Source organism: Miscanthus floridulus, chromosome 17, assembly GCF_019320115.1.
Source record: "Miscanthus floridulus cultivar M001 chromosome 17, ASM1932011v1, whole genome shotgun sequence".
Taxonomy (NCBI): Eukaryota; Viridiplantae; Streptophyta; class Magnoliopsida; order Poales; family Poaceae; genus Miscanthus; species Miscanthus floridulus.
The window spans coordinates 109,857,366-109,928,887 of NC_089596.1; the positions used below are offsets into that span (position 1 = coordinate 109,857,366).

At 46.4% G+C, this 71,522-nt stretch overlaps 3 protein-coding genes across 3 annotated transcripts; 2 read left to right on the plus strand and 1 right to left on the minus strand.

The window, feature by feature from the left end:
* The first annotated feature begins 2,429 nt into the window (after positions 1 to 2,429).
* LOC136516273 (uncharacterized) lies at positions 2,430 to 3,195 on the plus strand. Its single transcript, XM_066509632.1, has 2 exons — positions 2,430 to 2,567; positions 2,689 to 3,195. The coding sequence occupies exons 1-2, from the start codon at positions 2,430 to 2,432 to the stop codon at positions 3,193 to 3,195; spliced, it is 645 nt and encodes a 214-aa protein (XP_066365729.1).
* Positions 3,196 to 6,362: 3,167 nt separating this feature from the next.
* LOC136516826 (phospholipase D zeta 1-like) lies at positions 6,363 to 37,107 on the plus strand. The gene is made up of 20 exons (XM_066510314.1): positions 6,363 to 6,776; positions 9,947 to 10,048; positions 17,296 to 17,414; positions 17,578 to 17,719; positions 17,829 to 17,996; positions 18,080 to 18,253; positions 25,905 to 26,144; positions 26,229 to 26,345; positions 28,645 to 28,784; positions 28,924 to 29,073; positions 29,151 to 29,307; positions 29,397 to 29,927; positions 31,553 to 31,663; positions 31,913 to 32,059; positions 32,124 to 32,321; positions 32,693 to 32,794; positions 33,003 to 33,134; positions 36,003 to 36,068; positions 36,323 to 36,384; positions 36,459 to 37,107. Exons 1-20 carry the CDS (start codon positions 6,480 to 6,482, stop codon positions 36,697 to 36,699), a joined length of 3,396 nt encoding a protein of 1,131 aa, XP_066366411.1. The 5' UTR covers positions 6,363 to 6,479; the 3' UTR covers positions 36,700 to 37,107.
* LOC136518251 (uncharacterized mitochondrial protein AtMg00810-like) lies at positions 11,250 to 15,864 on the minus strand. Its single transcript, XM_066511892.1, has 2 exons — positions 15,799 to 15,864; positions 11,250 to 13,296 (listed from the first exon to the last, which is right to left on the minus strand). The coding sequence occupies exon 2, from the start codon at positions 12,456 to 12,458 to the stop codon at positions 11,250 to 11,252; it is 1,209 nt and encodes a 402-aa protein (XP_066367989.1). The 5' UTR covers positions 12,459 to 13,296; positions 15,799 to 15,864.
* Positions 37,108 to 71,522: the final 34,415 nt, after the last annotated feature.

The following is a 71,522-nucleotide window of genomic DNA, read 5'->3' on the forward strand; positions in this document are numbered from 1 at the left end:
TGTGCATTGTCGAATTGCCGGTTGGCTGGTCATCCAAAATAAAAAGATCGACGGACAGACGAGTAGTAGACGACTTGCCTTTTACAGTCTTTTTCAAGTAGCCGAGGCCCGAGCATTCGAAAAAAGGGCTCGAAAAAGGAGGTCAGAAAAAGAGAGGAGCGCCGCTGCCATGAACGCTCCCACGGGGACCGCGCGTGGGTGCCTCTGTGGGAGCAGTTGCTGCTGCAACGGTCACTTTGCTGGCCGCTGGCCGCTGGCTTTGCTTTGCCGCCCCCGACCCACCGAGCTCACTCAATTCTTAACTCTGGTGGTTCCTAAAATTTATGTCATATCAAATGTTTATATATTAATAAAAAGCATTAAATATAGATTAATTATAAAATCAATTATATAAATGAAGGTTAATTTATGAGACGAATTTTTTAAATCTAATTAATCCGTCATTAGCATATGTTTATTGTAGCACCACGTTGTCAAACATGGACTAATTAGGCTTAAAAGATTCGTCTCGCAAATTAATCACAAGTTGTGCAATTAGTTTCGTAATTAGTCTATATTTAATACTTCATGCATGTGTCCGAACATTCGATGTAACATAAATTTTAGACGCCCTGCCCATCTCCCCAAACATCTGCGGCGCTTCCCAGGCATGATACAAACTTGGCAAATTTTGCTACAGGACATGCCAAGTGACCCCTCTTTGCTAGCGGACATGCAAAATTTGGCGATTTGCTGGTGGACACTCTGGTTCCTTACAAATTTACTGGTGGACACTCCATCCAATAAAATATTAATTTCTAGGTGCTGTGGAGAGAGAAGGGCGGTAAAATGTCCAATTTGTCCCTACCCTTTCTTCTACACCTCTTTCTTCTTCCCCATCTGCTCCGAGCAGCACCGCGTCCTCCCTTCTCCCTCTCCGAGCAGCACCTCAGCCCCACAGCGCCACCGTCGACGGCGGCTGTGCCCCTCCTCCGAGCCGCACCGCGTCCTCCCTCATCCCTCCCCCCTCCCCCTCCAAGCAACACCATGGCCAAGCAGGGCCACCACCGGCATGGCCACCGTGGCTGCTGCTGCTGGGGCGGCGCGGCCACCCAGGCTTCCTCCCCACGTCCACCGCACCCGTGTGGACCGAGCCTACACCTGCCAGCCGCACCTGCCCTCGCTTGATCTGTTCATCCCGCACGCGCCATGTCAGAGTTGAGGCACCATTGACGGCCTGCACGTGAAGCTCGCGACCCGGCTCTCTCCTCCTCTCCTCCGCCCCTATAAAGAGCGCCCTCGGACTCCTCTCTGCTCGCCGCGTCTGCCTCGCCCTCCCGAGCTCCCTCCCGCACCGCAGCGACCACACTTGCCACCGTGACCGCCATTGACGACCGACTTTTAAGTTCCGCGACCCGGCCATCCTTCCCCTCCCCGCCCTATTTAAGGGAAGCACCGGCACCGCGATCGCACGCCGCCACCACGCCTCCCCTCCTCGAGCCTCCTCTCTTGCTCCAGTGCCTCGAATCGCCGCCGCCGCCATGGCCGACCACAGCTCGAGATCATCGATCTTCCCATGCACACCTCCTTTCGCCACCCCGTTTCCTCCATTGGAACCGCAGTGGCATGGCACGTCCGCCCAACCCCTCAAAGGGCTCGATTCAAAGCCACAGCACCGTCCCCTATCCTCGCCGGAGCTCCAAGCCGAGCCATCGCCGTTGCTTCTGTCTTCCTAGACACAAAGGCAGCGAACCATGACCGTCCGATCTGAGATGGGCAGTTCAAATCCTATGTTGACCACCGGGCAACCAGTCAAAGGTGAGGCCACATCGCCTATATGAGCCAATCCTATCGCGCCACGTAGCCATCAAATGCCACATCAACTGAAGTCAAGCCTAGTGATCACAGTTTTACCGTGCGTGGGCCCCGCGCCGCCGTGGCCAGAAGGAAGGAGACCAAGGTAGAAGAAACAGCCAGGGGCAGAAAGGACATTTCCCGTGCTTCTCTCTCCTCGAAAGCCCAAAAATGAATATTTTATTCGGTCCGGTGTCCATCAGCAAATTTGTAAGGAACTAGAGTGTCCACCAACAAATCGTCAAATTTTACATGTCCGCTAGTAAAGAGGGGTCACTTCGCATGACCTGTAGCAAATTTTGCCTAAAAAACTTGGATCGATAAATCGGTTACTGTGAGCTCTTCCAAGAAACGTACAACGAGATCGCAGCTTCCACGGCCTTCTTTTCCAAATCCCAGATACAGACAGAGTTCGCGTGGTTTTTGAAGAGGGGAGTTCGCGTGGTCCCTTGTTTCTACCCTCCCCGGGCTCCGTTTCTTTCCCTCCAAATTGCAGAGTTCGCGTGGTCCCTTGTTTCTGACCTCGACGAAGCCGGCTGGCTCTGCACTGCACCGTGCACACAGAGGATACGGGTAACTGAGAGGGCACGGTCGCGATGGGGAAGAAGCGAGCGGCGGCCGTGAGTGCCAGTGCCACTACTGTCCCGTTCCCCGCGCCCGCCGCCGCCGAGTCGGAGCCGGAGCACTTCAGCGACTACGGCTTCGACCCGCAGCTCCTCCACTTCTTCTCCCAGGTCCATCCATCTCTACACAGCCACATCTTGAAAAAGGAGTAGACATTCACGCCTGCTGGTGCTGGTTCTTGCATTGCATTGCATCTTGTTGACGTGCGGTGTGGTTCCTCTGTTCCCCCAGCCTGAGGTGAAGCGGCTGTGGGGTAGGCGCCAGCGCCACCACCAGCACCAGCCTGCGCAGTTGAAGCCCCTGGACTCCGCGCGGTTCAAGCTCCAGAAGCCCATTTCCAAGAAGCACCACCACCACCTGCAGAAGCAGCAGCGCCGCCGGTGGTGGAGCTCCGCCGCCACCGCCGCGCTCCATCTCTTCAAGAAGCGCCCCTCCTCCTCCATCAGACCCGCGGCCGCAGCAGCTCCGACTCCCCCGTACGGGTCCGCGGCGTCGACCACCGCCGCGCCTCTTTACCTCGCCGACTACGATGCTAGTGGTGGCGGGGACGACGACGACGGCGCGGCCGCGTGCACGTGCTGGGCGCCGGCCGTGCGATCCGGCAGCCGCCTGGCCGCCGCCGAGCTCGGCGCCGCGGCAGTGGCGGCGGTTCCCTACGTCAGCCTCAGGTCCACTAGCCTCGCCGGCGGTGGTGGCACTGGAGGCGCTCCGGTGATGCCCATCTACCTCGTGACGTGACGTGACGTGAAGCTAGCTACACCTGGCTTTGCCTGCCGCAACGGCCGACGCGAATCCTTCGGCCTTCTTTCGCCTGGTTTCTTCTTCAGAAGCTTGGATCAGATGTCATCAGTAAGGCCCCGTTTGCAGGTCTGTCTTCTTTGAAAATGGCTCCGGCTTTGGCTCTATTGTAGAAGCAGCTTCTCTAGAGAAGCTGAAGCTGTTCTAGAAAACGTTTGGCAAAACGGCTCCTTCGCACTAGACGACATAAACTCACAGCAAGGAACCGTGCGAAGCTCGTTTTTTACTTCTCCTGCGCAGGTAAAAAATGGCTCCGGCTCTTGACCGGCTCCTTATGTAAAGCTCTTTCTAAAACAGACGTTTGGCACAGCTCCTGCAGGAGTCGGAGCTGAAGTCCCTGCAGGAGCCCTGCCAAAGAAGTTTTTCGATAAGCCGCTTGCGTACTAATTTATTTCAAGAGAAAAATAGATAGCTAATAAGCTCTGGAACAAGCAAACAGAGTGTAAATGTATTCAATTCAAAGCGTGCGTGGACTAGTCGGTCAAACGGTCAAATATCAGCTGCTTCTAGAATGGTTCCTCGTTTTCTTCTTCCGTCTGTGGGAGTATTTTGCAGTTGCAGTTGCAGTTGCAGCTGCTGCGTTTTTCTTTCAAAAAATTCGTTGCTTCAAGAAGGTTGTTGGCTCCTATTTAAAAAGTCTAAAGTTTTGACTTATTAATAGACCTATATAGAGAGAGAACAGGTTTGCTTTCTTTTGTCATAAAAATCTGGCCGACCAAATTGAAACACATTTTTTCGAGACCCGTTTGGCTTAGTTTCCTCGACAGTTTTATGGGTAAAGTTGTTTTTTTATCTCCTCTTATAAAGAGATGAGCTGGGATCAAGCTGGAAAAGGTAGCTTATTCCAGCTTCATCTCCCACCTGTGAGCCCCAATGTGCACAAAAGACAGCTTTTGCCCTAAGCGTAGAGAGAGCAGCGCACGCTCGTGGGAGGGAGGTGTGACGGAGCGCGGCCGTTGGAGCATACCTTGCCAGAGCGCGCCCGCTGGGCGCCTTCGCCGGAGCGTGGCTCGCCGGGGCACCGCCCCGCGAGAACGTAGCCCGCTGGGGCGCGGCTCACGGGGGCGCGATCGCTAGGACGCTCGGCTATACAGACTAACATGTATAGGGGATTGGAACTATACAATGTTATGCACATGATTAGTATATCCGGAGAGAATTAATTGACTATAGTTTCTAAATATCTATACAATGGTTCATTAGGTTGACTAAAAAGCTTGTGTGTTTATCCACAGCTCATGGGTCTAATTGGTTTCCTGACAACCCTCTTTATCCAGACCCCGTAGTGTATTTTGCTCCTGTTTGGTTGCTTGCACAAACCTATATGCAAGCTAGCATTCTCCTCAAACACAGGTTGTGGTTGCATCCTAGAATTTAGTATTTTCTCCACATCTAGGTATGCAATCTACGCTTCCACCCGATATGCAAGACGTCACACCTGTCGTGCAGTCTCCGACCAATAGGGTCACTCCCCTAGGCACCGCCACCGTGGTCCGAGCCCCTGCGTCAGCGTCGTCAAGTCACACATGCTCCGTCGTTGTGGGCCACTTGTATCGTTGTCGTCCGGCCACCCGTGCCTCCTCTTCCCTATTGTGGGCCCACCACAAGAGGTGGAGAGCTAGGTAGAAGGCGAGGGAGACAGGAAAGAAAGGAAGAGGACATGCCCAACCGGAGAGAGAAGGATGACAATAGGAATGTGATGAATCCATCATGTAGGATAAGAGGAATTGTGCAGCGGAGAAGGGGAAGGGTTTGTGAAATAGCAGTGAATGGTGAAGGGGTGTTATTTGATCCTCTTATGTGGGGTCAGATGTAGCAAGGGGGGTATGCTTAATAATATAACAACTGGGTGACCTGAATATCCCTAATGTAGTCAACCAAACATACTTGTTTGCACTCCCTTATATAGGCTAACCACTTACACATGGAACTAATCATGTGCATAACATTGTATAGTTCCCTATCAAACAAACAAACCAAACAACAATGAATTGCATGTCCTTGTCTGGGTAAAAGGTATGATGCATAAACCATGATGCAATGCAATATTAATGTGAGGAACCAACCATATCCTAACATCTCAACTCATAAGCTAGCTTATATAATTCTTGTTTGCCTAACTTATATGATACTATAGTTGTCCTGGTCTAGCTTGTTTTAAACTTTTGTTTTTTGTACCCCACCAAAACAAAAACAAAAAAATAAATCAAAATTTCCCTTTCTCTCTCGACTCACCCCATCTGTTCATCCACTATTCTCTCTTCTTGGTACCAAATGGTAGCATAACACCCCTTTATGCAAAAGATGTGTTATATTACATATGTATCATCTTTTTCTCTCTCTTCTTAGCACAAAATTCATTGTTGGATAACCCTAGTCAACCTGGCCCATAAGCTAAGATAAAACATGACAACCATGGGATACACTACCTCCATGAGGAAAGAATGCTATTCTAGCATTCAAATGTTGTTAAAAAAGAATACAACTCTAACTTAGGACTAATAATAAGCTCTAGGTATGGTATCCTGAAATGGTGTCATATAGATGCATGATGGCAATAATGTATAAAGTTCTTGGATGAAATCATTTGCCTTGGTCCAATCAAAATAAAGAGGAGAATAAAAAAGACTAGAGCCTTGGTCCAATCAAAATAAGAGGAGAATAAAAAAGAGTAGAGATACATACGTCTCTTTAGGTGCCATTTGATTCCTAAGGGATTTTGAGAATCCATGTAAAAAGAATCCTTATAGTTTTATTGGATTTTGAGATTCTAAGAATCTATGAGTTAAAATTCCTATAAAATCTGGACCGTATAGATGATAATTTTTTCTATCCGGTTTCTTAAAATCTGAAGGATCCAAACGAGCCTTAGTCGTTTACTAATTTGTCGTTGAAATAAAGTAAGGCACATTCACCCGCGGGTTCAGTTGTCGTCCCTATGTGCATGAGTGCGTATAAACAAGATTAAAAACAATGGAGGTGCTTCCATGGAAATGTCCCACGAACCAGGTGGCACAGGCCGCACCATCTCCAGAGTCAAACTGTCCCCAGCTACAAAAACTTCCACTTTGTATTCGGACTGTTCCCTTCCCATTCCATCTGGCGTTTCCGGCAGTCCCAAGAGAAAAAAAAAAAACCCAGCAAACCGACACGTCCATCCCCTTCCGTCAGATCGATCCCGTTCCCGTCCCAGCTGCCCTTCCTCCCCGAAGCATCCATCATCCATGAACCTGGAGCGCCTACCGCCGCCGGCGGGATCGCGCCACGGTCACCACCGTTATGCGCGGTTGCCGCCGCAGGCGGACCTCGAGGGCGAAGCGGCGCCTGCGGACCAGGAGCGGGAGCCCGAGCGGCGGCCGGAGGTCCTGGCGGCCTCAGCGTCGGCATCGCTCCGGGTGCCCGACGCCGCGCGGGTGTTCGACGAGCTGCCCAGGGCGTCCATCGTCGCCGTCTCGCGCCCCGACGCCGGGGACATCACGCCCATGCTGCTCTCCTATACCGTCGAGGTTCATTACAAGCAGGTCCGCGATCCTTCCCCAAATGTTTTGAGGTTTTGGTTGATTGTTTGATGGAGAATTAAACCCTGGAAAATTATGTGACTTCGGTGTGATTGGGTGGAATCCAACGATAAGATATATGTTCCTGTTAAACTGTGTATGGATGATTTAGTTTACATTTTGGAAGTGGCATGCATAGTTGATTTAATTTACTGATCGATATATGCTTAATGGAATCGAAGCATTGTAATTAGTGATTGGTTTACTGCGAATTTTTATATAACCACCTTTCTGCTGACTTTAACAGAACAGCAAGTCTGTGACTGTGCAGGAAGGTTCGTTTTCCCTTGTTTTATGTTGGGAGCACGAGGTCTTACAATTTCAGTTGGGTGGCTGCTCAAATTTGACCTGTGTTATTTCAGCAGTTCTTCCATCAATTTTATGTCTGGATAGATTATTAGCAATGATGTCGCTTCTAACTTTCAGAGTATATTTTACATGTTTGCTGACTTGTTTTCTTTAAATATCACACAGCCAACTTATCTTTATACTTTGTAAAAAAAAAAGAAATATTCTGTGGTGCTGTCCTTTGCATTTTTTTCTTGAACACGCAGGAAAGATGCATATACTTATATTATATAAGAAGGAAAAAAGGGATAAGAACCCTTAACGAAGTCAGACACCCACACCACTTAGATTACAAAGAAACATGCGCGCCCTTTACAAGAAAAGTCGACCACAGCCTAAACTTAACTCTCACTTGCACGAGGGCAAGGAGATAATTAATGCCTCGTGCTCCAGCTAGCCCCCAATAGTGCAGCTCCTCGCTAGTGATTAACAAAGCTCTAGCTAAGCTAGGAGATGCCCCATCAAACACACATCTGTTGTGAGGGTTCCATAAAGTCCAAGAACCTAAGATGATGAGGGAGTTGAGGCCCCTCTTAATCTGATCTCGCACACCATGAGAGATTGTTTCCCACCAATCCTCAAAGGATGTTTCCTAAGGCTGGACTGAGATGTTGCAGCCCAACTCTCAGTATATTGAACCAAAATTCCCGAGCGAAGACACAAGACAGCAGGAGATGATTGATGTTCGCCTCCTTTTGATTGCAACAACGTGAAGGATGCGGGAGGCCCCACTTCACAAGCCTGTCCGCCATCCAGCATCTATCCCGAACAACAAGCCACATGAAAAACTGGCATTTGCCAGGCGCCCAAGATTTCCAAATCCTCACCCAAGATCTGAAACTAAAAGTTCCTTGTGGAAGACCAGCATAAGCAGACTTTGCTGAGCAGGAGCCATCCACAAGAGAAGCGCCAGATATGAGAGTCCTCAACCTCCGATTGCAAAGACATTTCAGCGATGATGTCCCAAAGTGTAAGATACTCAGAGATGGCTCCAACAGTCAAAGCTCCTTGAATATCATTAACCCAACTACCCAAGCATGATTGGCGAGGGCCTCAAGTACTGTTCTATGGGTTGCTCTTTGCTTGGATACTATACTGGTGGTGCAAGGTCAGCAATCCTTTGGCCCTGGATCCACCTATCTTTCCAGAAAAGAGTGTCTGCTCCATTGCCCACTTTGGATACCACTGCCATGGAGAAAGAAGCTTCGGCACTTATGAATTTTAATGGGGGAAATAGTCCAAGGTCGACTAGGATCGGTCTTCTGAAGCCACAATCACCTCATGATCCTCATCCAAAGTGCCCAGCCCAAGTTTTGAAGATTAGAAAATTCCCAGCCCACCAAGCTCCTTTGGGAGACAGATCAATGGCCATGACCAGATACACCAATATGGATGTGGAAATGATAGTGTCAGTTTCTGTAACACCCGAGTGTTTTATGGGGGCAAAAAATTCGAACTGTGGATTGTCAATCTGACATCCTGGGTCTTCTTCTTTCCTGCTCATCTTCTCATACACAGCGTTTCTTCTTCTTTACAATCTGCTCAACGTTGAGGTCTCCCATGGCATGATGCTCCCACCTTGTGCTCCTGCACTTGTCTCTGGAAGTGGCTGCTGATGTAGGATTTGCCACCACCACTAAACCCCTCTTTGGTTGACACCAGGCCCTCATGTACGAACTGGCTGCCCTAAGCAACCTTGGACAGTGGCACCCCTGCGTATTAACTACTGTGGTCTCCTTTTCTTTGAATTTTCCCCTCCTTTTCGCTTTGTAATATTATTCCGAATCATGAACCCAATTTCCAATTCACAAAACCAAAGGACCCCTAGCGAATGATGTTAGTCGCTGAATTCTTACTCTTGATAGTAGCAGAATTCTTAGTCTAATCGAGAGAGGATGACACTAGGAGTTGGGGCAATTTTCTGGTTTATTTCCAAATACCATGCCAACCTGAGGGGTTGGGGGTACATATTTATAGGCTGCTAGCCAGCCAAGCATATGCCAAGATGCTAGTCTAAGATGCTAGTCTAAGATGCTGTCCTCTAAGATGCTGTCCTCTAGTCTAAGATGGTGTCCTAAAAATAGACCATGCAGCCACAAGGACCATGTGACCAGCACAGCCCCACAAAGACCAACCAACACATGAGACTTATCCCATCAAATGAAACTCCTAGAAAATGGTGAGCGATGAAGTATGAACCCATACTGCTAATCCTACAAAACATGATTCGAGTACCTATGTTATTGACAAGCGTGCTTTTCTTTGCAAGTTGTTGATATTTCATCTTGCAAATGGCTTTGGGTTTTACATTCATAATTGAATGTGACCATTCTGGTCAATTGGCTATTGGCAATTACTTGATATTATAAATCCATTTTCAATAGGGAACCATTTAGATAAAAGATTTAGAAGCAACAGTGTATTGACCTGAGACATAAGCATGTATTATCTATTTCAAGCAATTGTGTGCATGATTTTGTTGCCAGGTTGTTGAAGCAGTGTTTGTTACCCTTTGCTTACCTTATTATGCAGTTGGACCTTTGTGGATCATGTAGTGACTTTGACAATCAGTGTGAAGTTACTAATATAATATACATGCAGAACAAACTGCATGTGCAGGTGTGAACAGAGAACAGATGAAATAGAAATAACTTTAGAAGCTCATAAGTCCTTATACCTTTGTTAGTTTGCGCATATTTGATATTTTATCAACTCTCAGTACATATTTATTTGCTTCTGATGTACGTGCATTCTTTTTCTTGTTTTACGTTTTGTACTTCTACCAGTTTAGGTGGCGTCTATATAAGAAAGCTTCGCAGGTTCTGTATCTTCACTTTGCATTGAAGAGGCGTGAATTCCTTGAAGAATTCCATGAAAAGCAGGAGCAGGTTAGTTTTTCTGGAAATCAGTTTCCTATTTACATTACAATAAATAATGGAAACTTCTAGTACACATCAGAGTAGTCCCTCTACTCTGGTAAAAAAATACTCGACACATTTGACTTACATGGTCTTCAATGCATATCTTTGGCCATTAATTTCTTCCAGAATATATTATTAAAATCCTTCAAATTATGAGATGCTGCAAGTATTTTTTATTACAATACTACACATGTAACAGAGGGAGTATTAGGGAATAGAGAAAGCAAAGAACTAGGGGTTCAAGACTGGGAATACACTCAATACATGAACTAGAGGACTCACCTGATCTGATCTCTAATGAACCAGCACCTTAGTGATATTTTGTACTTGAAAGTTGAAGCTTCTTTTCAAGATTAGATGCCATTGCAATGTTTTCATACCATCGTTTGACATTTTAAATTGACACCCTCTTTTCATTATTTGTACCCAATAAAAGACAATTGAATAACTCAGGCACGCTCTTTTAAGTGTTCGTCAAGTGTTTATTTGACAAGAAAGTGATGGAATCTAAAAAAATCATTTCTCATGTCCTAAAGAGTAATGTTGTTTTCTAAAAAAAATAACTAGACTCGTTTAGTTGGTAGAAAGCATTTATATGAAATTTATATGAAACAAGTGATTATTACTCCAGCACAAATAAATGTGTGCATGAAAGTGGGTATGATAGGAAAAAAACCTATTACCATCCAGTTAAATGGTTTAGTTAGTTCGGATAATTTTGATACAACTCCTGACTTTTCACAGACAATAGAGGATTGAGAATAGATGTGTCAAAATGGAGGAAAGGACAACATATTTTGAAACTTAGTGTGTATTTTATAAAGTGCACTTGAGGTCCATTAACTTTTGAGGGGGGTGTCATCTAGGTTCATCAACTCTGAAACTACTTTTGTGGGTCCCTAAACTTTTTAAGTGGTCCACTGGAGGTCCATACCCATTTGGTTGTCCCTTAGATCCATCGTGGCATGTACAGTCAGCAACCAGCGTAGCGGAGAGATGTGTAAAATGCAATTAGCCCCTTCTTCTTACCCTATCCCCCTGTAACTAACCTTAGAAATGACGGAAGATATCTCAATTAGTGGAGATGGCCATATATATATAGAGAGCCACATGGGCTATATGGGCCTGTAGGATGGGCCTTGATATACACTTAACACCCCCTTCAAACTCAAGGTGGAAGCGGAGGATCTGAAGCATTGAGTTTGATCAAATGAAGCCGATGTTGCTCTCGAGTTTGGGCTTTCGTGAAAAAATCAGCCAGTTGCAGCTCAGAGGGTACATACTGAAGATCAATTGTCTTCTGATGACAGTGAGAACGAGTGAAAAAGGCATCAACACCAATATGCTTAGTAAGCTCATGTTTGACAGGGTCATTGGCAATTTGTATGGCTCCAGTGTTATCGCACAAAAGAGGTGTGGGTGCATCACAAGATATACCAAAATCAGCGAGTAACCATCGAAGCCATACAATCTCTGCAGTGGTAGTAGCCAGTGCTCGAAGTTCTGCTTCGGTACTAGAGCGAGAGACAGCAGCTTGTTTCTTGGACTTCCATGCAAGAGGAGAAGAACCAAGAAGAATGCAATAGCCTGTGATAGAGCGGCGATCCATGGGGTCACTTGCCCAAGTGGAGTCTGAATAAGCATGAAGCTGAAGTGGACTATCGCAAGCATAAAACAAGCATCGAGATGATGTCCCCCTTAAATAACGTAGCACACGCAGCAAATGGCCAAAATGAACAGAAGTAGGAGCACTCACAAACTGACTTAGAATGTGAACAGCATGAGCAATGTCAGGTCGAGTAACAGTAAGATAAACAAGGCTGCCCACAAGATGCCGATAGCGAGAAGGATCCTGAAGAGGTGTTCCATCAGTAGCACGAAGTTGCAAGTGCATATCCATAGGTGTGGCAGCCGTGCGATTATCAGTAATGCCCGAACGAACAATAAGGTCATGTATGTATTTTGACTGAGAGAGGTAATAGCCATTGGCAGAATGTGAAATCTCAATGCCCAAGAAATAACTAAGAGGACCCAAATCAGACATTTGAAATTGCACACCAAGTTGCTTCTTCACATGGGAAATATGTTCCACATCATCTCCAGTAATTAAAATGTCATCAACATATAGAAGGAGCAAAGTACGCCCACGTGGAGAGAGGTGAATAAATAGAGCAGGATCATGAGCACTAGCTGAAAAACCAGCAGCTCGTATCACAGAAACAAATCTCTCAAACCAAGCACGAGGAGCCTGTTTGAGACCATATAGGGCACGACGAAGACGACAAACATATCCTAAGGGAGCATCAACACCTGGAGGTGGCTGCATGTAAACTTCTTCATTCAAGGCACTATGAAGAAAAGCATTCTTAACATCCATCTGAGAGATAGCCTAGTTTGAAGTGGCAGCCACTGCAATCAGAGTACGAACGGTAGTCATATGAGCAACGGGTGCAAATGTCTCATCATAATCACGGCCTTGAGCCTGCTGAAAACCTCTTGCAACAAGTCTAGCTTTATATCTCTCTATAGAACCATCAGATTTTCTCTTAATCTTGAACACCCACTTAGATGTGATTGGCACTGCATGTGATGGTAATGGAACAAGATCCCAGGTCCCTTGACGATCAAGGGCAGCAAGCTCCTCACACATTGCAAGCTGCCATTCAGGGATGCTGGAAGCTTCTTGATACGTGGAGGGTTCATCAACAACAGCATTCACAAATGGAAAACCATACTTGTCAGCAGGCCCAATAGTACTGCGGTCCCGAAGATTATATCTTGGACCAACCTGTAACTCATCAGATAAAGCTTGTGACTCATTAGCAACATTAGAAACATCAGCAACGGGATCGTCAGGACTGGCCAGGGTGGTAGAGGTAGATGAAGGAGCAGTGGGACCTTTGGGACGACGAGTGAAGACATGTTTAATGGGTGGTTTAGATGGAGGTGGAGGTGGAGGTGGAGGACTCTCATGTGTAGATATCACATGAGGTGGAATGGAGGAGGATGGTGCAGGAACATCACCTCCAGATGAATTAGTAGGAAAACAAAGAAAGGAGGTGGACTCAGTGGGGGAATATGAAGGTTTAGTAGATGGGTTGTAAAAGAAAGGGCGATCCTCAACGAAATTCACATCACGGGAGATACGTATACGACGAGAGGTAGGATCATAACACCGATAACCCTTATGCTCAGGACTATACCCCAGAAAGACACTCAACAGATTGAGCGGTCAACTTGGTCCGCTCACGAGGGGGAAGCAAAACATAGCATGTACATCCGAAGACTCGGAGATGATCATAGTTTGGAGGAGTACCAAAAAGTACTTCACCAGGACATTTGCCAAACAGTTTGGATGAGGGCTGTCTATTGATGAGATAGACGGCAGTAGAAATAGCTTCGCCCCAGAAATGTGATGGAACAAATGAGGAAATGAGAAGTGTTCTGGTAGTTTCTATGAGATGGCGGTGTTTGCGTTCAGCAACACCATTTTGAGCATGTGCGCCAGGACAAGAGAGCTGAGCAAGGGTGCCCTCGGAGGTCAAAAAACGGCGGAAAATATCAGATAAATACTCACCACCAAAGTCAGAACGAAAAACTCTGATAGGAGTAGAGAACTGAGTGTGAACCATGCGCGCAAAGGATTGATAAATAGAGCACAGTTGAGAGCAATGTTTCATGAAATAAATCCAAGTATAACGGGAATGATCATCAATGAAAATAACATAATATTTATGACCACCCTTTGTAGCAAAAGGTGCGGGACCCCATACATCTGAATGAATAAGATCAAAAGGCCTAGCAGAATGTGAAACACTAGATGAATATGGAAGCTGTATTTGCTTTCCAAGCTTGCAACCTTTACAATGGAAACTAGACTCGACAGATGCATGACCTAGACAACCTTTATTTATTAATGTTGACAAACGGGACCCACATAAATGACTAAGACGGTGATGCCACTTGGCGAAGGACGAGGTGGATGAAGATGCAACAGATGACACACGAGACGTGGATGTGGCTGAAGAAGGAAGGCGCAAGGTGTCCAAAACGTAGAGGCTAGGAGCACCTTTACGGCGATGGCCAGTCCCAATCACAGTCCCGCTTCGACGATCCTGAATGAAACAAGATGAGTCATCAAATCCAACAAAGCAATTTTGATCAGTAATTTGGCCTACTGATAGAAGATTCATGTTCAACTGAGGTACAAGAGAAACATCAGGTATAGAAAAATGAGAATTGCAAAGAGAACCCTGGTGAGTGATGTGACAGGATGTACCATCGGCAGTCTGAATAGAAGCACCATCCGTGACTGACTTGCAAGCAACCAAGTGGGACTGATCAGATGTCACATGGAAAGAAGCGCCTGAATCAAGAACCCAAGACATCGAGGAAGCACTGACAGGTGAGGCTGCAGCAATAGAGACTGAACCTCTAGAAGTGGAGCCCGTACCACGACCACGGGCAGCACGACGGGCACGAAACTCAGCCAATTTCTGTGGGTGCTGGACAAAACAATTTTCTGGAGGATGACCAGTCCTGCCACAATGCTTGCAAGGCTCTGAAGAGGTGCCTTTTGGTGCACCAGACCTCTGCGAGGCTGCCAACACACTATGAGGCACAGACACAGAAGAAGCAGACAGGGACTGAAGACGTGTTTCTTCTGCAAGTAAATCAGCCAAGGCCTGTGCCATAGTGAGATTAGAGGAATTGTGAAGCAATCGAGTGCGAATGGAATCATATTCTGCCCGAACTCCCATAACAAATCTGTATGTAAGGAACTGCTCAATGAAAGTAAGTGCTGTACAATTCTCTGTAGCTGTGCATTGAGGTACCATGGAGATCAAAGAACCCATCAAACGATCAAAAGCGTAGTAGTACTCATCAATGGACATATCTTTCTGTTCAATGACATGAAGTTGTTGCATAAGAGTATGCTGAAGAGCACCACTATCTTGAACATATCGTTGCTTCAAATAAGACCACATGGGCTTCGCTCTTTTAAACTTACGAAGACTCATGATCATAGTTTGCTTAACACTATTGACTATGGCTGCCATCACTTTTCCATCATTGATTTCCCAGGTTTTAATAGCAGCAGCATTACTACCATCAGGGTTACGAGCAGGCGGATCATCAGTCAGATGAAAATAAAAACCAACACCCCTTAATGCAGTCTCAACACAAAAAGCCCACTCTGGATAGTTCTGACCATCTAAAGTGATGTTGATAACAATGGCATTGATCTATGATGTTGACATGGTTGGAAAGGATACTGACCGCTAACCAACAGGGAGATTGACAGCGAACCAACAGGGAGACTAAAGCAGGGATCAATCACCACCGTTGTAGAAGCAGAAGTCCTCTGTTTCCTCTGCTGTGCGATCCGGAGGAGAGCGGACGATGTGGGACGCGGACGAGTGCGCTGAAGAGGCGGACGACCATGCGGACCGCGCGGACTTCGCGGGCGGACGGCCGCGGGACTTCACGGGCGCACCGCGCACGGGCGCGAACGTCGCAGGCGGACGGGCGCGCAGGTACGGTGCGGCGACGGTCGCACGGGTGGCGAAGGGCCGCGCGGACGGCGCGGAGCGACAGGCCGCGACGGCGGCCTGGGGGAGACAACCGCGACGGCGGCCTGATAGGGATTGGATCGTGGGGGGATTAAAAAAAAATTGATTAGCTCTAACCCCAGCCCTAATCCATGGCTCTGGTACCATGTAACTAACCTTAGAAATGACGGAAGATATCTCAATTAGTGGAGATGGCCATATATATATAGAGAGCCACATGGGCTATATGGGCCTATAGGATGGGCCTTGATATACACTTAACACCCCCCACTCCCTGATCGTTGCCTGCTACCGTTAGCCACCGTTGTGGCCTGCGCACGGCCACCCCGCGCGCAACTTGCCGCCCCTCTTACTCAGCCACTGCGGCACCACCCTTACATGCCTGTGCCGTAGCTGCCCGTCCTGCTTCTCTTGCTGCAAGCGACGCAGTTGCCAGCCCAGCCGCCTGCCAGCCCAATCCAAGCCGGAGGGCTTGTTGGTCAGGCTGTTGGAGGCATCGGCAAAGACGAACGCCTCGAATGGGGCGGTAGGGGGGGCTGGAGGCCGGCCCTTGGGCGTCGGCGATGGCGTCGTACATGGTGGCATTGACGTTGGTGGCAAGGAGGATGGGGATGACAACGTTAGTTGGCCACCGGCCATCGGCCGAGCCCTCCCGTTGACAGGGAGGCCAAGCTGGAAGCCAAGCATAGAGGGCAGTGTCCACTAGCATGAGGGGCGAGGGAGGCACGGAGGCCTGGTAAGCACGGTGACGGTGGGGCCGAGCGCGAGGATATCGTGGAAGGTGGTGTCGGAGGAGACGACAGTGTTGAGGAGCTTGGAGAGGAAGGGGAGGTAGAGGAGCGGGGAGCCCGGGGAGGTGTGGGTGGAGAGGGCCTGGAGGCGGTAGACGACGTGGGCCTAGAAACGGTCGGCGATGTGGGCCTGGAGGTCATTGAGCGCGAGGAGCTCGCCATCCTGGGCAGGGTCGAAGAAGGCGACGACGGTGGTGCTGCTGCGGAAACTAAGCATGCCGATGAAGCCCATCCTGGAGGGTGAGCGCATGGAAGATAGAGAAACGCAGGGGGATTCAAATGCAAACACACGCTGGGTGCTGACAATACGTGCCATGTCATATCTAAGGGCCAAACGAAGGGGTATGGACCTTTGGTGAACCACTTACAAATTTTAAGGACCCAAAAATTTAGTTCTACAGTTGTTGGACCTGGATGACACCCCCTCAAAAGTTAAGGACCTAGGGTGCATTTTACTCTATTTTATATTACCAGATGACAGTCAATAGATCTGCTTTTTTCTTTGAGCTCTATCTTTCCACTGAACCCCGTATGCAGCTACTGTTGCTCAACTAATATGTTGTGCACTAAATTTCCAAGCTGTGTAATATTGTTGCACTGTTATGTTGTGTGTGTGTGTTGCATCACTAGGATTTTCTTGTTTCTTCTCCTTGATGCAATGATGCGCAGCTCTCCTGCATGTGTGGTTTTTTTTTCCCAAAGCAAGGTGTTCTCGATATTGGGTTTAATAATAATATTTTAATTTTGGACTTGAGCACCTACTTGCATTATGCCATTTCTACATTTCCTCCTCATCACGGGACATATTCTACAAAAATGCCGAATTAACTTTTGTATTCTGTCACTGAAGGTCAAAGAATGGCTCCAAAATTTGGGAATTGGGGAGCATATGCCAGTAGTACATGATGAGGATGAAGCAGATGATGTGAATGTTCCACCACAGTCTGATGATAACTCCATTAGAAATAGGTAAACATGTTTCTAAATTGATGATGATAGTTTATTATAGATAACTCACTAGTAACTGATATATAGGCATGCTTTATCACATCGTATGTTGCCTTAGAGCAGTTGAGTCTCCATATGTTATTCCATGCATGCAGTAAGCAAGACATTGAACCTGTTGTGGCAGAAACGTTCCTTCAAGTGCTGTTTTACCTGTCATTCGACCAGCTCTTGGACGTCAAAACTCTATTTCCGATCGAGCAAAAGTTGCAATGCAAGAATATCTAAACCATTTCTTAGGGAACCTGGATATCGTCAATTCACGGGAGGTACCAAAAACTTTGTACATTTCAAAGTAGACCCCCGCATAATTGCACATCAAAATGTCAATCAGAACAACTTATCTGGCTATCTTTATTCTATTTCTTTGTACTACAGGTTTACAAATTTTTGGAGGTGTCATGTTTGTCATTTTTACCTGAGTATGGTCCCAAGTTAAAAGAAGACAATGTTTCAGTTGGACATTTACCAATGATTCAGAAGGACCAGAAAAAACGATGCTGTTCATGTGGATTGTTTAACTGTTGCAAGAGCAATTGGCAAAAAGTATTAAGCCTTTTGCAGTTGTGCTTTGTTTTCAGATATTTGGTTGTTGCATTTGAGTTGTTCAATTGGTTATTTATTAACAGGTCTGGGTTGTCCTGAAGCCAGGATTCTTGGCTTTACTTGAAGACCCTTTTGATCCAAAGCTGTTAGATGTCATTATTTTTGATGCATTGCCGCATATGGATATAAGTGGAGAAGGCCAAATTTCTTTAGCAAAAGAGATTAAAGAACGTAACCCACTGCATTTTGGATTCCAGGTACCTTTTGCATTAAAAAAAATGCTGCGTTCAGATAGGAACTTTTTCTGCCTTATAACATTTAGTAGTTTGAAAGTCCATGGAGCTTTAAATAATTTTTTTTTTACAATACCTGAAGCATCTTTCACAGGCTATGATACCAAATGGACCTTCTAATACTTTTAATGTTTTATTATGAAAACTGGTCGAAGGTGTGGGTGTACAGTGTACACCACTACCATCCAGGTTCGAGTCCTCTCTGGCTCGAATTTGGGTGCATATTTCTTATTTACAAGACACCAAACTCTTCCTAGCTTGGTCAAGTTTTTTTAATGTTTCTCAAATTTTATTAGGTATATGATCTGACGCCTTCCTAGAAATATCTTCCAGAAGTGCCATAGTTACTAGGATGCCGGGCAGAAGTTTATAAACATTGGAATATACATGAGCCAAGCGTTAGGGCTATTTTTATGTTATGTTCTGCCTTGTTCGTCTTGAAATTTGTTTAGTTGCAAATCCCTTACTATCTCTAGTAAGATTTGATTGCAATGGATGTATAAAAGAGATGCTCTCAACAATCCAGAAATAGAAAACATATGTGCTTTTGAAATGCTGCTGTGCTACAAATAAAACCTTGCTGGTTACTCTCTGTTCCCATGGCCCATGGCAGAAGAATCTTCTGGATGGGTGACCACATATTATTTCCAATACCATGGTCACAAGATAAAACTGTAAGAATCATCTGAAAGTTACAGTTCGTCAGTCTAACTCTGACCAATTGTTCGTATTTGTCATAATTGTTTCAATTTTATCCGTGTTACCATTTGGAACAATTGGTACATCAGGTGCATGGTAGATGATAAAATAATGACAACTCTCTATGTCTGTTGTGATGTGATAAATCTCTGTGTTGGCTGGTCTTTGTGGGGCTGCAGCATATGGTCCTTGTGGCTGCATGGTGGTCTTGCTGCCCATCAAGGACAGCATCCTTGACTGGCTAGGACAGCATCTTGGACAGCATTTAGGACAGTATCTAGGACAACATCTTAGCATCTAGGACAGCATCTAGGACAACATCTTGGATAGCATCTAGGACAGCATCTTAGTATCTAGCATCTTGGCATATTGGCATATGCTTGGCTGGCTAGCAGCCTATAAATATGTATCCCCAACCCCTCAGGTTGGCATGGCATTGTGTGAGAAATAAACCAGAAAATTGCCCCAACTCCTAGTGTCATCCTCTCTCGATGAGAGTAAGAATTCTGCTACTACCAAGAGTAAGAATTCAGCGACTAATAACTGGTATCAGAGCCGTACTATCCTGTAGCCTGAGCATCTCCTGCTCATCTCTTTTCCCAGCCTCGCAACAGCCCCAGCTGGGAGCAGCAGCAGCTCCGACCGCTCTTGCTCACTCCTCTCCCTCTGCGCGTCTGAAGCAGCCCTCTCCCCACACAGCAGCCCCCCGGTAGCGCGTCATGTTCGTAGGGCAGTCTCAGCGCTCGGTCGCCTCGAGCACGCGGCGTCGGCAGGAGGCCGAACTTGCCGCGGCAGAGGAACGCGAGCGAGCGGCGGCAGAGACCGCTGCCGCGGCGGCAAGGGCGTCGAGGCTGGCAGCGGCGGAGCTGGCAGCAGCCAGAGCCATAGTTTTTAAGGCAGTAAGGTGAGGTGCGGCGCTCCACCCCCTTCCAGATGCCTAGGCGAATTAGGCGTGCGGCGAGGCAACGCCATACACATACTGCTGTTCACAATTTAAGCCTCAGAGGCACATATAACAATGACACAGATCAATAAATTAACCTCTTATGCAGCAAAGTTCAGACGTCAGAGAGACAAGCAGTCAAGCATATATTAATTACTCACAGCAATTAGGCAACCACATCAGAAGAGCACACCTGTGAGCTATCCATTCCAACTATCAAACTGTAACACATAAATAGGAGAAACGAGCAGAGCAGAGAAAGCAAAGTAGAGCACAGGAAGGAGCAGAGCATGGGAATGAGGCGGAGGAAGAGCAGAGGAAGAAGGGGGAGGAAGAGCAGAGGAAGAAGGGGGAGCAGCAGAGGAAAGAGGAGGGGAGGACGTAACTGCCACTCGCGCGGCCGCAGAGCAAAGTCGTGGTTGGGGACAGGGACGGAGTCAGTCGCGGGGCTGCTCGTGGGTCGCAGCGGACGGAGTGGGAGTCGGTCGCAGACAGGGCCGGAGTCGCGGACGGGCCGGACTCACGCGGGGACAGTCGCATGCGCCGCGCCGACGCCGGATTCCAGGTGCGCCGCCGCCCTCCTCTCTCTTCCTCTCTCCTTCCTTTCCCTCGCCCTCTCCCTCTCTCAACTAACGCGATGGGGATTGGGTTGGCGGGAGGTGTAGGCGCGTAGCTGCTTCTTTTCCCACGCGCGCGCATCGCTTCGCTCTTTTCCCGCGCGAGCTCGCGGCGCTGCTCTTTCCCGCGTGCTTTTCCGTCCAGCAGCGTCCGCCTCAGCGAAATCGACGCCTAGGCGACGCCTTCAGCCGCGAGGCGACGCCATATGCGATGAGGGCGCGGCGACCGCGACGCCCCGTTTGGAATCCCGCTCGGACGACTAGGCGACACCTTAAAAACTATGGCCAGAGCGGAGGTGGCGGTGGATGCAGCGCGTGCGGCGGCAGCGGAGTCGAGGTTCTGCGCGGCAGCATCAGCAGCTCCGTTTCTGCTGACGACAGCGCTGACGCGGACCTCGAGCTGTTAGGGAGGGAGGCAGGACGAGCGCGGGCGGCGCAGTGGCAGCCGTGCACGCCCACGAGCGCGGCGGCAGCCCAGACAGGCGCGGACGCGCCGGCGGCGCTCTTGGAGGAGGCGCGCACGGCGGTGGCGCTCCTGGAGGAGGCGCGCACGGCAACGGTGGCGGACGGGTTGATGGAGAGCGCGGCCTTCACAGGCAGTGTGGCTCTCTCTCCTCGGATCGATACTGTGGTTACCACAGGCTCCAGGCTGTTGTCAAGGACGTCGGCCCCGGCGGTGGGTGGCCTACCCTCACTAAGACCAACTACATCGAGTGGGCTGCGGTGATGAGGGTAAAGCTCTAGGTGCGGCATATGTGGGAGGCAGTCCGGTACGGCGATGTCGATTACGACCAGGATCGACGGGCGCTGGATGCTCTCATCGCTGCAGTCCCGTCCGAGATGCAGTTCTCGCTTACCAACAAGCGGACTGCCAAGGAGGCTTGGGACGCCATCGCTGCGGCATGCATCAGCAGCGACCGCGCCCGCAAGTCCACACTGCAGGCACTTCGCAAGGAGTGGGAGAACCTGGCCTTCAAGCCAGGTGAGGACGTTGATGACTTTGCTCTCCGTCTCAACACTCTGTTGCAGAAGATGGTGCAGTTCGGCGATGACACCTATGGCGAGGAGAGAGCTGTCAAAAAGCTCTTCCGCTGCGTTCCTGAGAAGTACAAGCAGATGGCTCGCTCGATCGAGTCCCTGCTGGATCTCTCCACGATGTCGATCAAGGAGGCGATAGGTTGCCTCAAGGTCGTCGACAGCGATGAGCCACAGTCTCTCTCGGGGCCCATCACCACTGTCGGGAAGCTCCTTCTCACTCGGGAGCAGTGGGCTGCCTGTCGAGGTGACCGGAAGAAGGGGGAGCCTTCTTCCGCGACAGGCGGCCGCAAGCGTGGCAAGCCATGCAGAGACGCCCAGGCCGGGGCGCAAGGACGTGCCGAGGGTGATGCCCGCGGAGGCGCCCAGGGCAGCGCCGCCGGCAAGCACAAGCCGGCACGAGACGACACCTGCCGCAACTGCGGCCAGCTTGGCCATTGGGCCAAGGACTGTCGACAGCCACGACGCGGCTAGGCCGACGTCGCACAGGCGGAGGAGGAGCTGGCTCTGTTCATGGCACATGCAAGCATCGAGCTACCTCCAGCGGCACCGGCTGCAGCGGCTCTCCACCTTGACGAGCCAAAAGCACACGTCCTCCTCGGCCACGGCTCCGGCAACGACAAGACTGACGGGTGGTGCCTTGACACCGGCGCCACCCATCACATGACCGGTCGACGGGAGTTCTTCACCGAGCTTGACTCTAGCGTCCGAGGCTCCGTCAAGTTTGGGGATGCCTCCGGCGTGGAGATCAAGGGTGTCGGCTCCGTCATCTTCACCGCCGTGTCTGGTGAGCACAGGCTGCTCACCGGAGTCTACTACATCCTCGCGTTGAGGAACTCTATCATCAACTTAGGACAGCTGGATGAGAACGGTTCACGCGTGGTGGTTGAGGATGGTGTTATGAGGATTTGGGATCGCCGTCGTCGCCTTCTTGCCGAGGTAACCAGAAGCGCAAATCGACTCTACGTCCTTAACGTGCAGATGGCACAACCCCTCTGTCTCGCTGCTCGTCGGGATGACGAGGCGTGGCAGTGGCACAAGCGCTTCGGGCACCTTCACTTCGAGGCCCTGAAGCGGCTCAGTGCCACGGAGATGGTGCGAGGCCTGCTGTGCCTCGACCATGTGGAGCAGCTCAGCGACGTCTGCGTGTTGACGAAGCAGAGGCGACTCCCCTTTCCCCAGCGGGCGAGCTTTCGAGCCAAGGAGAGGCTCGAGCTTGTGCACGGAGACTTGTGTGGCCCGGTGACATCGGCCACACCGGGAGGATGACGCTACTTCCTCCTGCTCGTCGACGACCTCTCCCGCTACATGTGGGTGATGGTCCTTGGCAGCAAGGGAGAGGCTACGGACGGCATCAAGCGCGCAGGCTGCTGCGGAGGCGGAGTGTGGCCGCAAGCTGCGCGTGCTGCGCACCGACAACGGCGGCGAATTCACAGCGGCTGAATTTGCGTCGTACTGCACTGATAAAGGCATTCAGCGCCACTACTCCGCTCCGTACAGCCCGCAGCAGAACGGCGTCGTCGAGCGGCGCAACCAGACGGTTGTGGGGATGGCTCGGGCCCTTCTCAAGCAGAGGGGGATGCCGGCTGTCTTCTGGGGAGAGGCGGTGGTGTCGGCCGTCTACATCCTCAACCGCTCGCCTACCAAAGCGCTCGACGGCAGGACGCCGTACGAGGCTTGGCATGAGCGCAAGCCGGCGGTCTCCCACTTGCGGGTCTTCGGCTGCCTCGCATTCACCAAGGAGCTTGGCCACATCAGCAAGCTCGACGACAGGAGCACTCCGGGAGTGTTCATCGGCTACGCGGAGGGCTCGAAGGCCTACCGCATCCTCGACCCGAAGACACAGCGTGTGCGCACGGCGCGCGACGTTGTGTTCGACGAAGGGCGAGGATGGACGTGGGACAAGGCGGTGGACGACGGCTCGGCTTCGACGTACGACGACTTCACTATCGAGTACGTCCACTTCGAGGGAGCTGGGGGAGTAGGCAGCTCTTCTTCGGCGAGCGCGTCTACCCTAGTCCCCGAGCTTCCACCGACCCTGGCGCCTGCTACTCCGACAGCACCATGCTCTCCAGCCAGGACCTCGGCTGCGATGAGTTCTTAGCCGGCTCCGGGCACTGACAGGCACCTCTCCGGGCACGTCTACTCCAACACCAGCTCGTGTCGAGCACAACCCGGTTGAGCTCGCTACTCTGCTCTCTCACGACGAGGAGCGCATCGACGCGTACCACGACGGCGAGCCTCGGTCGTTTGCAAAGGCCGAGAGACACGCGGCATGGCGCGCCGCGATGCAGTTGGAGATGGATGCGGTCGAGAAGAACCGCACCTGGGAGCTTGCTGACCATCCTCGTGGTCACCGCGCGATCACCCTTAAGTGGGTGTACAAGCTGAAGAGGGATGAAGCCGGCGCCATCGTCAAGCACAAGGCTCGCTTGGTGGCACGAGGTTTCGTGCAACAGGAGGGGGTCGACTTCGACGACGCCTTTGCTCCCGTGGCACGGATGGAGTCTGTGCAACTCCTCCTTGCGCTAGCTGCCCAGGAGGGCTGGCGTGTTCATCACATGGACATCAAGTCGGCGTTCCTTAACGGCGACTTGAAGGAGGAGGTCTACGTGCACCAGCCGCCGGGATTTGCGATGCCCGGCAAGGAGGGCAAGGTGCTCCGCCTGCGCAAGGCCCTCTATGGCTTGCGGCAGGCACCGAGGGCGTGGAATGCCAAGTTGGATTCCACGCTAAAGGGGATGGGCTTCGAGCAAAGCCCGCACGAGGCGGCCATCTACCGACGGGGCAGTGGAGGAAATGCTCTGCTGGTGGGTGTCTACGTCGACGACTTGGTGATCACCGGCACCAAGGATGCGGAGGTGGCAGCATTCAAGGAAGAGATAAAGGCCACCTTCCAGATGAGTGACCTGGGGCCTCTCTCCTTCTACCTGGGAATCGAGGTGCACCAGGATGACTCCGGGATCATGCTTCGACAGACCGCATACGCCAAGCGCGTCATTGAGCTAGCTGGGCTCACCGACTGCAACCCAGCTCTCACTCCGATGGAGGAGAGGCTGAAGCTGAGCCGCGACAGCACGACGGAGGAGGTGGACGCTACGCAGTACCGGCGTCTTGTGGGGAGCCTTCGCTACCTCGCCCACACATGGCCGGACTTGGCATTCTCCGTCGGCTACGTTAGTCGGTTCATGCAGCGACCGACGACGGAGCACCAGCAGGCTGTGAAGAGGATCATCCGCTACGTTGCGGGGACTCGATCACGGCCTCTACTACCCTAGGTGCCCTGGGGCGGCACACTTCGTCGGGTACAGCGACAGCGACCACGCCGGCGACTTCGACACTAGCAAGAGCACGAGCGGGATCCTCTTCTTCCTCGGCAAGTGCCTCGTTAGCTGGCAGTCGGTCAAGCAGCAGGTGGTGGCCCTGTCCAGCTGCGAGGCCGAGTACATAGCGGCCTCCACCGCTTCGACTCAGGCGCTCTGGCTTGCTCGACTGCTTAGTGATCTCCTCGGCAGAGACACTAGAGCGGTGGAGCTCTGGGTGGACAGCAAGTCAGCTCTGGCCCTGGCAAAGAACCCCGTTTTCCATAAACGCAGCAAGCACATCTGGGTGAGGTACCACTTCATCCGAGGCTGTTTGGAGAAAGGGAGCATCAAGGCGAGCTACATCAACACCAAGGACCAGCTTACGGACATGCTCACCAAGCCTCTTGAGAGGATCAAGTTCCTTGAGCTTTGCTCCAGGACTGGGATGGTTCAACTTTCCCACAAGACGACGCACAAGACTTAGGGGGAGAATGATGTGATAAGTCTCTGTGTTGGCTGGTCTTTGTGGGGCTGCAGCATATGGTCCTTGTGGCTGCATGGTGGTCTTGCTGCCCATCAAGGACAGCATTCTTGACTGGCTAGGACAGCATCTTGGACAGCATCTAGGACAGTATCCAGGACAACATCTTAGCATCTAGGACAGCATCTAGGACAACATCTTGGACAGCATCTAGGACAGCATCTTAGCATCTAGCATCTTGGCATATTGGCATATGCTTGGCTGGCTAGCAGCGTATAAGTATGTATCCCCAACCCCTCAGGTTGGCATGGCATTGTGTGAGAAATAAACCAGAAAATTGCCCCAACTCCTAGTGTCATCCTCTCTCGATGAGAGTAAGAATTCTGCTACTACCAAGAGTAAGAATTCAGCGACTAACATGTTGATGTTGGTTTCACTACATTTTGATCAATTTAGCAGCATAATCTTTTATGCACCATTGCACCTTTTATTTTCCTGTTGAGTTTGAATATCATTATGTTTTTATCGGAGAAAGGTTTCTTCTGGTGGCCGGACAATAAAGCTACGCACAAGAAGCTCTTCTAAGGTTAAGGACTGGGTTACTGCAATAAACGCTGCTCGACAACCTCCAGAAGGCTGGTGCTATCCTCATCGTTTTGGCTCATTTGCACCACCGAGGGGTTTGTTGGAAGATGGGAGTATGGTACAATGGTTTGTAGATGGGCAAGCTGCATTCAAAGCTATTGCATCCTCCATTGAGGAAGCCAAATCGGAGGTTAGCTTTTTATTTCATTCAACATTTGCTGCAGGATAATTTTCTACCTGTTGGCTAAGGAAGATGAGTTAAAATTCGATGCAGATATTTATTACTGGCTGGTGGCTCTGCCCAGAGTTGTATCTTCGACGTCCATTCCAACATCATGGATCATCTAGGCTTGATGCTCTACTGGAAGCAAGAGCTAAGCAGGGTGTACAGGTACCATCATTGCTTCTTTATTTTTATGATTTTCATCAGAAATTGTCAAGAATTTGGTATCTGAAGGGCATGGAATTATGAGGCAACCTTTGCCACCTGTAGCGTTATATATTTTCTGCTCCACATGCTAACGGCTAACAAGGCCATACAAGAAAGGGAACAAGAAAATAGTAGAACATATGCTAAATGAACATTTGAAAAATACCTCTGCATATTCACCTCACCACCTGCAGGTCCCCATCCTTCCTTGCTTTTTATACGCTACCGGTGATGGTACATTTGATACATTTGAGTTTTGAAACCATAGAATAGTTATCAATCTGTTATGACGCACAGGACAACTGAATTTCACAAAGTTTTAATATTTGTGGCCACTATGATGTACTTTTAACACCATTCATGTATTGGGCCATTAATTAACAGTGGATGCTTTACTTTTGTTCTATCGTGCGCTTGTCAGATTTAATACGAAATTATTTGAAGAAACAATAGTATTTCCAAAGAGGCCTCATGAGTGGTAATATATTTTTAATGTTCGTAAACATACTATGCTTTTTATTGTCCGAGTAGTGATGGAAAAAAACTTGTTTATGTTTCTCTCTTCGTCAACTTTTTTCTGACAGGAACTGTTGGGTAATTAATGAGATGAAATCTGGGATAAATGCACAAGTAACATGTTCATAAATATTTAAAGTGATATATGTGTAAACTCTCATTGAAGATACTCATCTAGTTTCGTGTTTAAAGTTGTAACATCTAATATCCTAGAAGCTCCATTTTATTGATCATGTTATTCCCAAGGATTTTTTTCATAGTAAGCTACCCTAGGTCATAGTTTAATGCCTAGGAGACATAATACAGTAATAGAGAGAGAGGGTGAGGTTGTGAGGGCATGCTGCAAGGAGCACCAGAAAATGCTCTTAAGACGTGGGCTACTCTAGATTAGGGAACTGAACCAGTAAGAACAAAACAGTTTTGTTTAGCTCCCATCCCATGTAAAGCTGGAACTGAGGCTGCCAGATTGTTTACTTTAGCCGAATATTTAGAATGGCTGGAACAGCTGGTATTTTAACTGATGACATGCATATACCAGTCACTGTTTTATTCCTGTGAAAATGCTGTGTACCCACCATTCTAACTGGAATTGAATGGTAGTAAGTATGGAGATAACCCTTGCTAACATATGCATGTATCGTAAGTTTTTTTCTTTCTTTTTGGGTGGGTTGTGGGGGGGTGGGGGGGGGGGGGGGGTGCAAGAAACAAAGTAATTTCTACATAAACTGTACATGTGAATCGGTTCTGTTACTTTGGTTTCTTGAGGCGACATTTTTTCCCCCCCAAATGCCTTTATTATTAGAAGTAAAATGAGCAAATATAAAACCAAACATGCCAAAACCAAGGCCCTGTTTGGGGGCAGCTTTTGCGGCTGCTTCTGGCGAAAGGGAAAAAAAAAGATTGATGCCTCCAAACAGCACGCTTCTGCGCCGATTCTCAGATTCAATGTGAAAGGCTCTTTCCCCTAAGCACGGCCAGCCTCCAGCTTTCCCCAACTGCAGTCTGGTCCTCCAGTTGAGCTCCCATTCACTCCCCTGGCGCATGCCACCCTCAATCTGTACTGTTCCTCAGCCGCATGCAAGTCACCACTCTGTCCTAGTCCCCATGCGTGGCCAGCTGTCCCCACGTCATGCTCGCCCTGCTCGTGGCCTCCCTCCTCGCACCTGCTCCTGGCCACCATTGAATACCTTCGCCTCTTCCTGGCTCTTCCTCCCTTCTCACGCTCATCTCTGTCACCTACCTGTCGCAGAGTGGCGACCATGAATTCGAATCAGATAGCAGGGAGAGAGATTTCGGCTGCTGCCATCCCTTCCGGTCACCCATTGCTGCAATCCACCAATGAAGGCGGCCGGAGCTACTTCCAGTGAGGGCACACCGGTGGTTGTGCCTCTGCCTCCGCCTCACTTTTGCTCCACCTGCGCCTCCTCCACCTCCGATCACCTTGCATGCATGAGTTTTTCTTCTTGGAAACGGATTGCCAACTGTACGCTTTGTCTGCTTTGCTGCTTAGAAAATCTAGCATACCATAAAAGGCAGCATCCAATTGAAGCTTAGACAAAAACTGGTCCAAACAGGTCCCCAAGTTAATTATGTTATATATGCTTGGAACTCAAATGATATCCATTTTTTATTAAAATGACTGATTCCAAGAAGTTAGAACACAAAAAATTAGCATGAAATGGATTCAGACTGTTTTTTTTATAATTACTTATTATCTTGGATGACTTAGAATTCATTTTTGCAGATTTACATTCTCTTGTACAAGGAAGTTGCTCTTGCATTGAAAATTAACAGCTTATACAGTAAACAAAGGCTAGTTAACATTCATGAAAATGTTAAAGTTCTGCGTTATCCTGATCATTTCTCAAGTGGTGTATACTTGTGGTATGAATGATTTTTTGTTCCCTGTTTCCTTTTTGTTAAATATATTTTTTATTGTTTTTCACGAACTACGCAGGAGAGCTGCGCTCCATTTTTTTTTATTTGATCTGAAAATTTTAACTTTTATTGTTTTGCCTTTAAGGTCACACCATGAGAAGATTGTGATTGTTGATAATCAAGTATGTTATATTGGAGGTCTTGATCTGTGCTTTGGTCGCTACGATAGTCCTGAGCACAAAGTCGCTGATTCTCCTCCAGTGATGTGGCCAGGAAAGGACTACTACAATCCTAGGTAATTGTGTTGTTATCTTTTACCCATTTAGATGTATGGGGCAAAGTCCCTAAATGTCACTTCATCTCTGTAAATAGGGAATCTGAACCCAATTCTTGGGAGGACACCATGAAAGATGAGCTGGACCGTGCTAAATATCCCCGCATGCCTTGGCATGATGTTCAGTGTGCTCTCTATGGTCCACCTTGCCGTGATGTAGCAAGGCATTTTGTTCAGCGCTGGAATTATGCAAAGGTTAGTTATGTCCTTTTGGTCTACTTATCATCGAAAGAGTTTTCCCCATGATTATGGTAAATTAGTTGTTCCTTTTTTTTTTCTTTCAGCGGAACAAAGCTCTAAATGAGCAAGCAATTCCCTTACTGATGCCTCATCACCACATGGTAATTCCACACTACAAGGGTAGAAGCAAAGAAATAAATGATGAGGCTGAGGGTAAACAATACCATGATAAGGATGTTGATATTGGAAAACCAGTCTTGACGTCACGCACATCATGTCAGGATGTTCCATTGCTCTTACCTCAAGAGCTTGAACCTCGTGAATTATCCAGTTCAGATTTAAGGATGACTGATTTAGATATTAACCATTCAGATCGTGTAAACAAGAAGAGCTTTAATCAGCCTTTGCTCAACCGAAAGGCAAAATTGGATTCTTCTCATCAGGATTTACCTATGAGAAATTTTGTAGACAATCTCAGTTCCCTTGAGCCATCATCTATTAGACGTTTTGATTCGTCGAAAGATGATAGGAATCACATCGACAAGAAATGGTGGGAAATGCAGGAGCGAGGCAACCAAGTTGCTTCAGTACTTGATGTTGGACAAGTTGGTCCAAGGGCAACATGTCGTTGTCAGGTCAGTACATGGTACTCTGCAATACATTTCTAATTAGTTATTAAACACCGAAGAATGAGGATCCATGGACAGCAATTTCTCGGGTGCAAATTTTCTCTTTATCTAGAAAAGCCAGAACAACTTACAGTTTGGAATGGAGGTAGTAGTACATATGCTTCACCAATCACGAGTTTTTCTGTTGGTAGGTTGTTTGCGGCTATATTATGAAACTGAAATTTAGTAAGAAAGAAGCGGCTATATTATGAAACTGAAATTTACTAAGAAGCAAACTGACAGCTTTTATTTTATAGCATATGCAACATTAAGTTAGAAATTATTTGTCTTGCAAACAGCTCTGGTACTAATATTTTTTTTAATGAATCATCACAAAACTGCTAATTTCATTTAACAGAGAAGAGTAGCTGCTGTACTAATAATGTTTGGACACACATTGTAAGTTGCTAACATGGTCTAGACAGCTATAGTGCAGATCCTACTCATTGGCGTTGGTTAGTAATATCCAATATCAGTGTAGTTGGTCGTGTTTGACAGGCGCGAATGTAACTGAAAGTTAAGGGGTGTGTGGGTGGTGTGCGTGTTGTATTTTACAACTCTTCTTCTTAATGAAATGATACACAGCTCTCCTGCGTATTCGACAAGAAAAAAAAAATAGTCTCCTGTTGCTATGTAAGACATTGTAAAGCTGTTTTGTTGTTTTGAACGAAACTGCTCTTTTGAGGATTAAGAGGGAGGGGACTGTTGGGTCATTTTACAAGAGTTTGAAACTTTGAATGTGTTATGGTGGGAAAAGTGTACCAGCGCCGTAACAAGAAGAGTGGCTAAGCTAGTTGTGCGGAGGCATGCACCAGAGTGCGGCCACCAGGGCCAGGCGTGGGAGCCGGTTTGGCTCCAGCCGGTTCAATAGGAGTTAGTTATTAGGAGTGCTATTTTAGTTGGAGTTTGTTAAGTCGAGTTTGTTAGCCCTTAGATTTAGGAGAGATTTGTTATTGAGTTGGTATAAGTGTCAAACAATCTGAAGGAATAGAGCTTTAGCCTGGGATTGAGTTTATCTCACCTTGGGCCCCTCGGGCGTTACTGTTCACGTCTCCCTGTTGTCGCCGAGTTCCCAGCCAGGCGCTGAGCACGGCGCCGCCAGTTCGTCGCCGGGGTTTCAAGCCCAGGCCTCCCCTCTCGCACTCCTACGCCCTCAGATCCTTAAGCTCGTTTGTCTTTCACTTTGGCCTTTATGAAGAAATACATATTAGTGTCCTGATTTCGTGGTGATGTCAACTTCTCATTATCTGACTAAGTATAAAGTGACTATCTACATATTTGACTCATACAAATGTATTGGAGGACATATTAACTTCAAGTGTGGCTACATCATATACATTCCTTCTATATCTTGCCAAATAAACTTGATATATTCCTTCTACATCATATACATTGCTATATCCCTACATGTTTATCATTTGTTCAAAAACATCTTATGATAAGATACAGTCCTTCTGCAGTATTTAAGACATGCCTGTATACTTTTTTCCGCTCGAACAGACATGCTTGTATACTACATTAGATTTGACGTGTATCCTTTGCATACATTGTTTTATTGAAGTAATCAGCGAATCCATGTTTTTTTGGCTCAGGTTGTTAGGAGTGTCGGTCAATGGTCAGCTGGGACCACTCAAATCGAAGGAAGCATCCACAATGCCTACTTTTCTCTGATTGAAAAGGCAGAACACTTTGTATACATTGAGGTTTGTGCTTTTTCTTTGACCTTTTAGATTTGAAGTTCTTAACTTTAGTAATTTTTTTATGGATAATGATCTGAAACTGGAGTTCATCATGCATTCTTTTAACTCATTTTTCGGCTTATGTATTTGAGGGAAAATTTAGTGCTAAACAAAATTGACACTTTTTCATTAAGTGTTAAGCACCTAGTTACTAAACAGTGAAGATATACCACCAATTTTTTTTGTAACATCCTTTTTTATGACCTTTTGCAGAATCAATTTTTCATATCGGGTCTGTCAGGAGATGATACGATTAAAAACCGTGTACTGGAAGCATTGTATCGGCGCATACTTCGAGCTGAGAGAGAGAAAAAGCGCTTTAAGGCCATCATCATCATACCTCTTTTACCTGGTTTTCAGGTAGTTTTCTGCTAGAAGTTAGAGATATGTTCGATACTTGGTTACTTACATAATCTCATGATAGGGAGGCATTGATGATGGTGGAGCAGCATCGGTGAGGGCAATCATGCATTGGCAATATCGGACTATCTGCAGAGGCTCTAATTCGATTCTTCAGAATCTATTTGATGTTATTGGACCTAAAGCACATGATTACATCTCCTTTTATGGGCTTAGAGCACATGGTAAACTCTATGATGGGGGTCCCTTGGTTACTAGTCAGGTATGATGAGCTTTCTTCCATTTGTGCATGTTTTGTTCCTCCCCAGAGTCCTCAGTCTTGTCCAGCTGAGCATCATGAATTTTATCTAGAAGAGCCATTGAACTGCTAGTCACCATCGTGCTCCCTCTGGTCCAGTTTATAAGGCGTAGCTTAAAATGATTATAAACTTATGATTACTGGATAGTACATTTGATTGCAAATCTAATAGTACCAAGTTTGTATTTACAATATTCAAAATTTGTTGGCCAAATTATTGGTCAAGGATTATAAAGTTTGACTCTTGACATATGCGAAAGTCTTATTAACTCGACCGGAAGGAGCAGCATATAAAATGTGTTCAGAATACCATTCTAACAATGTCCCATTTCCAGATTTATGTACATAGCAAGTTAATGATAGTTGATGACCGCATCACATTGATTGGCTCAGCTAACATTAATGATAGAAGCTTGCTTGGATCAAGAGACTCCGAGGTATGCACTTGTAGCAGTTAGATGTACTCTGTGAAATAAAGAATCAAGAGATACTTCATTACTGAGTACAATCAATTTTAAAGTAGAACTAACTCGAGAATATTTTTCTCCATCTTGCAATGAATATTCTTTGTAGTATACTTAGTTAACAGCAAATACCTTATATTGTGCTGGAGTTGTGATGGTTTCCCCCCCTTCAACCTTCTAGATTGCTGTGGTCATCGAAGATAAAGAAGTTGTTAATTCAAAAATGGATGGAAGACCTTGGGAAGCTGGGAAGTTCTCTCTAAGCCTACGTCTCTCACTGTGGGCGGAGCACCTTGGACTTCATCCAGGAGAGGTTTGACCATTATGCTATGCCTTGTTCTTTGTTAATCATATGCTGCTGTTAGGTTGTAAGGAACAATTGATGGAATCAGGATGTGCATTTCTTCTGTTTGCAATTTATAATCCTGTCATCCATGTTTCTGACTTTCTGTTCTTCCCAGTTTCACTTGCCTGCTCACATAGCACATAACATGCCAAAGTATCATATTTTAAATTATTTGATAATACTTGTTTTGAGTTACAAGCTTGTTTTCCCCCTGCAATATGTGAGTGTAATGTACTTTGACGTTTTAAACAGCATGGATTTTTTTGCAATTTCCAAGTAGCAAGCTAGCAGTTCAAAGCTGTGGCAAATTTGCAATTCTTATTTTTTTGTGGGTCTGCTTTCTGTTCTGGATGGAAACAATCAAGGGAGGTCCATACAGTATTATTATGTCATAAACCGATTGGGATTAGTGAAGTAAAAAAGAAATAATTTTCTGGCCATTATGTCCAAGATTGTACTTGACATTTTGGACAAGATCTTGTCATACTTTTAAACTTCGACTATCAATGATTTTTAAAATATCTAATTTGGAAACGTGAAAATCATAGGTTTGTCTTTGAAAATACTTTCATAATCTCATTTAGCTGTTGGATTCTGTCAATATATTTTATTAGAAATATAGTGGTCAAAGGTGCACATTGGAGACCGTGTCATGTCCAAAACGTCAAGTATTTTTCGACCATAAGTAGTAAAGAGTTAGCAAGCTAGGATCTTGGAGTTTTGATCTTCTTTGCTCGTTGATAATGCAAAAATCCACATATTGTTACCCTGATTCCATGGCTGTAGTATAGCATTGTCAAATGCAATTTCCTTCTGATGTTTACAAACAGTTCAGAAGGATGCAAGAGTAATTTCATGAGCATTTCAGCTGTAGTTTTCACATAATGGATGCAAGAGTAATCACCTTTTCGATAAACTAAATTGGTGTTTGTTTTTCCTGTTTTCAAACAAGCATACTATTTTGTAATCATGTTCTTTTTTTTCCTTCATAAAGAAGGAATTTACATTCAAGTCTTTATCGAATCAGTGCAACAAATACCATATAGCTTTGAAGAAGGTAATAGATGAGTCTCAATATGAAATTTTCCCCAAGAACTCTAGAGCCTGAGAAGCATGATTGAGTTGGTGCAACCAATACCAGCTTCTTATGAGTGTTGCCAATAATCCAGTTCTCAGAGAAAATGTGGATATGAGAACTTGCTGTAGGCAAAGCTCTGGCTGTTTTCCCCTGAAGAATAAGGTATATTGTGGGCATTGGACATTAGAAAGGTTGTATGCTGCTCTATTTTAGAGACTCCTCACTCCATGGTAAAGTTCTGCATAAGTTCTCTAGTGATGGGCAATATTCAGTGAATACGCCTATGAAAGCCTGTTTCATGGAACTGTAATTTTCAGTCCTTATGATAAGATTTGGACCATTTTTTCATATGGCTAGTGGTCGCTGAGAGGTGTTGGACGGCTGATCGGTTAGCACGAAGAGGGCTGCTACATCCATCCTGTTACCCTTCTGTGACCAAGCCACCTGCTGTTGACCTGGTCTTCGCATGAGAATTTTGGTTCTTCCTTCTGTGCCGGATTAGCTTGCATGATCTCACTCCCTTAGCTGATGAGATTTCCTTTGATGATTGGTGGCTGATCACTTAAGAAAAGGCCTGACTCCATCATCATCTTAGGGGCCTGAACTTTGTGGAATCTTCGTAATCGTTGTGTTTTTTATGGTGAACCTCCTAACTTAGCTAGAGGATTGTCACACCCGGAGAGGTTTCCTTTGTGTGATCAAGAGGAGACGATTCAACATTTGCTTACTGGTTGTGTGTTTGCATGACAAGTTTGGTTCAGTATTTTGTCGCCTTTGGATTTGGGAAGCGAAGCTTCTGGACATACTGATCTTTATTTTGCTGATTGGTGGGCTAAGATAATCCACATGTTCAGTAAGGAGCACAGGAAAGGAGCAAATTCTCTCATCATTTTGATTGCATGGTTGCTATGGAAGCACCGTAATGCCTGTGTTTTTGATGGAGACTCCCCTTCTGTTAGTGAGCTTTTGCGACAGTTTAGAGATGAGTATAAGCTTTGGTGTCTAGCCGGAGCTAAGAAACCTCATGCTCTCGGATTGGATAGGGTGGGAGCTTTTGGATGAGTCTTTGCCTTGCTGTTTGGTCGTTAAAAGTATTTTTCTGAGTAATTGTGTTGTAAAGTGTTTCCAACCTTCTCATGTATGGTCCTGGCATGAGTTAGTAATGTATACGGGCCGTTTTTTCCTCTCTATAATACAAGAGATACGCAGCTCTCCTGCGTAGTCGGGAAAAAAAACCCTTAGCTAGAGCACTGTTGCTCGCTAGTGAGGAGCTTCATTTCTGGGGTTTCGCTGGGGCATGAGGTATCAATCACCTCCTTGCCCGGGATTGAATGTTTTTTTTTTTTTGGTAGTGGTCGTCGTCTTCCCTTTCGAAGGGCACTGTCTTTTTGTTTAAGATCCTAGTGTTTTGTTGTGTGTAAGGGTTCTTGTATGGCTTCTTGACCCATTTTTTCTTCTTAATATAATGATACATAGCACTCCTGCGTGTTTGAGAAAAAAATTCACTGTCTTTTGTTGTGTGATGCTTTAGAAAGCCATAATTAATTTTCTAACACAAGATAACTGTTTCAGTATTTCATGATCACAGATTTAAAGCTTGGTATAGAAGTTTACCAAACTTCTGAATTTTTCCATTGGTTTACACAGATTACCCACCAATTAAAAATATGCTTGACAATGTTTTCTTAGTTTTTTTCAGAGCAGTCAATTGTATCTGTTGCATTAGAATTTTAAACAAAATACATTCTCACTTTCAGGTTAGCCATATCATGGATCCTATAGATGATTCAACATTCAAAAATATCTGGATGGCCACTGCCAAGGTGAGATAAATGTTTGCTAAAGTTTTTAAGGCAAATCAATAGCACTAAATTCTGATGCTATTACATTCTTTCTAGAAATTCATATCAAAATAAATAAAGAACTAATCTGAAACCCTATATCCGATTAGATCGCCTTAGTTTTTCAATTGGTTTTTAAACTGTATTATGTGTACATATTATTTCAATGCCTTTGTAAATATTAATCTTCATTTATACTCGAAATACATATATATTAACTAACTTGTGTCTGGCAGACAAATACCATGATATACCAAGATGTCTTCAGGTGTGTACCCAACGATCTCATCCACTCAAGGTATGAATTTAAGCCTAATTGGGGTTGCATTTTGCGTCAAGTGCTGTGGTTTCTGAAACATATAGTCCATTCAGGGCCCAATTTCGGCAAAGCTTTGCTCACTTGAGGGACAAAATTGGCCACACTACAATTGATTTGAGTGTTGCCCAAGGGAAGCTAGAAGACGGTGATCTCAAAAGTACCGACCCTATGGACAGACTACAGTTAGTCAGGGGCCACCTTGTTTCTTTTCCTTTGGATTTCATGTGCCAAGAGGACTTGAGACCATATTTCAGCGAAAGCGAGTACTACACATCACCACAGGTTTTCCATTAGCCTTTCTGTCTCTGTCTCTGTCTCGTAAAGTTACTCAATCGGCTATACATGTTGCAAAGATCTGCTTGTAGATGCTCTACACGTCTCGTAAAGTTACTCAGTCGTTCGCTGAAAAGTATTGCTGAAGTAGTTCAAGCGAACATGGCTTTTTTTAACGAATCCAGTGATATCAATTTTCGGTCACATAACCTGTATATTCTTGTATTAATTTATTGGTCAAACTCGAATTTTGACAGTCGAAACGCACCTTATATTTCTGGATGATAGGGAGTAGTGTTTATTGAGGATATTTGACAATTGACACTATTTTCGCGAATACTTGAAACACTACCTGTCTACCCTGAATTGGCGGGACAACAAATATACATGTTCTGTGTTGAAGCTTGTCTGGTATGATGAATATAAATAATTGCTGTCACTACTTTGTGCTTTGGTAGAAAGGCACAGTGGGAGCTTGTACATGTAAATCTTTGAAACCTTGAAGCAGGTGTAGATGAAGTACCTGAACTGACGTAGGTATGGCGTATATCTATATGTATATACAGAAACTGCTGAGGTTAATGTGACCACGTTTGAGAGCTTAAAGTTCTACCGCAAATCTGTAAAACAGGGATTCCCCCCCCCCCCCCCCCCCCCCCCTCAAAATATGGTTTAACAGTTTGGCTGGAGTCTACATTGCTTATTTGGTCGAATCAGATTGCAGTGATGCAGGTTTATAGTAGACATCACCATGTTAAAATAAATAGTTATTTCTTTCTATGTATAGGTCACATCGCAAATGTACTGATAAACATGTTTTCAAAAACAAAACAATTTCACCAAACGTAGGGCTCCACCAAACTGTGTGGATAGGGATAGCCCCAGATCAGGAACCTCTGGAACGTACAAATGTCACCTTGTCCTATTGTATTAGATGGAATGAGCAATAATACAGGATTCTGATCATCGGCCTGTTCGCTGATTGGTTTCTGGGCTGGTTTGGACTGGCTGGTGCTAGTTTATTGTGAGAGAAAAACACTGTTGGCTGGCTGGTTTGGGCTGGCTGAAACAAACAAGCGAACAGGGTGCATAGGTCAGATCTTGATTAGGTGCATCCTTTTTTACCGTCATTCTCAGCGTCATGCACGCAGAGGTTGGAGTGAGCTCACGCGTGTTGACGAAGATCGGTTCATCCTTCCAAAGGCGAAATTTGAACCAGAGGTTCTGTTCTCTGGTTCGTATCGTTGCGGGTTCGTTTACGTGAGAGAGAAGTACTGCTGGCTGGTTCGTGTAAACAGTGTTTATGTGAGAGGACTGGCTGGCCAGCCCAGCCAGCCGCTCCCAGCCGATCAGGCTTGCCCTCCGACCCACCTGAGCTCGGCTTGGCAGTCAATGGGGCAGATCTGGGGGCATCCCTGCCCCTGCCCGTGTGGTTAGGGACAGGCGGCGGCTTGGCTTCGCCGTTGCACTGAAGATCCTAGCATGAGTCCGGTCATCGTGAACGGAGAGACAGAGAGAGGGCCTACAATTATCGTGAAGTAAAATCACCATTAGAATCTATGGTAAGGTTAGGAACACTAACAGGCTGTTGGGCTGATGGTTTCTGCGGCTGATAAGCCGGATGATGCTGTTTGGTTGCGAGAGAAAAACACTGTACTATAGCTGATAAGCTGGAGTAATAACTTTTCAACCTGGAAAAGAAAGCGCCTGCAATTATTGGAGTCTGCGTGAAGACGAAGAGCTAGCTGCCGGGGCCACACAGCCATTGGCGGCCGGGGTGGACGATAGGTCACGTACGACGCATCAGTCCACTGACCGGATTGATCTTGATCACCCATCGTCCCATCGTACGTACACTGCCGTACCCGTGCATGCATGAGTTGAAGAAGCATCCATTTCAGGCTGAAATTTTCATGCAGGTGGTGACGGCAGCCGGTCACTTGGTTGGCGCTGCGGTCTGCATGCAATTGGCCTGTTCGCTGGTTGGTTTCTGGGCTGGTTTGGCTGGCCGGTGCTGGTTTGTTGTAAGAGAAAAACACCGTTGGCTGGCTGGTTTAGGCTGACCAACAAGCGAACAGGCTGAATAGCCAGATTGCATCGGACATTGTCGGCCACCTTTATGATTACTCACACCAGGGTCATTCGCCACTACACAGTCCATAGGGCACTGAGCACTGTCATGTTGCCTCTTGCAGGACAGCGTGTTTGGCTTGGTGAGGGAAGTCTGGCTCGTATCTAGTAACTAGGCTCCCGGCCTCCGCTGTATAAGTTGTAGAGATGCAAGTTGTTCTTATTTAGTTGTATGTATGCAACCTGATTAAAAAGAGGGGTTATTTGGTTGCCTGCATGAAGCCGTATATTATTATGAAATAAAAATAGAAAAATAAGACATCTTATAATCTTAACTTGCATAACTGCACTCTAGTAGTCCATATTTTACTTTTAATATTTTAATCTACTATGAAACACTAATATCATTTAATACATATTAACCATAAGTTAATAGCATCATTAAAAAATTGTGCGTTGCACCATGAAAGGTAAGCTCACTAGAAACGCAAATGAAATCTGTATCTAGAGATTTAGGCTTTGGGCTGCCTTTTGCATCTCGGAAGTTAGGTTCTGACTCAATACGGGCAACCAAACACTTCAAAGTTGCATATAGGGCAAGAACCAGACAACCAAATAGGCTATATTTGAAGTTCTTTTTTATTTCGTAGCTGGTTAGTTGTGTCCATGTGTCTTTAGAAGTCCCGTTGTTTGTCTGGCCAGATACAAAAGCATGTAGGTGTATGGTTTTATTTCTTTTTCCAGCAGTTCAGGAGCGGGGGAGTGCCCTTCTCATCAATGGAGTAACTATGGAAATCCATGCCAGGCCCAGCAACAGCAAGGGATAGTCGATCGGATGGCGTGGCACGGTGTGGCTTACCAAAACTTCTCACAAGCATGCACCACACCAAAACTTCTCACAAGCATGCACGTGGACACGGAGAATTCCAGAACTAGTTGCTAGACGTTTTGTTTAAGTCCTGCATTTGTTTTGGCTAGCTAGTCGTAGGGATTAAGTTTTAAAAACAACTTTCATCCTCATCTGGATCGGCTATCTCGACCCAACAGTGGCCATTGGCAGCGGACCGTGATAGCCAGCTCTGCATGGCAGCAGCCGGTGAAGTGGGAATATCGTCAAAAGATGGCGCTTAGCAATAACGACAACATGAGACTACTAGGTCTACGGACGGCGTTCTCGAAGTGGTGTGGTTTGTTTCTCTCTCTCTCTCTCAGTATTCGACTATGCAGAGCCATGGTTAGAGTCTTCAATGACCACCTACAAGTGACATTGTGGGCAACATCAACTTGCTGTCACTTGCAGTGTTGATGATTGATTTCTATTGGCAGTGGTGTGTTGTCGGCGGTGATGTCTAGTTGTGACGATATGTGGTTTACGAAGCATGTTTTGATTTACTCTGACCGACCGTTGAGTTCAGTTGCCATTAATTGTGTTTTTCTCTTTGTAGGTAACCTCCCAAGGTTATCTACTTGTACTTTTTGCTATATTATTAATAGAAACAAGCAATGTCAGTTCATTCACCCCCCAAAAAAAAGACCCACTTGGCAGGGCTTTGTGAGTATATAGCCATCACTGCCCGTATCAACCTGCTGCCGGCAGGAATCAGGATATACACATCGTTTAAATTAATATACTACCATTAGGAAATTAAAACAATTCGAGATAAAAGTTTGAAGCCAATAGAAGGCGATGTTCAATAGCAGTAAAAATAAAAAAGAAAGATTATTAGATGACCAGAGAAATAGACATTCCGAAGAACAACTTGCTATAACTATTACTGATTACTGATCTGAATCTATTTTCCTCCTCTATAGTGCAGGACAGTAGGTTAGGCCAGCCTCACTCAGCAAAGGTTTTATGTCTCAGTTTAACATAGACAAGTTTTATCTTTATAAAGCTTATTTTATCTCATGAAACTTTTATCATCTCTTTCTTCATTTATGCTATATGCTATATCAACTTATTTAATGCTAATGAAACCTTGTTGAGACTGACCTTATTAGTTATTGCACTTGTTGGTTCCAGTCAGCAGAGCATGAACTTTTTCCAATTTTACCTAGTGGTTGGTTCCAGTTCATGCTCGAGAGGTCTAGTGCAGCACACTCCAACAACTTGCAAAAGTAAAAACCAAACAAGTAACACTACGAACACTAGAATTTGGTACGGTCTGTAGCCATGGCGACAGTTGGCCCTACGTGGCAGTGGCTTGTCTAGTGTCTAGCAAACGATTTTAGCGTTAGTCACTCGCAGTGTTGATGATTGATTTCTATTGGCAGTCGTGTGTTGTCGGTGATGTCTAGTTGTGACGATATGTGGTTTACGAAGCATGTTCTGATTTACTCTGACCGACCGTTGAGTTCAGTTGCCATTAATTGTGTTTTTCTCTTTGTAGGTAACCTCCCAAGGTTATCTACTTGTACTTTTTGCTATATTATTAATAGAAACAAGCAATGTCGGTTCATTCACCCCCCAAAAAAGACCCACTTGGCAGGGCAGGAATCAGGATATACACATCGTTTAAATTAATATACTACCATTAGGAAATTAAAACAATTCGAGATAAAAGTTTGAAGCCAATAGAAGGCGATGTTCAATAGCAGTAAAAATAAAAAAAGAAAGATTATTAGATGACCAGAGAAATAGACATTCCGAAGAACAACTTGCTATAACTATTACTGATTACTGATCTGAATCTATTTTCCTCCTCTATAGTGCAGGACAGTAGGTTAGGCCAGCCTCACTCAGCAAAGGTTTTATGTCTCAGTTTAACATAGACAAGTTTTATCTTTATAAAGCTTATTTTATCTCATGAAACTTTTATCATCTCTTTCTTCATTTATGCTATATGCTATATCAACTTATTTAATGCTAATGAAACCTTGTTGAGACTGACCTTATTAGTTATTGCACTTGTTGGTTCCAGTCAGCAGAGCATGAACTTTTTCCAATTTTACCAGTGGTTGGTTCCAGTTCATGCTCGAGAGGTCTAGTGCAGCACACTCCAACAACTTGCAAAAGTAAAAACCAAACAAGTAACACTACGAACACTAGAATTTGGTACGGTCTGTAGCCATTACTCACTGCCCCAAGTGTCCACTGTCGACCTTATCTTCCCTTGAGTTGACATACTAGCCCACCAATCCATGCTGCACAATCTAAAATCTTACATTACGTAATTATTAAAACATTTAAGATAAATTAGTATGCACAACTAATTAGATTTGAATCTTTACCTTTTCTATGTATTTTCTATATTAGATACTCTATAATTTCTATTCAACTATGATAAGCTTATCAATTATTGTATATGTATTTTCAGTGTTTGTATTTGTATCTACATGTGTTTTTAATGTGTATTTAGTTGAAATAATAGATTATATTAAATTATTAACTCTATGTTGCATTCCTTTTATAACATCATGAATCTATAGTTTGGATTTTATTAGTTGTTGCAATTTTTTTTATCTACATGTTAAGTTTAAACTCTAGCGCTTATTATATATTTTATTTCATTTGCTTCCTTTTATATTTATTCAAAAGCAGATTTACGTCTATGCTCCACTATCATTTATTATAATGATTTAAGCAATTATTTTAGTCTACACCATGGCACTCAAGATATTAAATTTCTTCTATCAAACAACTATGGCTGTAGTAGCATTGTTTTTTTTCTTCTCATAATAGAGTGGTTGGAGCTCCTCAATTGGCCAGGTTCGAATCTCCACGGGTACGAATTTCTGTGCTGGGTTAAAAAGAGAAAAAAATAGGTAGGGGCTCCCTTGCCGCCAGTTCAAAAAAAAATAGTGATTACAATTGCATGTATTTATATGTCATAATGTTTCCTTCAAAATGTATAAACTTATTCAAAGTGACAAAATAGATAATCTTTTGAACTTTTATCATGACAAAGCGAAAAACCTTATCCTTTCATGAGAGGAGGGTACCTTTTCATATTTTTTATATAAAAAACGTTGGATGTATTCACATATGGAAAAAGGCGTACCCTGAAAAACACCAGGGAAGCATGGACAGATGGTGCAACGTCAGAAAGGCGAAGAATGTTGGCACGGTCTGAGGAGAAAGTGCAACGAATATCTGCAGATCCTGGTGGTGGTGGGTTGGTCCGGTGCAACCATACTTGTCGGCCCCACCACTCTCGGTGCGCGTCCATCTGAAAATTGCATGTTGAAAATATATGATTTCCGAATTCAGGTTAGTACGTAGTACTCCATCTGATATCAAGTAGTACAAGTTTTGTTAGGGCAATTCCAATATGACGCTTTGGCTAAGGCATCGCCCTGATATTGCATTGCACTATGTGATTTTTTTTTTAGATAAAAGATGGTTCATATCCGGCTTTATCTATATAATGTAGAATCAGGCCATTATTACAGAGTTGCAGCACCCAAACACAACGACTGAGTTCTTACAAGCAAACACGAAGCTTAAAACGACACACAAAAGTTTAGACTAACAAAGACTAGTCCGAATAGTAGATAACCATCCATTTGACGCAAAGAACTGCAAGGCGGACTCTTCGAGGAGGCTACTAATTGCACTATGTGATTGTTTTAGATATTGATGATAGTATTTAAACCTAAATTGAATGATTTAGCACAAAGCTAAAATGATTTATACCAGTATTTAGGATGAGCTAATAGCCGGCTTGATGCGACAGTAACCAAACTTGTAGTCATGTGTAGTATATTAGTAGTACACCAATTAACTTCAATCTTTGTTATTCTGTCAGAGTCAGATCAATAGTTCCGCTGCTCCTGAAATGAAATTCTCCCCACAAAGGCACAAACACATGAAATCTTTTGCCATTGGATACCCTAGCTATTGAATCCGATTGATCGATCAACCAACTGTCTTTTGCACGTCAGCTTTTATCCTGGATGGAAAGGAAATAAAGGAGCCTGCAATAGTTGGAGTCTGCGTGTAGATGATCAAGAGTGGTCGGAGCCAGCCACACTGCAATTGGATGAAAGGACTGATGGATCATGGACGAGCACGAGGACGAGGACGACAGAGACATAGACCTCTTATCACAGCAGCAACGAATTGAAGCTGAATGAAGCACCAGCCAACTACCCAAAGGAAGAAGAGACTGATGGATGGGCAGCAAAGCAACGATCGACTAGCATCTGATGCACGCACTGCGGCGAATGCAGTCTGCACTCATGCAATGCATTGTACTGTAGTAATGATCAATTGGGCAGATGGAGCTTGCTCCGACCGACGCTGCCAACCATCTTTGTGACTCACACCATCGTCATTCACCACCACCGCAGTCCACAGGCGAGGCGAGGCTCATCTCATCTCGCCAGCCGTCAGTCACATGCATGATCTTGGAATTGCTCTTCGGCGCTGCCATGTCATATGGTGTCCTACAAAGGCGAAACAATTTGCAAGGACGGCACTCTAGCTAGAGAAGCAGTCCAGATCTGAATTTATTTATTTATTATTTCCTTGACCGCAGCCTGCATAGGAGGAGGAACCAGCTGGTCTTTGGTGCTGAGTGGCTTTCTCGGATGGTTTCGATGTTCTGCTGGTTGCATTCAGGCAAAAGGAGAGGCCTAACTGGAAACCACCAGCACAAGGGATAGGGCCATATAGCTAGGGGTGAGCTTCAGTTTCATGGTAGTTCCTGGAATTTCTCACAAACATTGCATTGCGTTCAGATGAGCCTGTACCACAGTGGAAGTAATGTCTTTTGGATAAGAGGACTAATTAACAGGTCGACAATAGTATATCTAGTGTAATCCACTACACTTCTCATTCAAATTATACAACGTTTTGGCATTCTTAGATACATTGTTTAGTATCTATCTATAACAAAAGCTATGTATCTAGAAAATCTAAACATCTTATAATTTGGAACAAAGGGAGTACATATTTTACCATACCAAGGTTTTCTTCTTCCTTCTGTTTAAAAGTTTCTTTTACATTTATTTCCTTTTCGGATGCGGTTGAATTTTCATTCAATTATTAGGCCTAATAATCCCACCCCGGATTTAATAATATTTCTTCTCTCTTTATAATATTGCCTGCACTCATAGCACAAACTTGTAATTGGGTGCCTATAAATTCTTTAAGCAGCTCCAGGACCCTGCCACCTAACGCAAAGTTTGATGCGGTGCTAATTTAAACCTAATCAACTGCAAGTGGCCGTCAAACTCAACTTTCACCACTTGCTGAATTAGGACAATATATGATCTCTAACACCCTTTGTGTTACTAGGTTATCTTAGGAATAATCTGTTAACAATATATATAGATCAAAAGATCAGTGTGATAAGAAAGCGACACAGTTATTAAATAAAGAAAAGGTTAGTTTCCAGAGAGTGCTGCTCTTTGAGGTACATGTTGATGCCGCCCTGCCCACCCATGCATTGCTAGCCACACGCAAGCTAAGATTTGCAGCAAAGATTTGGTAGTTAATAAAACGCCCAAGATTCAGTATGTGAAAATTTGAAAGGTAGCTCCTTGTTTGACTGTCGCGCGCACGCATATTCCATACTTTGTTCAACAGGCACAGCTCACCTTTTCTTAACCACTTCTTCTACGTCCGTGAAAGGGACATGTACTGTAGCATGAAGGAATGCATGCATGTTTACTTGGCATGTACTGTTAGCTACAAAATTTTGGATGGCCTATTTTCTCAAGAAAATTTGGTGTTTATGTCCCTACTCCATACTTCAATGGTGATTTTACCTTATTTAACTTTGTGATTTTACCCTCGTGATTTTAAAATGAAGCAACCCTTTCCTCCTACTTTGTAACACCATTTAACCTAGGTCGATTAAATGGCAAAAAAAAAGACACCTACACAAAAGAACAACAATACCCTCAAACCTTTTCCTCCCGTTCTCTCTCCTTGTTTGCTCGACTGCAGATACGCATCGTGGTGGCTCCCAGCGGTGGGTCCTGGTGACGTCGCCCTCCCCTTCCCTCCCTCCCCCTGCTACCTCGTCGTGCGGGCAACCTATGGGTGGCTGGGCCATGTGAAAGCTATAGTTTGGTTTTAGTGAATTGATGAAACCCTAGGTGCTAACCCTTTGCTCTAAAGTGATCATGAGATAGGTTAGTACCAATCCAAGTGGTGGAGCAATTGAAGTCCAAGATGATGGTGTTGGACATGTGATGATGATCAAGCTCCGGATTTGGAAAAGAAGAAAGAGAAAAACAAAAAGCTCAAGGCAAAGGTATATTTGATAGGAGCTCTTTGTTTTAGTGATCGATACACTTAGTGAGCGTGATCACATTTAGGATAGATAGCCATACTATTAAGAGGGGTGAAACTTGTCATGAAATGCGGTTATCAAAGTGCTACTAGATGTTCTAATTCTTTGCATATGCATTTAGATTATAGTGAGTGCTAACTCCCTTGAAAATGTTTGTGAAAAGTTGCTAACACACGTGCACAATGTGATACACTTGGTAGTTAGCACAATTGAGCAAGGGTGGAGAAGTTTGAGAAGAGGAGGAATCGATTTGGAGGACCGGACCCTAGGTCTCGGGTTGACCAGACCCAGGCTGGGTAGAGTTCGGTCTCTCCTCTAACTTGGGCGCGCGGGAGCTGGGGCTTCGGACCCTAGCTTCAGACTCGATGCGTAGGCGCGACCGGACCCAGGCGCGAGGGTCCGGTTATACAGTGACATAGGCAGTGAAGCGAGCTGAGGCGACGTGGCAGCACGTGGAGAACCGGACCCTGGCTCAGAATCCGATCGTGAGTTTCGGATCGGGTCCGGTCGTGTCATGCCCTCTCTGGACCTCTCTAGAGTCATTCGGACCCAGGGTGCAGTGGGTCCGGTCATTGGCACAACTGGGTCCGGTCATGGTGGAGTTGGCGCGCGGGCACGAGGTGGCTATGAGGATCAGACTCGGCTTCAGGTCTGGTCATCTTTGGGCACCTCGGGAACTCTCTGTTCACCCTCAGACTCGCGCGTGGAAGAGCGATCGGATCCTGGGGGTCTGGGTCCAGTCCCGATCTGTTAACTACGGCGCTGACTTGACCACTGAGATCGCATGGTGGAAATTAAATCGAGTGACACATGGCATTAATCTGTTGACCGGACCCAGGTGGGTGAGTCCGGTCCGGACCTTGCCTGTGGGTCCGGTTACTCCGACCCCCCAATTAGAGAGCCAACGACTCTATTCTTTTGGGGTGCCTATATAAGCTTGTTGGCCAACCATGGCTCACTCTCTTGGCCATTTCTATTGAGAATACATCCTAGTGAGCCTAGCCAATCCTCTCTCACTCATATAGCTTGATTGATTTATCATTTGGTGAGATTGGAGAGCATCTAAGTGCATTACTTTGAGTGATTGCATCTAGAGGCACTTGGTGATTGTGTTTCGCTGTGGATTTCTCTTGTTACTCTTGGTGGTTGCCGTCACCTAGATGGCTTGGTGCAGCAAGGATCATCGAGCGGAGGAAGGTGATTGTCTCCGGCTCCGATCGTGGTGATTGTGAGGGGTTCTTGACCTTTTCCCGGTGGAAAGCCAAAAGGTACTCTATTGGATTGCTTGTAGCTTGTGGACCCCCATCTTATGTTGGTTGTGCGGCACCCGATTGCGGGTTAGGCGTGTGATGCCTATTAGCGCGTGAACCTCCAAGTGGGTGAATCGCTACAACAAGGACGTAGCTTGCCGGGAAGCAAGTGAACCTCGGGGATAAATCTTTGTGTTATCATTGTCTCTGGGATTCTCTTGTGATTGATTGTATATCTCTTGCCACGGCGGTATAGCCATCACTACCTCTCCTGTATTTACTTTCCTAGTGTAGCTAAGCTCTTTAGTGTAACTAGTTTTGAGATCTAGCCTGTGTCTTGTTAGTGGTTAGTGAGGCTCTTTAGTTAGTCTTTGAGAACTCACTAACTTAGAGAGTAGAGACTTAGCCTCTTGTGTGAAATATAGATTATAGCAACTAGAATTGTGGATAGGAGGCTTGCATTTTGAGTAGGATAGCGCAACACTCGCTTCGCCTCATAATTATCTAACCACTTGGATTAAGTGTTGTTGTAGAAATTTTTAATAGGCTATTCACCCCCTCTAGCCATTAAGACCTTTCAAGTGGTATCAGAGCCGTGGTCACCGTGATTTGAGGCTTAACAACCTACGGTGTCAAAATGGCTCAAATCAACAACACCATGAAGCCACCCCAATTTGATGGCTTAAATTATCCATATTGAAAGGCAAAGATGACCACCTATATCAAGTCAATCAATAGAAAGGTGTGGAAGGTGGTGGAGACCAAGTTTGAGGTAGCCGATCTAGAAAATCCCACCATGGCCGAAGAAGTGTTGCTCTAAAACAATGGCATTGCTCTTAGTGCTATTCATGATGCTTTGGATGAGAGGACATTTGAGCAAATCAAGAACATTGAGACAACTCATGATGCATGGAAGAACTTGGAGGAATCATTTGAGGGCACTCAAGCGGTGAAAGGCGCCAAGGCATATATTCGCAAGGAGAAGTTTGCAAGCTTCAAGATGAAGGAATATGAGAGTGTGCCGGAGATGTTTCATAGGCTCCAAGTGCTAGTCAATGATCTCAAAGCACTTGGTGAAGAAGTGAAGGACAAGGACTTCTCTTATAAGTTTTTGAGATGCTTACCATCAAGATTTGACACATTGGTCACTATTCTAGTGAGGAGTGGTTTGGACACCATGACACCAAACCAAATGTTGGGAGATATGATGACCGATGATATATATAGAGATGATGAGAAGGAAGAGAAGAAGAATGACAAGAAAGATGAGAAGAAGAAGAGTGTGGCATTCAAGGCCGCATCATCTTTCAAGGGTAAGGCAAAGCAAGAAACATCAAGTGAAGATGAATGCTCAAGCTTTGATGAAGTTGATGATAAGAAGATGGCTCTCTTTGTGAAGAGGTTTGGCAAATTCATGGTGAAGAAGGGCTATCGTGAAAGAAGGAAGAAATCATCATCTAGGAACAATGTTGAATCAAGAAGGTGCTTCAAGTGCAATAGCAAGGATCATCTCATTACTGATTGTCCATATAATAGTGATAATGATGATAACAACAAAAATAGTAAGAAGAAGGACAAGAAGGAGAAGAAAGAAAAGAAGGACAAGATGACCTTCAAGTAGAAGGAGAAGGGTGGTTCATATGTGCTCACTTGGGATAGTGATGCTTTCTCAAGTGATGATGATGATAATGATGATGACAAGACCACCAAGAAGAAGGCTCTTGTAAGCATTGCCATAAATGAGAAGCCTTCTCTCTTTGACACTCCATCTACATGCTTCATAGCTAAGGCCACTAAGGTACAATCGATGATGAGTGTGATGAAAACAATAATGAAAATGAAAGTGATAGTGATGATGATGATGATGAACCAACTCAAGATGAATTATTTAACATGTTAGAAGATGCTAAGACTCATTTTGACATTAAGAGAAGGAAATGCAAAGACTTGCGTAAGAAACTAAAAGCCCTTAAGCAAGCCTTTGATGAGCTTAATGCATCTCATGAGAGGCTAGAGGAAGCCTATGAGAAGCTTGGCAAAGCTCACAAGAAGCTTAAAAAGGCTCATTCCACTCTTATTGAGTAAAATGAGAAGGAGCATGTTGTAACATGTGAAAAAGGCTTAATTTATGACATAATTGATGAATCTTTCTATAAGCCTATTGTTGTTGCTCCCGTTAACCCTCCTCGTAGCTCATCTAGCACTACTACTTCACCTATGAGTGATAGTTTCACTTATGATGCCTCACTTATGGTTGAGAATGAGACCTTAAAGAAGGAGGTCAATGAGCTCACTCGCGCCTTAGGCAATGCCTATGGTGGTGAGGCCCGCTTGCTAAAGTGCTTGGGTAGCCAAAGATTTTCTCTCAACAAAGAAGGATTGGGCTATACCCCCAAGAAAGGCAAGGCGGCCTTTGCAACTCTCAAAGCTAGCTTTGTGAGAGGCAATGGTCGGTTTTGCAATAGATGCAAGCAAGTTAGGCATGTAGAGCAATATTGCAAGAACAAGAACAAGGACACTAATGTCTCCTCAGTTAAGTTTGATTCTTGTTATTTGCTTACCAAGGGTGTTAATGGGGTGCATGCTAAGTTTGTTGGTACTCCAATTGTGGGCTCAAAGAAGAAAGCCATTTAGGTGCCAAAAAGCTTGGTCACTAACCTTCAAGGATCTAAGCAAGTTTGGGTACCTAAAAAGAATTGATCTTCTTTTATAGGTCAATTATAAAGCTGGAGGAAGGCATTGGGTTCTTGATAGTGGGTGCACTAAATACATGACCGGTGATGCAAGGATGTTCAACTCAATCAATACCAATGGCAATGATGGTTATGATAGTATCATATTTGGTGACAATGGCAAAGACAAGGTCAAGGGGCTTGGTAAGATTGCAATATCCAATGACTTGAGCATATCCAATGTATTGCTAGTTGAGAGCTTGAACTTCAATTTGCTATCCATGGCTCAATTGTGTGATCTTGAATTTAAGTGCATATTTGGAGTAGATGATGTAGAGATCATAAGTGTAGATGGCTCTAATTTGATCTTCAAAGGCTTTAGATATGAGAATCTATACTTGGTTGATTTCAATACTAGTGAAGCTCAATTGTCAACATGCTTGTTCACTAAATCTAGCATGGGTTGGTTATGGCATAGAGGGCTTGGTTATGTTGGAATAAAATAATTGAATAGATTGATTAAGCATGATCTAGTTAGATGCTTGAAAGATGTGGTATTTGAGAAGGACAAACTTTGTAGTGCTTGTCATGCCGACAAACAAGTTGGAAACACCTATCCTAAGAAAAGCATAATGAGCATTAGCAAGGGATTTGAGTTATTGCACATGGACTTGTTTGGACCAACAACATACGCTAGTATTGGTGGAAACAAATATGGCCTTATGATAGTGGATGACTTTACTAGATACACATGGACATTCTTTCTAGTGGACAAGAGTGATGTGTTTGCAACTTTCAAATCATTTGTCAAGGGCATTCACAATGAGTTTGAAACAACTATCAAGAGAGTTAGAAGTGATAATGGTAGTGAGTTCAAGAATACTAGAATTAATGAGTTGTGTGATGACTTTAGAATTAGACATAAATTCTCGGCCAAATACACTCCACAATCAAATGGCCTTATTGAGAGGAAGAATAGAACACTTATTGACATGTCAATGTCTATACTTAGTGAGTACAATGTGAGTCAATCTTTTTAGGCCAAAGCAATCAACACGGCTTGCTATTATAGCAACCGCCTCTATTGTCACCCATTGAAAGAGAAGACACCTTATGAGCTCTTAAATGGTAGAAAGCCCAATATTGCATATTTTGGTTGCAAATGCTATATCTTGAATAAGGGCACTAGATTGAGCAAGTTTGACAAGAAATGTGATGAAGGATTCTTGCTTGGATACTCAACCACTAGCAAAGCATATAGAGTTTGGAATTTAGCAAGTGGTACTCTTGAGGAAGTTCATGATGTTGAATTTGATGAAACCAAGGGTTCCCAAGATAAGAATGAGAATCTTGATGATGTTAGAGTCATTCAACTTTTAAATGCCATGAAGAACATGGATGTTGGTGAATTGAGGCCTAGACAAGCGATAGATGAAGAAGATGATCAAGTGCAAGTGATCTCTAACTCAAATGTGCAAGATGACACTAATCAAACAAGTAAGTGGCTCTCATGACAATGTGCAAAATAAAGTGGCTAGTTCATCATCTCAACCGAAGAAAGTGCAAGCATTCAAGTTCCAATACTCTAACCAACCAATATTGCAAGAGATCATCCATTGGATACTATAATTAGAGATATTTCTATAGGTGTACAAACAAGATTAAGATTGGCTTCATTTTGTGAGTATTTCTCATTTGTGTCATTCATTAAACCAAAGAAGATAGAAGAAGCTTTGAGAGATATTGATTGGGTGAATGCTATACATGAAGAATTGAACAACTTCACAAGAAATCAAGCATGAGAACTAGTGGAGAGACCAAAGAATCACAATGTGATTGGAACCAAATGGGTCTTTAGAAACAAGAAAGATTAAGATAGGATAGTTGTAAGGAACAAAGCAAGATTGGTAGCACAAGATTATACTCAAGTAGAGGGTCTTGACTTTAGAGAAACTTATGCCCTGGTTGCAAGATTGGAAACAATTAGGATCTTGTTAGCCTATGCTTGTTCCCACAACATCAAGCTCTATCAAATGGATGTCAAGAGTGCATTTCTCAATGGCTACATCAATAAAGAAGTGTATGTTGAGCAACCTCCTGGTTTTGAAGATGACAAGAAGTCCAACCATGTGTACAAGTTGAAGAAGGCATTGTATGGTTTGAAGGAAGCATCTAGAGCATGGTATGAGAGGTTGAGGGACTTTCTACTCTCTAAAGGATTCATAATGGGCAAGGTTGACACCACTCTTTTTACTAAGAAGATTGGCAAGTACTTGTTTGTGTTGCAAATCTATATGGATGATATCATATTTGGATTAACTAATCAAGACTTTTGTGAAGAGTTTGGGAAGATGATGGCTAATGAGTTTGAGATGTCCATGATCGGAGAGTTGAGTTACTCCCTTGGTCTTCAAATCAAGCAAATTAAGAATGGTATATTTGTGAGTCAAGGCAAGTACATCAAATACATGCTCAAGAAGTTTGGCATGAATAAAGCAAAGCCAATTAGTACACCCATGGGACCAAATGGTAATTTGGATAGTGAGCAAGTGGCAACATGATGGATCAAAGTTGTATCGCTCTATGATTGGAAGCCTACTCTATGTGACCGCATCAAGGTCGGATGTCATGTTTAGTGTATGCATGTGTGCAAGATTCCAAGCCTCACCAAGAGAAAGTCATTTGAAGGCTATAAAGAGAATTTTGAGGTACTTGAAGCATATATAAAATGTTGGTTTGTGGTATCCCAAAGGAGCAAAGTTTGAGTTAGTTGGATATTCAGACTCTGATTATGCAGGATGCAAGGTTGGAAGGAAAGTCACTTTGGGCACTTGTCAATTGTTGAGAAGATAACTTGTTTCATGGTCATCAAAGAAGTAAAATAGTGTTGCATTATCAACCGCCAAAGCCGAATATATATCCGCCGATAGTTGTTGTGCACAAATTCTTTGGATGAAAGCCATATTGAATGACTTTGGAATCAAGTTCAAGAAAGTGCCATTGCTATGTAACAATGAGAGTGCAATCAAGCTAACCAACAATCCGGTTCAACATGCAAGAATAAAGCACATTGATGTCTGCCACCATTTCATAAGAGATCATCAATAAAAAAGGGACATTTCAATTGGGAGTGTGGGCACCAAAGATCAACTTGCCGACATATTCACCAAGCCACTTGATGAGAAGAGGTTTTGCAAGCTAAGGAATGAGTTGAACATATTAGATTTCTCAAATATGTGTTGATGCACCCCCACTTATATGGCATGCCTCTTCTTCAAGGAAAGCAAGGTAAAAGTTGTTTGGCATGCATAAATCCTTTGTTAAGGATTTGTTTAGTGCATCTAGTCATTCCTCATGTTTTATAGGCTCATTCATGAAAATCAAATGAATTTGATGCTTGTATGGTACCACTATTGCTTCTATGCTTGACTTAATCTAGTGGTAGCATATGACATGTTTGTGGGCTTGTGAACCTAGTGTTTAATCTAGAAAACAAGCTATAAGTGTTTAACTCAACATGGTCAAGACAACCATTGAAGTGAGGTGTGAAGAAGCTTGTCCTTGGATCAAACCAAGTTAAATATCTTTAGCAAGTGTTCTAGATTGAACCAAATTTGAAAAATTGATCCTCATCCCATTGATTGACATTGATAATCTTAACCTATCTAAAACTTGAACCTTTGTGGTCATTGATGACAAAGGGGGAGAAGAACAAAGATAAATGAGATAGGGGGAGAAAATTGACATAGGGAGAGAGATATGACAAATGAAGGGGATCAATTAGCACACAAGTAGGGGGAGCAAGCTCATAAACTTGATTGATGTATTTGAATGTGCATTACATATGTATGCTTGCATAAGCACTAGTTTTAAATTAAAATTCCATGCTTGTGTGGTGATGCTAGTTGTAGGTTTGATTGATGAAATGAAAGACTAGCATGCATAGGATGATAGTTAGATATGCCTTGCTTTGTTTTCAAGTGGTACTAGAGCCTTACATATATTGTTGATCTCATGAGGTATCTAGTGTTTGTGTTTTGCAAGTGGTATCTAACTAACAATGGTGCTAAGGATGGTATATTTGGTGCACTCTGATTGGTATCATGCTTCAAAGGTCCATCTCTTATACCTTAGTATCATTTGGTAGACATTACTCTCCCACAACTCTAATCTATGCATATGTGCAAGCTTTCAATCCAAACTCTTAGCACATATGCAGGCGGAGCAAATGCTACCAAATTGGGTTCATGAAACTTGTCCAAATTCTTTACACATGGTAAAAATGCTTGGGCAAGCACATGGATTCAAATTGTTTTCAATTCATATCTTTGTGAAAGGGTTCTCATGAATTACCAAAAATGGGGAGGTTGAAAGCTCTAGTTTGGTTTTGGTGATTTGTGGAAATCCTAGGTGCTAACCCTTTGCTCTAAAGTGATCATGAGATAGATTAGTACCAATCCAAGTGGTGGAGCCATTGAAGTCGAAGGTGATGGTGTTGGACATGTGATGATGATCAAGCTTCAGACTTAGAAAAGAAGAAAGAGAAAAACAAAAAGATCAAGGCTAAGGTATATTTGATAGGAGCTCTTTGTTTTAGTGATTGAGACACTTAGTGAGTGTGATCACATTTAGGATAGATAGTCGTACTATATATTAAGAGGGGTGAAACTCATCATGAAATGCAGTTATCAAAGTGCCACTAGATGTTCCAATTCTTTGCATATGCATTTAGATTCTATTGAGCGCTAACTCCCTTGAAAATGTTTGTGAAAAGTTGCTAACACACATGCACAAGGTGATACACTTGGTAGTTAGCACATTTTAACAAGGGTGGAGAAGTTTGAGAAGAGGAGGAATCAGTTTGGAGGATCGGACCCTAGGTCTCGAGCTGACCGGACCTAGGCTAGTAGAGTCCGCTCTCTCCTATGTCTTGGGCGCGCAGGAGCTAGGGCTTTGGACCCTAGGTTTAGACTCAACGCGTATGAACGATTGGACCCAGGCGTAAGGGTCCGGTTATACAGTGACATAGGTAGTGAAGCGAGCTGAGGTGACATGGTAGCACATGGAGAACCGAACCCTGGCTCAAAGTCTGATCGTGAGTTTTGGACCAGGTCTGATCATGTCATGCCCTCTCTGGACCTCCCTGGAGTCGTTCGGACCTAGGGTGCAGTGGGTTCGGTCATTGGCGTAGCTAGGTCTAGTCATGGTGGAGTTGGCACATGGGTGCGAGGTGGCTATGAGGATCAGACTCGGCTTTGAGTCCGGTCATGCATGTTGGACCAGGTCCGATCATCTTTGGGATCCTCGGGAACTCTTTGTTTGCCCTCGGACTCGCATGTGGAAGAGCGATCGGACCCTGGGTGTCAGTGTTTCGGATCACGGGCTAGTAAATTTGTATCTGCGTGTCTGGCCCAGATGGTGTGCTTGGAAGACACAAGGATTTATACTAGTTTTAGGCAAAATGTCCCTATGTCTAGTCTACTATTGCTTGTGTTACCGGCACTGGTTTGTAGTAGGGGTTACAAACGAGCGAGAGAGGGAGAAGTTTCCAAGTCTCTGGTGAAAAGATCGAATGGAGTTGAGTCCTGCTGAGCTTATTTAGCTGTGTGTCCGTTAGCTCTCCCTCTTCTTGGGGTGTCCTGCTTCCCCTTTTATAGGTGAAGGGGACATCATAGGTTATAGAGAGAAAGGAGAAAAACAAGGGATAAGAAGGTCTATAGGGCCACTGGGTCCTTCTTCTCCTTCATGCGGGTCCTACTGATGCTGTAGATGGTGATGGGGATGGCTCCACATCGGGCTCCTATTCACCACTAGTGCCATCCTCGGTGTCATTAGTTGGTCATGGTGTCCCATCCCATCCCAATGGACGACATGGTGAACCAACATGCCTGTCAACGGTAGTACAGGGAGTAGGCAGCACAGTGACCACGCACCCATCGCTGTTAGCGATGTGAACCACCAGGCATGGCCTGACGTGGCCATGGGTCATGTCTAGACATGCCTGCTTCCCTCCCGATGTCAGAAGTTTGACTCTGGGGTCGTACCCTCAAACCCATGGTGGTTAGAGGAAGTATGGGTCCCCATCGGGCGAGACGGAGCTCGAATAGCAGGGGTTGGGCAGTACGGAGCCCGTGCCCTTAGGGTTAGGTGAGACGGCTCCCGTACCCTTTGGGTTAGGTGACATGGGGCCCGTGCCTGAGGGGTCAGGCGAGATGGAGCCCGTGCCCTCGGGGTGGGCGAGATGGCTCCCATACCCATGGGGTCAGGCGACACAGGGCCCATGCCCTTAGGGTTGGGTGAGACAGAGACCATCCCTTTGGGGTCGGTCAAGACTGTAGTACATCCTTGATTATCTAGGCGAGTCATCATTCGCGGTCCCCAGATCCCTTCTTCGGGTATCCCTAATACCGATACCCGACACTAGCCCCCGATCCTATGGAGGAGTAGGATACTCCTTCGTAGGCTTTTTTTGGATGGAGGGACTTTGAGGGCTTCGATCTTCTGCTACTCACGGGACACCTTGGTAGGTTGCAATTCCCTTCTATTGCGATCGGACTCCTTAGGAACATGTAGCTACAGGATTCGAGGGGGGGGGCAGAAAAGATTTCTCTTGATTTCAATCCCTCCCTAGGATCCGATCGATCCACCATCATCATGCGACCGCGTATTCAATCTCCTTGTGAGTCTAACTTCCCTTGAGCCCCCACATGTAGCAGGGTCCGATCGAGGGGTCAGCTTGTCTTGCGATCGTCCTCCCTCAAGCATTTTTCTGATAAAATGGAGGAGCTGAGCCATCCCATGTTTTCCTCGATGGACGAATCATGGTGCTCGGTGAGCTATTAACGGGCTAGTTCGAGTGGGGCCCTAGCTTCCTATTCGTGGGGTCCAGCATGGGTCACCTAGTGACCGACTCTAGATTCTTGGCGGCCAATCCATAAAGTTCTTGGGTCCATTCGATCGGTGTCGATGAAATATGGTCGGCAGTCTACCTAGGGGTATGCCCAAGATAGTAGATTGTCGGCAGACAGATGCGCAAGCCACAAACAAGACGGTGATGTAAGACAGACACGAGGTTTTATCTAGGTTCGGCCACCAAGAAGGCGTAATACCTACGTCCTGCGTCTGATTGTATTGCTGTATGTCAATGAGAGATGTTTTTAGAGGGGTCCCCTGCCTGCCTTATATAGTCCGGGGGCAGGGTTATAGATCTAGAAACTAATCCTAGCCAGTTACAATTGCCATAGGTGGCTGGATAAGGACTCCTATTCTAACCGACCAGGATCTTGCTCGATCTCCAAATCTGTCTTGACTCCTTGCGCGGGACTCTGAATAGGTTGGTCGGGCCGCGCATCGTCTTCCAATGGACCAGACCCCCTGATCTAGGCTGGCCCAAGCCTAGCCGTAAGGGTATAGGGGTTAATACCCCCACAGCTAGTCCCCGAGCACCATGTATTATGCTGCGACACATCATTGGATCTCCTTCGACTAATGCGATCTGTCTTCATGTCATCTTCAACTGATTGAAACATTGACCAATCAAATGCGCCAGCATTCTAATCAGAACTGAAAGCAGTAGACCATGATTATAACCGAAGATTTCGGTTGTCCGAAGAATGCATGGTGCTCTTAAAGAAAAAAGAAAAAGATTTCCGTCCTAGGAAGTGTGCCCACTTGTATTTCTGAAAAGAAATGTAAGTGCGTCTTGAAGCATAGCGTCCTTGATCATCAGAGGCGTAGGGGTCGAAAAAAAACATATTCACCACAAGGTGAAGTGTGCCCACTTAGTCCCTAAGCCTGGTAGTAGGTGATGTAGGCACATGGTGCCAGGGTCTAAAAAGAATTCCTAGTTAAGTTGAGAACCCAATCGTTGTATAGGCGATACGAGATGCACTGGCAGGTGCATCATACCGATGTAGTCCCCGAGCTTGCTAGAAGGCGAGGTATGAGCCTTGTAGCAAGGTCCAAATAAATGCCTCTCGACTATATGCGAGTACACGTCACATGTAGCCGAGGAGAGCAATCGCCGAGCAATCTTCGGAACAGTCCTGGAGCATGGTAGTGGTCGAAGCAGTCCCCGAGCACGGTAGTGGTCTGGTCAGTCCCCGAGCACGATAGTGGTCTGGGCAATCCCCAAGCACCTTAGTGGTCTGGGCAGTCCTCGAGCACGGTAGTGGTCCAGGTAGTCCCCGAGCACGGTAGCGGTCTGGACCATCCCTGAGCACGAGAGATGCAGCAAAGAAACGAATGCCGCTTGTACTATTTGTTTGGTGTATTTATTTATCTTCTTTCTCTGTCAAGTCCAATCTGACATGTCTAGTCAAAAAAGCAGACGGGTATAGCACGTCATACTGCCTTCTTGTCCTTTCAAGCAAACAGTCACTTGGCACCTGTAAGGAGGTGCGTCAGTGCGGGCCCTCTGACACTTTAGCAACGAAGAGGCGCGTACACTGGTAATGAAGGGGCGCATATATTGGCGTAGATCTCGAGGTTGTGGGAACAACCGTCTGCGACATGTGCGCATGTCTCCCCAGAATCTTGGGCAGATGAAACGGCGGAACTCTTGGTTATTTATAATATAGAACTGGTAAGTTACTTTTTACCGATCCCCATTACCATTTGCCGCCACAGCCTTCTTCTTCCTCTTGCCAAACCCTATACCTCTAAGATCATCACCAATCACCCCTCCACTGTATCCACCCCCTTAGCAAGGGCGGATTCATGGCGAAGAGAGACGCCTAGAAGAAAGCTGGAGTCATGGCGAAGGAGTGGTGGAAGTCAAGGAGCAACGAGCAGACCATCGAAGACCTCATCATCATGGGAGTACTCCACAACAAGGCACTCGCAGGATGGCGCATGCCAGAAGGAGAAGGCTGCCCCGATCCACAACCAGGTGACATTGTGGTTTTCGAGGATTTCTTCAAGCGGGGTTTTGGGGTTCCAGTGCACCCTTTCCTTCAGGGGCTCTGTTTGTATTACGAGATTGGGATTTGCAATCTGCATCCCAACTCGATTCTTCTTGTCTCCACCTTCATCCATCTTTGCGAAGCATATGGTGGCTTCCAGCCCCATTTCGACCTCTTTCACCATCTTTTCTGTCTACGGAAGAAAGGAAGCGGTGGCTCAAAGATAGCCGGAGGTGTGTACCTCAATCTACGTGATGGGATGAAGGCCTAGTACTTGCACTGCCCTTGGAACACATCACTGGACGACTGGTACAAGAAGTGGTTCTACATCCACGAGGAGCTGAACATGATCACATTATGCGACATGGGGTTCATTCCGAAGAAGAAGAACAGCTGGTCGGAGAAGCCCGAGCACTTGGAAAAGATCTTAGAACTTCTTGGGATGATCCCGTGGAAGAAACTGAATGGTCCGAGCATGGTCAGGAACTTCATCAGCCAAAGGATCTAGCCTTGCCAGAGGAGGGTACATCCTGGCTATGAGTACCAAGGTAGCGTAGACCCAACTAGGACCAGGCAAGAGGCGCTTGACAAGATAGAAGTCAAAACCAGGATTGGAGAGCTATTCAACTTAGCTGATCCAAATTATGTTAGGTTGAGCGACATCGAGCATGCTTTCAAGCTGGCCCGACCTCCCCCAAAGGTAAATTATGCTACCTTGTACCCGTAGTGTTATGTTGTAACAGAAACTTAGTGTGTTATCGCCTTTGTGTTGCCCAGATTAATGGTTGTGATAGAGCAGCAGTGTTCGTGTCTCCACCCCCTGGTGTGGATTGGCCGCAAGTTGCCGGCCCAACCACCCAGACCAGCGCTAGGATCGAAGACGTCGACTGGGCCATACTCGGAGTTGGGGAGGAGGCAACGGTCAGGGATGCTGGTAAGCGGCCGGCGGCTAGCAAGCGTTGTTAGGCCATCTTTACATTGACAGATGATGAAACAGAGGATGCAGACATCTTCTGACTCGTCCCTCGAAAGAGGAGGAGACAACTAGAGTCGACGGAGCAGGGTGGCTCCTCCATGCCAGTGGGACTCGCATCACCGACCACTGCAACACAGAGGACAAGCAGCAAAGGGGTTGAGCACCAAGCCCCGGCGCCGGTGCTAGTCATGGAAAGAGACCCGATGGCACCCAAAGAGCACGTGGAGCAAGCACGGATGAAGAGACGCGCCTTCGCCACATCATTCCATGCTTCCAAGCTATAAGTATTTGTAACCTTGATGTAAGCTTACAATTTATATTGAATACTATTGTCTTCTGAACTTATCTCTGATACATTAGGTCGGCATCCACCGAAAATCCTGACCAACTAGCCGGGTGCAGCATGGCTCCACCAGCAATCCTAGAGAAAACTGCCCAGCAGCCGGCTATGGAGGAACCTATAGTAAAAAGTCCACCAGAGCCTCAGTAGACGAGCGGCCAGACAACAGTCCTCGAGCAGGTGGTCGGGGGGAGAGCTGAGCCAAGTACAGGTGCTCTGAGCACTAACCCTACTGAGGGGGATACTTCGGCGCCAAGGGTATTAGACCAAACCGAGGAGTAGTAGCCGGAGGTGGCACAGAGCAGGTTTGCCGATGCTATGGCCCATGGGAAAGCCATAGTGATCGCAGAGGCTGCAAACTCTGGACCAACGCCGCTACCCAAACAAGAGGCCAAAGAGGATGAAGTAGAAGAGGTCCTGGGCCATCCCCAGGACAAGCGACAACATGTATATGTGTCGCGCTGGCAGAACGACCAATGGGTTATGCATGAGGAAATCCTAGAGGTCGAAGAGACCAAGAAAGTTGAACGAGCGGCAAAACGTCTGGTGATGGAAGTCCAGGTGTGTTTTGCTTGACCACTTGATCCTGCTATCCAGTCAAACTATCTGACTTAGTTTTTTTTACATGCAGGACTTGATGAAGACCGCAAGGTACCAAAAGAAGTGCTTCGACCAGATTGAGGGGATCACAGCAAGCAATAGAGAACTAGCGGTCGAGGTGGAACGCTTGTGCCACCAACTTGAAGCCGCCGACCAGGAGAGGATGGAGCAAGAGGCACAGAACTAGAACCTAGTCGTCCAGCTCAGTAACAAAGAGCAGGAAAAAACAAGTAAGTTGTCACTTTATCACAACATGTGCATGACACGTGTTGTTGCATTGTTGGTAGTAACAACTATAGTGCAGGCTTAGAAGCCGAAGTAGTCCGTCTCCAAGAGGAGAATAGCCGTGTGGCCGTAGAGTGTGGTCGCCTGAAGGAGGACACCAAGAAACTGGTGCACGACCAGTCGCAACTCTAGGACCGCACAACTAAGATGAAGAAGGAACTGAAAAGTAAGTGTTCTAGACTACCTTGCTCACTCTGTTGCTCACCTTATCTTGTCATGGCATGACATTTTAATGTCTTGTGCGGTTTGTAGTTTTAAAATTCAATGCCAAGAAGCATCTGGAAAACATGATGAAAGATCGTGATGGCTGGAAGGCGCAATGCCTAGAGATCACCGAGGATTGAGCACATGGAAGAACCGGTGTCAGGAAGTGGCAATTGGCATTTTGCCCATCCTCGACCTTATCGACCTAGCACTTATAGAGGAAGTGCCAAGGACGCCGCAGCTCAGACTGGTCGAGAGATGCCAAAAGGTATGGGGATGGTTCCAAGAGTTCGTGAAGGAGGCGGGTGAGTACATAGGCGCACATGTGCTAAGCATGGTGCATGCCCACTACCCCTGATTGATCTCAAGCGCCTAGAGGCTGGGTACCCGAAGGAGGTAGATCTAGACAAGGCTGAGGAGCTTTGGATGACCCAGCTTGACCTGTCTTCAAAGATAATTGGCGACGTTAACCTATGTGGAGGTGGGACAGCACCTATACAGGGGTACGCCATCAACAAGTCAGCTGGAAACGCCATCAATTGTGAACCAACCGGTGAAGCCTACGGTCTCGACCAGCCAGGCATCGGCGGGGCCATCCTCTTTAGCTCGACCAGTACAAGAGTCCTTGAGACTCGAGCAGGATGTTAGAAACAGCGAGTAGCAGGTGCTGCATGCCCCAACCAGCCAACAGGATAGGCTAGAGCTGTAGAAGAAGGACGTAGTTGTGTTATTGTAAACTTGGACCTCTTTAGGCAAGCTTGTAATAACGTAATTGTATATCCTCATAAGCTTGTTTGTTTTGTATAAAACGTATTTAAGCTTGAAACTCATGTTGGTGTAACTAAGTGAGAACATATTAGCGTTCTGTTTAGTTGTACCAGTTTACTCGACACGTCATCCTGAAAAGTTTGTACGGCCCTGATTTGCCATGTGGTCGGAGTGTGAGGTGCGTGACCTGTGCACACGTAGACATGGACAAGTCAAACTAGGGGGAACCTGCCGATCACCCATAGCGTAGAGGGCGGATCCCATGCACGCTTTGGGAGGAACCAGAGACAGGGCCTGCTCTGAAAACCTAGGAAGGAATGGTGGTCGGCTTTGACTGGCTAAGTTAGAATAACCGTAAAATTCGAAGTGACACATCATAGTGGTCGGAGAAATCATAATAGCTTTATTGAGTTAAATCGAAAGTACAAGAGGAGTACATATCTCAGTAGTTAAGCATAGAAACGCCTAAGCTTGTCGATGTGCCATGAATTGGGTATGTCCGTACCATCATGTCCAAGACAGCTTTGACTTTCTCTGGGTTAGGGCGTATGCCATCGTGACTGACGATGTTGTCGAGTAGTATGCCAGAAGGAACACCAAAGATGCACTTCTTTGGGTTTAATTTCCATTGGAATGTGTTAAGGGCCGCAAAGGTGCGTTCCAGGTTATCAACAAGGGTATGTGCTTCCTTGGTTTCGACAACTATATCATCAACATAAGCCTCGATGAGGTCGTCTTTTATCTCGTCTTTGAGGCAGGCCTGTATAGCACATTGGTAGGTAGCCCCGGCGTTCTTGAGCCCGAATGACATGGTCATGTAGCAGTAGGTGCCGAAAGGCGTGATAAAAGATGTCTTGATCTGATCATCCTTTTTGAGAGCGATCTGGTGATAACCAGAGTAGCAATTGAGAAAGGAAAGCAGCTCACAACCGGCGGTTGAATCTACGACCTCATCTATGCGAGGTAAGCCGAAGGGGTCCTTAGGGCAGTGTTTGTTGAGATCAGTGTAATCAATGCACATTCTCCATTCATTATTCTTTTTGCGTACAAGAACCGGGTTGGCTAACCACTCCGGATGATACACTTCTTTGATAAATCTGGCTGCCAAAAGCCATGTAACTTCTACCCTAATCACCTCCTTTTTGTCGCGAGCGAACCGTCGTAGCTTCTGCTTGATAAGTTTTGCCTTGCCGTTGACATTCAAGGAGTGCTCGATCAAATTCCGAGGTACACCAGGCATGTTAGTAGGTTTCCATGCGAACACATCCATGTTGCTCCTTAAGAACCTGACGAGCGCATCTTCCTATTTGGGATCCAGGTTGGCCCCGATAAGGACCGTTTTGCTAGGATCACCGTCGACCAGCTGGATCACCTTGTGCTCCTTGGACTTGATGCTCTTGCATGGAGCCTCAAGCTCTAGGATCTCCAAGTGGTCGGCCGAGGTCTTCTTAGCATCGAGCATGGTCGTGGCCATACGAATAGAGAGGTCGTGAGCCTCTGCTATTTTGAAGCTGTCGTCCTCATAGGTATAAGCTGCGTATACGTTGCCCCTGAGGGTTAGAACTCCTTTCTTGGTAGGCATCTTCAACACCAGATACCTGTAATGAGGTATGGCCATGAACTTGGTGAGCGATGGTCGACCCAAGATAGCATGGTATGTGTCGTCGAAGTCAGCGACCACGAAGTTGACGTAGTCGGTGCGGAAGTGGTCCGGGGTCCCAAATTGCATGGGTAGCGTGATCTGCCCGAGAGGTGTAGAGCTCTGTCCAAGGAGAACACCCCAGAACTATGCCTCGTATGGCTTGAGATCCACCTAGGTTATCTTCAGGGCTGGCAGACTATTTTTGAATAGTATATCGATGGAGCTACCGCCGTCAATCAGCACCCTGTTGAACTGAACCTTGTTGATACAAGGATCGAGGACCAGAGGAAAATGTCCTAGCTTAGGTATTGCGGCCCATTGGTCCTTTTTGCTGAATGAAATCTCACGGTGAGACCAAGGAGGGAGCCGCGGATCGGTGATGAGGTTGTTGGTGTTGGCCACGTTCAAGCAAGCGCGGGCGAGCAACTTGCGTTCTCGTTTGGTCTCAATGGACACTTTGCCTCCAATGATGGTGTGCACGCGATCGGTTGGCTTGACATACTTGTGACGAGGATCTACGTCTTCATCATCGTTGTCCTCGTTGCGCTGTTTCCCTGCGTCGTTAGGCTTGTCGGATGTATCCGGAGCCTATTGACGCATGTAGATAGACTTTAGAACATGGTAGTTCTCCATGGTATGGTTTGACTTGGGATGGAGCTAGTAGGGCCCTTTCAATGCTTTGACGTAGTCTTCTTCGTAGTTACGACGTCCGCCACCTTTCTTGATGGTGTTGACCTCACCGTCGTCTTCCCGAGCACGCTTGCCCCTGTAATCGTCACAGCGGTTACGCCGCTGATTACTTTGGTCGCGGTGGTCGTAGGAGTCATTGTGCTGGTTGTGGTGGTCAAAATTATCGTTCTGACCATGGTTGCCACGGTAGTCGTCGTGGTGTGGGGGGTGGTCGGAGCGTGGAACCCTTGCTGCTTCTTCGATAATTATCTTTTTAGCGTCGTCGGCGTTCGCATATTTCTTAGCAGTGGCTAGGAGCGCTATGATTGATTCAGGTCTCTTGTGCAGGAGCTTGTCTCTTAGGGCATCATGGAAGCGGAGGCTAGTGATGAAAGCCTCGATTGCCTCGTTGTCAGAGATTGATGGGACCTTGATGCGCATCTCCGAGAAACGCCGAACGTACTCGCGTAGTGGCTTATCTTTTCGATCTCGAATCCATTGTAGATCATATTTGTTGCCAGGTTGCTCGCAAGTAGCAATGAAGTTGTCGATGAAGGCTTGCTTGAGCTCTTGCCAAGAATCAAAGTAGTTCACTGGCAAGCTGACCAGCCATTAGTGACCTGCATGGCCAACAGTGACTGGAAAGTAGTTAGACATGATGTGCTCGTCAGCCATGGCTGATCTGCACGTAGTTTCGTAGAGCATGACCCATAATTCGGGGTTCTCCTTGCCGTCGTACTTCTGAAGTTTCTTGAGCTTGAAGTTCTTGGGCCATATGACTTGGCGAAGGTGTGGAGTAAACTGCTTCAAACCCAGCGGGCCGTGGGCAGTGTCATATTCCATACGGCGATAGCTTTCGTGGGATGCATGATCGTTGGCTCTCTAGTTGATGCGATCACGCAGATCGCGTCCTCTGAGGTAATGGCGGAGATTGTTATTGCCATCGCGGCGATCTCGGTTGCCATCTAGATTAGCCCAGCGGCCATGGTTATCACGGCAATTATCGCGGTTGTCTCGGCGATTGTCGTCCTAGACGTCACAACGGTTGTCCTCCCAATGACGGTTGTGATCCCGACCACCATCATGGCCACCATTTCCACCTTGACGGTTGTCTGATGGGTCATTGTTGCGCAAGCCATGTTGGTTGGGTGGCTGTGAGCGACTTGAGTACTGGCAGCTATGGCTTGACTCGACTGAGACAGATGGAGCCTGGGCTTGATTTACAATCTCTGCGGTCTTGGCCATAGCAGCCGTCAGATAAGCTTGTGTTTCATCACGAACTGCCTAGGTTTCCAGGGTATTGGGTAGCCGTTGCATTATCGCCATAGCAATGGCTACGTTGGCGCTTGGGGTCCTAAAGACCTGTTTGTCCCCTACCCTATCGAAGGCATTGTTGAGGTCATGTGGCTGGACCCTTATGCGTCATGCCTCCTCTTCTGCTTCGGCTTCGATTTGTCGGTGATTAAACCGGTCAATATTGCGTGCTTCACGTGCAATCCTTTCTTGTTCTGTTTCACTGACTGCTGGTGGTTCATCATTACTGACAACATTGATCAAATCCCCTCGCCTTGGTGGGAAAGATGAGAATTGTGGGAACCCTGGGGCGTGGTCTGGGACATCCAGATCATATTCGACGCCTTCATCATTGTGATGCTGGAGCTCAGTGTGGACGGAGGCATTAGATGCAATGCCAGACGAGGAGCTAGAGTCACCCTCTTGGACTATGTGGACAGATCCTTCTTGATAATCCTCAATCAAGATCATGTTGACGAAGTTGCGTGGCTTCGGCCGAGGGTGATGTATAAAACACAGATCCGAGCGGCGTTGTATATTATATGCGTAGTTGGAGGCAGCATTTTGTAGGCAGTAGGGCTGGGCCTGGTAGTTCTCTATCGAGGCTTTGTACTCGGAGAGCCGAAGACCCGTCGCGAAGGCTGGCCGACGATGAGCGGAGCGCCCTTTAGGAGTAGATATGACCACGAGATCTATACCGAGTTGTGCAGGATGACTAGCCCGAGCTGGTCGGGTAGATCTGTTGTAGGGAGCAGTTACCTGCTCATTAGGTTGACTTTGAATTGAACTTACTAGAGCTAGGGTTTCAGCGAGTTTGGTGCCGACCCGATCGATGGAGTCAAGCAGGTCGGTGTTGTCGATCTGCTTCCCTTTGTAGTGGGGAAGCAGACGACAGGTTGTCGGCATAGCTGAAGATGATGCAGGTGTGGTCGGAGCCAGATGTACCATGGTCAGAGCCAGGTCCATCGTGGTCGGAGCTGTTTCCACCATGGTCAGAGCCGTATCCACCGTGGTCGAAGTCATAGCCAATGCAGGCGAAGCAGCGGTTGACGTAGACTAAATCCGCGCCTCCTCCGTGGTCATGGCGATGAAGTTGTCAGAGCCGATGGTCTAGGTGATCTGGCCGACGGTGAACGTGAGGCCGTTCGGCGTAGCCACGGAGCCGGAGATGATGACCATCTTGTTTGCTTAGAGAGCAGTATGCACACCCCCTACTTGGCGTGCCACTGTCGATGAAATATGGTCGGCAGTCTACCTAGGGGTATACCCAAGGTAGTAGATTGTCGGCAGACAGATGCGCAAGCCACAAACAAGACGGTGACGCAAGACAAACACGAGGTTTTATCCAGGTTCAGCCGCCAAGAAGGCATAATACCTACGTCCTGCGTCTGATTGTATTGTTATATGTCAATGAGAGATGTTTTTTAGAGGGGTCCCCTGCCCGCCTTATATAGTCCGGGGGGTAGGGTTATAGATCTAGAAACTAATCCTAGCCATTTACAATTGCCATAGGTGGCCGAATAAGGACTCCTATTCTAACCAACCAGGATCTTGCTCAATCTCCAAATCTGCCTTGACTCCTTGCGCGGGACTCCGAATAGGTTGGTCGGGCCACGCATCATCTTCTAGTGGACTGGACCCCCTAATCCGGGCCGACCCAAGCCTAGCCATAAGGGTATAGGGGTTAATACCCCCACAACCGGTCCTAAGGGTTCACTGCCTTTCTTCAAGGAAAAACCATGGACTAGGAACCGACCAAGACTCGAACGTGGGCCAGGATGCCTGTAGCACTTGTGCACCTAGGTACTAGACGCCAGCGGGCCCATCCCTTTCCACCCCTCACTCTAAAGGTGCCCTAGAGCGGTTGTGAACCCGTCAGTGGGCCAACCTTCAAACTCCTAGGCCTAAATGGGCCATGGGAGGGTTTTCAGCTCCGTATCCCTCCTTACCTATGGCAGTTCTCGGCCCATCAAATGAGGTGAACCATCATCCAGCGCATCCTTCGAGGGAGTGGCCAGAGGTGGCGTGCCACGTTTCTTAGAGAGGTGATGTGATGTGGCTTGGCGGGCGCATAGATCTAGGCAGACGGTTCGCCTCTCGCTTCACCCCACAGTGGAGATCGGTCAGAAAGAGGTTCGGTGCCTAGAGGCCAAGGTGACCTGACAGCATGAGTAGCGCTAGGAAGAGGTCCGGTGCTTGGAGGCCGAGGTGACCTAGTGGTGCAATGAGGTCCATAGGCTTTGGGCAGACATGGATGATAAGCCTCTAGTTTCCCTTGTCTTTCTCCCTAGAATCCATGGTAGGCCTTTTGATATGGTCGGTATGTGACTTGGACAGGTCTTGATGACAAGCCTGGCATGGAGGTGATGAAGAGCCATGGCCTGGAGAAGGAGCTCAACAAGGTGAAGGCCACCCTCCTAAAGGAGAGTGACAAGCACGATTCCCTGCACGTCGTCGTCCAGCAGGTCTTCGATGACCTTGAACTGGCCCCAAAGAAGGAGACGAGCTCGTATGCAGTTTGCACCATCTTTATTATGGATTGAGTGCATGAGATCATGAGGGATGCGCTTCGCTTCGGCATTCACCAATCGTTTACAATCGCCCATTCTCATACAAGAACATCGATTTGGCGACGATGAGCCAGGGCTTCACGCCCATCTACTCTGACGCCGAGCTAGAGGACATCGAGAAGGAAGTGGCCCCTCTAGCATAGGACTTATCTACCAAGATAGAGGATGAGATCATCCCCCCAAAGAATTAGTTAGTTAGATAGGCTAGGCGTCGAACTTGTAATAAGTGGACAAGTTCTTAACTTTTGTTATGGCCGAACAAACTTTTGGCTCTTCTCCCATTTTTTCGTATAAAAGAGGTTAATATGTTCCGACCCTTTCCATTGTTAAGGCTATAAAGCTCAAGGTGTGAGTGAAAAAACTCTGATCACGCTGGTGAGCAAAAATGCCATAGCCGTTGGGGGTGTAGGTTTCTTGAAGTCCGACCAGTTTTACTCAGTGTTTGTTTTCACAACCCTTGCTTCTAGATCTTAACATAGGAGAGGGTCGGTAGATATACTCTTATCAGCCCCCAAGTGAGGCCCAAACCCTTGCCATTGCTAGGGTCGGGTGTCACTAAAGATCGAGGAAACGATAGCGAAATCGATAAGAGAAAGTGTTTTTCATTTTAGAAACGCCATTCTTAATTTTCATAAGTAAGCACTTAGATTAGGCGTAAAAGTGATGTAGCTGCTCGATGTTCTAGGCATTAATGAAGACCTTGCCATCAATGGTCTTGAGCTTGTAGGTGCCTTGTCGGAGCACCTCTGTTATGACGTATGGTCCCTCCCATGGCGGAGAGAGCTTGTGGCAGTTCTTGTTGCTCTGGACGAGGCGAAGCACTAGGTCACCACCATTGAAGGCCAGACCCCACACCCGACGGCTATGGTATCGGCACAACACTTGCTGGTACTTGGTCGAGTGGAGGAGGGCAATGTCACGTGCTTCATCGAGCTAGTCCATGGCATCCTCGAGGGATGCCTTGGCTCCCTGCTCGTCATATGCCTGACCCTCGGCACTCCATAGTCAAGGTCGGTTGGGAGGATAGCCTCGGAACCATAGACCATGAAGAAGGGTGTGTAGCTGCTGGCCTGACTAGGGGTTGTCCTCAGGCTCTAGAGCACCACAGGCAGCTCTACGACATATCATCTGCTAAACTTGTTCAACCAGTTGAAGATCCTAGGTTTGAGGCCTTGTAGGACCATGTCGTTCGCACGCTTGACCTGCCCGATCGTGCAGGGGTGCGCCATAGTGGCCCAATCGACATGGATGTGATATTCATTGCAGAATTGAAGGAAATTTTTCTCGGTGAACTGCATGTCATTGTCCATGATAATGGAGTTTGGGACTCCAAAGCTATGGACGATGTCAAAGAAGAACAACATGGCCTGCTCAAACTTGATCATGAAGACTGGTCGAGCCTCTATCCACTTTGTAAACTTATCTATGGCAACAAGCAAGTGTGTATAGCCCCCGAACACTCTCTTGAGAGGTCCAACCATATCGAAGCCCCTAGACCACGAACGACCACATGATGGGGATCGTTTGGACTACATTGGGCCGGTAGGTGGGTCTACCGAGTGTAGTATTAACACCCTTCGTAGGCACGCACAATCTGTTCAGTGTCGGGTACTACGGTTGGCTAGTAGAAGCCCTATCAGAACACATTTCTGACCAGGGTCTTAGGTGCGGCATGGTGCCCGTAGACCCCACCATGGATATCTCTCAGCAACTGCTTCCCTTGTTCGATGGGGATGCAGCGCCTATAGGATCCTAGTGTGGCTTCACTTATAGAGCTTGCCCTCAATAACGACGAAGGACTTGGCGCGACGTGCGAGCCATCGAAGCCTCTATTTTGTCCATCGGTAGTGCCTCATAGAGGAGGTAGTCAAGGTAAGGCATCCTCTAGTTGGCTACAGGGTCAGGCTCTATTGCTGGATCTTTATCAAGCTCCATGACTTCGGGGTCAGAAGGAGCTGACGATCAGTTAGCCCCTAAGCCTAGGGTAGGTGGCCCATCACCTGTCTATTTTGGCTCCTCATAGAGGACCAAGGGCTTGTACTGATCGCTGGCAAAGATGCCTGTCAGCACTGGCTCTTGGCCGGATGCCATCTTTGCCAGCGCATCGGCTGCTTCGTTGAGCTGCCTCAGGGTGTGATTGAGCTCGAGACCATCGAAACTTGTCCTCTAGCTACCGGACTTCTTAGCAATACATAGCCATTTTGGCATTGTGGTAGATTGACATCTTCATGACTTGGTCGATGACCAGCTAGGAGTCGCCCCAGATGTTAAGCTGTTGGATGCCCAACTTGACGGCGATGCGTAGGCCGTTGATGAGTGCCTCATATTCGGCCACATTGTTGGAGGTAGGGAAATGGAGGCGAACCATGTACCTCATGCATACCTCGAGGGGTGAAACAAAGACCAGCCCTATGACGGTGCCTTTCTTCATCAGCGATCCATTGAAGTACATCATCCAGTACTCTTAGTCAACAGCAGCTGGCGGCATTTGGATCTCGGTCCATTCTGCAATGAAATTGGCCAGCACTTGGGACTTGATGGCTGTCCAAGGGGCATACGAAATGCCCTAACCCATCAGCTCGAGTGCCACTTCGTGATTCTTCCTGTGGCATCCTGGTTTTGGATGACCTCACTGAGAGGGAAGGATGTCACGACCGTCACTAGGTGCGACTCAAAGTAGTGACACAACTTCCTCTTGGCGATCAGGATGGCGTACAAGAGTTTATGGATTTGGGGGTAGCGAGTCTTAGAATCAGACAAGGCCCCGCTAACGAAGTACACGGGACACTATACTTTGAGGGTGACTCCCTCTTCTTCCCGCTCTACCACCAGGGCGATGCTGACCACTTGCGTGGTGGCCGCAATGTAGAGTAGGAGCAGTTCCCCGTCGGTCGGGGGAACCTAGATTGACGCCTTCATCAAGAACTACTTGACCTTGTCAAGCGCCTCCTGGGCTTTGGACGTCCACTCAAAATGGTTGGCTTTCTTCAGAAGCTGATAGAGAGGGAGACCTCATTCACCGAGGCACGAGATAAAATGGCTAAGCGTGGTGAGGCACCCTATAACTCGCGTACCCCCTTTATGTTCTGAATCGGGCCCATCCTCTTGATGGCTGAGATCCTCTTCGGGTTGGCTTTGATGCCACGCTTGGAGATGATAAAACCCAGCAGCATACCCCTCGGGACCCCAAAAACACATTTCTCGGGGTTGAGTTTGATGCCGTTTGCTCGGTGTTTTGTGAAGGTCTGCTCTAGGTTGGCTATGACCTGGTCAGCCCGTTTGGACTTGACCACGATGTCATCTACGTTGGCCTCAATGGTTTGCCCAATGAGGTCCCCGAAACACTTGAGCATACAAT

What these genes read in the sequence shown, in the direction of transcription:
- LOC136518251 (XM_066511892.1), bottom strand. Translation starts at nt 12,458, where the DNA reads ATGGATGTTAAGAATGCTTTTCTTCATAGTGCCTTGAATGAAGAAGTT.
- LOC136516826 (XM_066510314.1), top strand. Translation starts at nt 6,480, where the DNA reads ATGAACCTGGAGCGCCTACCGCCGCCGGCGGGATCGCGCCACGGTCAC. An exon ending in CACTGCATTTTGGATTCCAG is followed by an intron (nt 18,254 to 25,904) that starts GTACCTTTTGCA and finishes TATCGGAGAAAG; the next exon opens with GTTTCTTCTGGTGGCCGGAC. An exon ending in AAGGACTACTACAATCCTAG is followed by an intron (nt 29,074 to 29,150) that starts GTAATTGTGTTG and finishes CTCTGTAAATAG; the next exon opens with GGAATCTGAACCCAATTCTT.
- LOC136516273 (XM_066509632.1), top strand. Translation starts at nt 2,430, where the DNA reads ATGGGGAAGAAGCGAGCGGCGGCCGTGAGTGCCAGTGCCACTACTGTC. An exon ending in TCCTCCACTTCTTCTCCCAG is followed by an intron (nt 2,568 to 2,688) that starts GTCCATCCATCT and finishes CTGTTCCCCCAG; the next exon opens with CCTGAGGTGAAGCGGCTGTG.